The sequence below is a fragment of the Gopherus flavomarginatus genome, chromosome 11 (genome assembly GCF_025201925.1).
Source record: "Gopherus flavomarginatus isolate rGopFla2 chromosome 11, rGopFla2.mat.asm, whole genome shotgun sequence".
NCBI classification, from domain to species: Eukaryota; Metazoa; Chordata; order Testudines; family Testudinidae; genus Gopherus; species Gopherus flavomarginatus.
In genome coordinates, this window is record NC_066627.1 from 50203506 (window position 1) to 50272561 (window position 69056).

A 69056-nucleotide genomic window follows, 5' to 3' on the forward strand; every position below is an offset into this window, starting at 1 on the left:
AGCGGGACTCCTAGCCCCCCTCTCCTTGGCGTTTGCCCCCTACCATGACTCTTGTTTGCATGCAATCCCTCACACAGCTCTGTATCCTGAAAGAACAGAGTGCAGGCCTCAGCCGGACACACAACTAGAGCCTGGAGCCACCATCCAATGCTCCAGCTCCGGGACGGTCTCTCTCTGATGGACCTCCCCTGCCATGGCACCGCTCCGTGCCTTTAATAAACTTTCGATTTTCCCTCTGAGAATCCCCTGGGGGCTGGGTCTCAGGTTTGCCACAATATCCAGAGGCTTGTGCCAGTTCAGCCCAAGGCCTGAATTTCAAACATCCGAGGTCACTAGCTTACAGGACAATCTACTTTCTAAAACCTCCCAGCTGCCATGGGATGTGGCCTCTGAATGGTACTTGCAACAGTGAACACAGGATCCTGAGCAGGAGCAAACGACATCACTGCTTCTACCCAGTGTGACAGTGTGTGTATGCACCACTGCCCTCTGCTGGCTGGACTCAAACTTGCTCCACTGTGTGTCCTGGCCCCCATAATGCTAATCCAGATTCTCTTTTTGAGTTTAATTTCCCACTGTCACCTGGATGTTTTGAGTAGCCACAACACATGCAGCGTGGCACGTTCCCAGCTGGCAATGGCTTTGGTACCGATATGGAGCCCTTCCCCCAGGATTCTACCTCAGGGCATGAGGATTCCACTGAAACAGGTTTAAAAGAGGCTTGCTGCATCTCTGAGCCCTCTCCTGGTCCCTAGTTTAACCAGACCGGAGTCTGTATCGGAGCCCTGCAGATCATCCTCCGCCTCTCCCACTGGATGCTCACAGTTCCCACCGAAGGCGCTGTACCATGATGGGGCAGTAGCATGAGAATTTAAATCCTCCTCCAAACCCCACACATTTTACCCTAAGCAGAGCCCTACAACAGCCAGGCTGTTCCTTGGCCCAAGGAGACCCACTCAGTGTGTTACCAGAGCGCCAGGCTCTGTGCTGGCCAATATGTCCATGCCGCATGTCAAAGGGTCCATCCGTTTGTTCTCTGATCTGTTTTATTACTTAGCTCTAGTGTTCTGGCCCATTAGCACAATCCAAGGGCCTTGCTCCAGGCACCAGCACGCATCGTGGAGAACGCAGGGGAATTCACCAAAGGGCAAAGAGCTCTTTAGAAGTTGCAACACAATGAAAGTAACAAAGGTGTTTATACGAAGCTAAACTGAGCAATGGAATTCATTCCTGTCTGGGTGTGTGGGACAGCAAGAGCAGGCGACTCTAGACCAGGGCAGCGTTAAGCAGGGGTGACCCAATGCAAAAAAAAAAAAAAAAAAAAAAGAGAGAGAGGGAGAGTTGTCTAGGGATTAAGGCACAGGACTAGGAATCAACTTTCTGCTCTGCCACTGCCTTCCTGTGTGACCTTGGGCAAGTCTCAGGACAGCTCTGTGCCTCAGTTTCCCCATCTGTGGCATGGGGAAAATGCCCCCACCCCTTACAGAGGGGGTTGGGAGCATTCATTAATTGCTGGGTATGAAGAATGGTGAGGCTCTCAGGTGGCAGGTGCAAGAGAAACACACAGTTTTATTACAAAGGAACTGCCCAGAACATCTGCGTGGGTCTCCAGTTCCGCCTTTGATTAGCCATTTCCCGCCCGTGCCTCTGCTGGCCCAACACACACCATGTGTACTCGTCTCCCTGCAACGACCTGGATCTCCCAGCAGGGAGAGAATTAGGGGAATCAGCCACTCCAGACCCCTGTAAAATATGGGAACGTCAGACATGTCCCAGCCGGAGGTGGGAGGGAGAAGGGGAGCAATCCTGATCCCCAGCTCGAGTCACTAACCCCAGCCAGCTCCCAGCCAGCATGAGGCCTCTTGTTCTCAGGGGCACTGGGGCAGAAGCAGTCAGCACTATCTGGCCACGCCAGGTCCCCCCGACGTCGGTGGGGTGGTGGGAAGTCTGTGGCTGCAGTTCTGGCAGCATTGCCTGACCCAGCAACCCAGGATCCTCACATCTCCAGAGGGCCTGCTGCGGCTCTGCTCCCTGCAGGGTTCTGGCCCAGCGTGGCAGGGCAGGCTCAGCTTGGGATTCTCCTGGGGAGGAGGAGATCAAGGCCAGGGAAAGGGTGACTGACTCAGCTCTTCTGGAACAGGCAGGCTCTGGTTTCAGGGCGGAGCTGCTGGCAGCACCTCAGACAGTTGAATTCACCTGCCTTACTCCAAGCTTAACTCCTCCTGGCATCTGCACACGGCAGGGCCCCTTGCGCCTCTGTTTGTTCTGTGATAAACTCCAACTTAGGCTGACGCTGGGGAAGGGGCCTGCATTGTCCTTGTGGACGTCCGGCTGCAGAGAGGTAGATTGGGAGTGGCAGCCTGCAGGGCCCCCTCCCATGGAAAGAGAAGTTGCCAGGACCCAAGCTTTGCCACAACCCCCAGGATCATTGATCAGCTGCCTTTGGGGGTCCTCTGCCATTCTCCGCGGTGCAAGGTAAGGGAGCCCACCTCTCCTCTTTGTCTCAGGGCTGGCAGGGGAGTAAGAAGGCAGGCACTGCCAGACCAGGGCTGCATCTCACCAGTTCCTTGGCTCCAGCAGGGCCCAGGACCAGATGCCTTGATGAAGGCAGCAGGAGGCAGTAAGGTGATAACTGCCTACAGGGGTAGCCTCTTCTTGACCTCCCCACAGCTCTGAGGCCAGAGAGTTCACAGCCCTTGCAGAATGCCATGTCCTCTCTCCTGCAGCCCTTGCTCTCTGGAGAAATGCCCAGTCCCATTTGGGGGTGCCCAGCTTCAGCCTCAGTGGGGTCCTGTGGCCTGGAGTTCCACGGGCTTAGCACAATGTGCTTGACTTGTCAAGGGTCTCAAGCCAGTTGAATAGAATTTGCCCCATAAAACGCTTGGTAAGTTTGCCTTTCTTCCACCTTCCTGAGGCACTTTCAGAGCAGTCCTGTGGCCACTGGGGAGCAGGCGGGAGAGCGGGGGGAGCAGGGCTTTATGGAGCGGGAGGGGCCCAGGGCTGAAGTGAACTGTCCCTGAGGAAGTAGCTAAGCCCCTGTTCCCCCTCTCTCCTCCCCAGAGGCAGCCGGGTTCCGCTCTCTGGGTCCCTTCCGGGTCAGAGTGGCCAGGGCTGGCTGAGCAATGGCGCTGCTCACTCACCTACTGGCATGTGTCTTCGGGACGGGCTCCTGGGCAGCCCTCAATGGCCTGTGGGTGGAGCTGCCCCTGCTGGTGACCGAGCTGCCTGAGCAGTGGTACCTGCCCTCCTACATCACCATCATCATCCAGCTGGCCAACGTGGGGCCGCTGCTGGTCACCCTGCTGCACAGGTTCAAGCCCGGCCTGCTGAGCGAAGTGGCCATCATCTATGGCGTGGTGACCGTGGGAGCCCTGGCCTGCCTGCTCCTGGCCTTCCTTTGGGGTTTTACCTCCCCTGTCGCTGGGGAGCCTCACAGCACGGCCTTCTTCGGCCTCGCCTTCTGCCTGGCGCTGGTGGACTGCACCTCCTCAGTCACCTTCCTGCCCTTCATGGCGCGGCTGCAGCCCTGCTATATCACCACCTTCTTCGTGGGGGAAGGGCTCAGTGGGTTCCTCCCAGCCCTCATTGCCCTGGCCCAAGGCGCTGGCATCGCCAGGTGCGTCAACGTCACCCGGATCACCAACGTAACCACGGGCAACAACACCGCCGAGGGCAGCCAGTTCCAAATGGAGACCCAGTATCTCCCAGCCAACTTCTCCACCCTGGTCTTCTTCCTCCTCCTGGCTGCCATGATGGTCATCTGCTTGGTTGCCTTCTTCTTCCTCACCAGGCTGCCCAAGGTGTGGGAGCTGTCAAGACAAAACTTGTGTCCTAGCAACATCACCCTCCACTCACTTCAGGAAATCCCTGGGGATGGGCCCAGGCTATCTGGGGGAGGAGACTCCCCAAGGAGGGAAAAACCAGCTAGCTCCGACAAGGGATTCCATCGTGCAGACCCAGAGGTTACCTACTCTCTGGCCAAGTTTGCCTTCATCTACCTCCTTGTTGCCTGGGTGAACTCCCTGACCAACGGGATCCTGCCATCCGTGCAAGCCTATTCCTGTTTGCCCTATGGCAACATGGCGTACCACCTGTCTGCAACCCTGAGCTCCATGGCTAACCCGCTCGCCTGCACCATTGCCATGTTTCTGCCCAGCAGGTAGGTGCCCCCATCACGCCCTAGGGCAGCACACACAGCCCCTGAGTTACAGCTGTCACCGTGAGCCGGGTTGGCGACACCACTCGAACCCACAGGGGCTCCTCACCCATCCAGACTGTTCAGCAGCCCCTCATGGACACTGAATGCACCCTGCAGGAACCAGGGCCACTGAGCAAACCCCTCGCCAGCTACAAAGCGGCTGCATTCACAGGGAACACTGCCCAGGAAGGGAGTCTAGAGTTAGGCTCCTGAGTCCGTATCTAGGCGTCAGTAAGTGCTTTGATTTTCCCCTGGATTTGCTCAGCACTTGGCAAGTCAGAGCGTGGATTTAGGACAGAGCCAAATGCTAGGCCACCCGGTTTGGAAATCGGGGTCGTTCCTGGGGGCGAGCGGCTCTCCCAGCTCCACTCACTGTCCCAGACGTAGCTCCAGGGCTTTCCAGGTCTGCTGGGGAGTGAAACATAAACCAACCCCAACTCAATTCCTGAGGTTCACTCAGGGCCGGTGCAAGGAAGTTTCGTGCCCTAGGCGAAACTTCCACCTTGCGCCCTCCCCAGCCCTGCAGCAGCTCCCCGTGCCCCCGCCCCCGCCCTGAAGTGTGCCGCCCGCCCCCGTGGCAGCTCCCCACCCCATGGCCTGAGGAGCCCTGCGGTACCTCCTCACCCCAGCTCACCTCTGCTCCGCATCCTCTCCAAGCAGGACTGCGCAGTGGAACCCCTGGGCTGGCGGCTGCTGGCAGCGGCGTGCTGACCCAGGGGACCTCCCTGGGTTGCCAGCGGTGCGCCAGGGCAGCCCAGAGGATTCCCAGGGTGTGGGGTCTTCAGCGGCGGGGAGCCCCTGCTTTGGCGGTAATTCAGCCGCGGGGGGTCCTTCCGCTCCGGGACCTGCCGCCGAAGTGCCCCGGAGATCCACCGCGGGGCCGCCCCACCGCCAAATTGCCACCGAAGCGGGACCAGCTGCCGAAGTGCAGCCGGGTCTTCAGCGGTAATTCTGTGGCGGAGGGCCCCCGCCGCGGGTCTCCGGAGCACTTCAGTGACTGGTCCCAGAGTGGAAGGGCCCCCCATCACCGAATTACCGCCAAAGACCGGGCTGCATGTCGGCAGCGGGTCCCGCTTTGGCGGTAATTCACCGGTGGGGGGTCCTTCTGCCCTGGAGCGGAAGGACCCCCCTGCCAGCGAGGACCGGGAGCAGAAGAAGCTCCAGGTGCCGGGCCCCACGAGTTTTCCGGGGCTCCCGGAGCGAGTGAAGGACCCACTCCAGGGGCCTCGAAAAACGCCCGTGGGGGCCCCTGCGGGGCCTGGGGCAAATTGCACCCGTTGCCCCCCTCTCTGGGCGGCCCTGCTGGCACGCTGACCCAGAGGAAGCCCTGGGCTGCCAGCAACAGCGCCCTGACCCCGGGGACACCATGGGCTGCCGGCTGCCGCGGCGGTGCACTGACCCGGGGGACACCCTGGGCTGCTGGCTGCCGTGGCGGTGCCCTGACCCGGGGGGCCCCTGGCCTGCCGGCTTCCCCGGCAGTGCGCACTGACCCAGGGACCGGGTCAGTGAGCCTCCGCGGCAGCCGGCAGCCCGGGGTTTCCCTGGGCCAGGGGATCCCCTGGGCTGCCGGCTGCCGCGGCCGCACCCTGACCCGGGGGACACCCTGGGCTGTCGGCTGCAGCGGTGGCGCCCTAACCCGGGGGACACCCTGGGCTGCTGGCTGCCGCGGCAGCGCCCTGACCCCGGGGGACACCCTGGGCTGCCGGCAGCTCATACTCCCTCTTTGTCCCAGCAGCAGCTGCCGGTCAACCATTTAAAAAAAAAATTGGGGGGCGCTTTTTGGTGCCCCCAAATCTCGGCGCCCTGGGCAACCGCCTAGTTCGCCTAAATGGTTGCACCGGCCCTGGGTTCACTGCCCCGGCAGCCGGGGGATATTACAGACACACTCCCCCTGCCCTGGGCCGTCCCCTGCAGTCTCAGGTTCTGAGCTCTCCTCTTGCCAAGCTCAGGGGGGGACACAGACCCAAAGGGCAGCTGGCTCTGGCTGGGAAGCCCTTGCTAACCCTGGTACCTGTGTGAACCACAGGTCACAGCCCAGTCAGCAAAGCAGCAGAGGTATTTACTGCTTCAGGAAAGACCCCCCCCCACCCATAGAAATACCAGGGGAGTTTGTTTGTCTCCTTAACCCTTTGCTCTCCTGCCTGCAGGCCCTCGGAGCTGCCCAGATGCCTGTCAGGCAGACCGAGGCTGTTCTCGGTGTCCCGTGCGGTGGGTGGGACTCGTCTGTGTCTGGGCCCAGCAAGCTCTGGGAGCTGCGACTGCAGCATGGGCAGGGCAGGGAGGGCTGAGCCGAGGCAGCTGTGCGGATGCCTGGCTGGGAGTCACTCTTTGTATGTCTCACACAGATCTCTGGCCCTGCTGGGGGTGCTCTCCGTGGCCGGGACAGGCTTTGGGGCCTATAACATGGCTATGGCTGTCATGAGCCCATGCCCCCTCCTGCAGCACTCGGCGTGGGGGCACGCCATCATCGTAAGTAGCTGGCACTGACGTCTCCCCCCACCCCCGGTGGAAGGATCTTTGCTGCCCTCTCTTCTGCTTCGGCTCCAGGATCCAGCGCCGGTGCCTTCCCCTGCTCCTGCTCTCGGCCTGTCCCTATTCCCAGCCCCTGTCCCTGTCCAAACTGCGGCTGCCAGGAGTCTGCTACTCAACCCAGGGATTCTCCTTCTGTTCTGACAGGTCATCTCCTGGCTGTTCTTCACAGGGAGCCTCAGTTACGTGAAGGTGATGACCGGGGTGATCCTGCGGAGCCAGAGCCACAGCGCCCTTGTGTGGTATGGGGCGGTAGAGCAGCTGGGGTCTCTGACAGGGGCCCTCATCATGTTCCCCCTGGTGAACGTCTATAGCTTCTTCAGATCTGCTGACTATTGCAGCCTGCAGTGTCCAGCATGAGCCTGGGCCAAGGGAGGTGCTCTGGAGAGGAGCTGTGGCAAGGGACTTGCTGGCCAAGGACATCATGGGCTCCAGTGACTTCCAGACTGGGCAGAAAACACCTCCACCCCAATCCCGTTAGCTTGATGGATCTCCATGCTGCAGCCCATAGTCTGCAACCGCCGCGTGCCAAAGCACACCCCAATCAGTTATGCAAACAGTGCTTTGGCTCCACAGGAAGAATGGAGTCAGGGACCCACACAGCTGAACAGACAACACAGCTGCCCCTCCCTGACAGGCTCAGGAGTGGTGGTTTCTCTTGGGAAGTTTGATGCAAAAGGGGTCAGTACAGGTGATCTGGGAGGAAGCAACTGGCTCTCAGCTCTGCCTGGTGCATGGACACATTGTACTCAAGGGGTCTCTTGTGCACTGACAGGACCCTCTACCAAACCAGGGTATCCATCTCCATCTTGTGCTGCCAGCAGGCTCTGGCTGGAGCATTCCCCACAGTTCAGGTGCTGTACCCAGGGTAACCCAGTCTGTGCTTTTTGAGAGGCAGGTGACTCTCTCCTTGTTCCAGCTCCTCTCAAGCCTGACATTTGTTTGCTCACATTGACTCTGCTCCCTGTGGCGTGCCCTGGGTTTGTGTCACCTGCCTTGATAGAGCAGCTAGAGTCAACTTGTATTTTTCCCTATTGACTTAGATGGATCACTTCTTTCTTCTCCCTCTCCCCATCTCCTCCTGTCCCAGGTCCCTTTCATTTGGGGTTTTACCAAGTAGTTTCCATTCTATAGTTCTGAGATACTCACGACTTTCCTGCTGAAGTTTAGGGACTATAGAAATGTAGGGGCTGGAGAGGTCATCGAGACCAGGCCCCTGGACTGAGACAGGACCAAGTAAACCTAGACCATCCCTGACAGGTGTTTGTCCCACCTGCTATTAAAAACCTCCAATGACAGGGATTCCACAGCCTCCCATGGAAGCCTGTTCCATAATTTAACTACTCCTACAGTTAGAAAGTTTTCCCAATATCTAACCTAAATCTCCCTGCCTCCAGATTAAGCCTATTTCCTCTTGTCCTACCTTCCATGGGCATGGGGAACAATTGACCATTGTCCTGTTTATAGATTTGAAGACTGTTATCAGGTCACCCCTCAGTCATCTTTTCTCAACACTAAACATGCCCAGTTTTGTTAACTTTTCCTCACACTAAACATGCCCAGTTTTGTTAACTTTTCCTCACAGGTCAGATTTTCTAAACCTTTGGTCATTTTTTTTTGCTCTCCTCTGAATACTCTCCAGTTTGTCCACATCTCTCCCAAAGTGGGGTACCCAGAACAGGGCACAGGACTCCAGCTGAGGCTCCCCAGTGCCGCGTAGAGCGGGACAATTACACGTGACACACCTGCTAATATATCCCAGAACGATATCAGCCTTGCCCTTTTCCACAACTGCAGCACATTGCTGACTCATTCACTTTGTGATCTAGTGTAACCCCGGGTCCTTTTCAGCAGTACGACCACCTTGCTGGTTATTCCCTGGCTGTTATTTTGTAGTTGTGCATTTGATTTTGTCTTCCTACTTGTAGTACTTTGCATTTGTCTTTACTGAATTTCATCTTGTTGATTTCAGACCAATTCTCCAATTTGTCATGGTCATTTTGAATTCTAATCCTGTCCTCCAAAGAGCTAGCAACCCCCTTGCAGTTTGGTGTCATCCGCACATTTTATAAGCATACTCTCCACTCCATTAACCAAGTTGTTCCTTACAATATTGAATAGTACCAGAACCTCATGAGACCCCACTAAATACATCCCCCCCACACCCAGTTTGACAGCAGACCACTGATAACTACTCTTTGAGTACAAGCTTGCAAGCAGTTTTGTACCCATTTTACAGTAATTTCATCTAGAGCACATTTCCCTAGTTTGCTTAAGAGGCTGTCGTGTGGGACTGTGTCAAATGCCTCACTAAAATCAAGATATATCATGCTGAGAAGCTTCCCCCGTCCACTAGGCCAGTAACCCAGTCAAAGAAGGAAATTAGATTGGTTTGGCATGATTTGTTCTTGACAAATCTGTGTTGGCTATTTCTTCCCACCCTGTCATCCTCTAGGTGGTTACAAATGGATTGTTTAATAATTTGATCCAGTATTTTTCCAGGTGTCGAATGGAATGTCTCTCTTTGCAAGAGAGGTGTCAAAGTGAGAACTATTTGCTCAGACTGGTCAGATGAACTTAGATCTGGAACCAGATCAGACCTGGACCTGTCCAAGTCTCTGCAATTCCCACCTCATGGGGCAAGAACAGCAACCTTCGGAGCTGGGGTTTTTAATTTACAGGATTATTGGCGCAGCCAGACAGTGTGTGCTGCCCCCTGGGGGTCAGGCCTGTCTCTGCTCGGACTTAAAGCATGTCCCAAAAGCAGCTCAAACAATTCCATCTCCTCTTTGAACACAGCCGTCCGAGAGCCACAACCAAGGGGAGCAGAGCTTTGTTGCTAGCTAATCCTGATCCAGGATGGGCAAGTAGCAGGATGGAGACCTCTAGCCCAAAAAACCAAGTGACGCTAGTGGTATTCCTCTGTAAATCCCAGTCAGAGTAAGGGATGGCATGACGTGAATGGTACCAGCTTGCAGAGGAGATGGAAAAGTCAGGCCTTGACCCCTTGTAGCCACTGAAAAGCCCAATGCATTTGCCAACCTTGGCATCCTGGCCAGATTCCTACCTAAACGCCCCTCTCGTTTCAGTGGGATATATTCTTCACTTCTTGTCCTGAACTGTTGCATAGTGTTGTTGGTATTATGTCTCACCCTAGAGATGGCTGCATTTTTCTGGTATCATTTGTAATTCTGTGGAGCGCCTTAAACTTGTGAAAGGTGCTGTCTCAACCAGTACCCTCCGCCCTCAGGTCACCCCACTCCCGAGTCACACTGCATCTGCCGGATGAAAAGCTGCTTCAGGCGGTTCTGCCATGGCCACGTAGTATGGGGTGAATCTAGCCCTGCCAGGAGCTGCGTCCCACAAACATCCCTGTGCAAAGGACAAGGTGACGGATACAGAGGGCAGCACTGTGCTAGGAATGGCAGGCACTTGCCTGAGCGGTACTGTGCCAGCCATGCCAGCCAGGCACTTACAAGAATCTTGTAGGTTTGCGAGCATAAGGGAGAGGCCTTCTTGACTCTGAATAGGACATGGGCTTTGCATAGGGGAACAACCTCGGTACGCACAGCGCAGCTTTGTTCCACCAGGCGTCCCTGCAGCCCGTGAGAGCAGAGAGAGAAGGCAGAGGTGGGCTGGTTATGGAGGGAGCCTCGTGGCTACAACAACGCTGGTTACAGAGGTCGAGCAGAGTGCAGGCCTGCAGGAGAATAAATGGCATTTGCCACCTTGGGCTGGGGGCTGGCTGGGTTTGTAGCTAAGCTGGGCCAGACCAAGTCAATTCTTGCATGAGACACTGCTAAGGAAAGTGATATTGAGTCCAAGATGATACAAAGCCCTGGTCTGTGTGCTCAGAGGGGCTGGAAATGAACCGGGGGGGGGGGGGGGTCCTGGTCATTGAGGAGCTCACATGAGCCCAGTGCCCTGGCTCCGGTAATGGCAGGTCTCTGCCTTTTGAATGGCATATATTTGGAACTCTTCCTGTCCCAAACACTGTTGCTGGGAGATCCTACCCAGAGCTGGCTGCATTTTAGCCTCCAAGGAGCTGCAAATGAGGGGTGACCCGCTAGCGCTGTGCTGGTGGCTGGGAGAGGAGAGCCCAGCTCAGGGGCTTAATTATTCACATCTCCCCTGATCCACGAACCTTCCCTGTCACCCACGTGCAGGAGGCCAGAAAACGGTGAGCTGTGACTGCAAGGGAAGGGGCACTTAACCCCTCCACTCCTGCTGTCGGAGCACTTGGGGGGCCGAGTGCTGGCAGCAAGCCCTGCCCCATGCCCCTGCCAGCCTGGATTCTGAAAGCCAGTGCCCAGCAGCTCAGCCCCTGGAATCCGGCAGACGGAGGGTGCACGCGTTAACTCTTTCATGGCTGATTAGCAGCAGCATCAGTCCTCTGGGAACAAGGCGCAGAGGGGCATCCCTTCCCCTCCCCTAACAGTGTGCAGCTGTCCTACCACTGACTCCCCCACCCCCTGACAGCGGACGGACTCCTTGCTCCTTGGAAAGGGGGAGAGGGAGCTAGACAATGGTGGAGGGAGCCCCATCCCCCCTTGCAGTTAATCACAATTAGGGAGCGGGGTGTCAGCTGCATTGCTCAGATCATCAATCACAGGGTGGGGAAGGGAGCTGGCAGCAGCAGCAGCCCCAGCAAAGGGAGACACAGGGTGACCCAGTTACCATAGGAGCAGTGCAGCAGCCAGGAGATTGCTGCTCGCAGGACGGGGGGAAAGGCAAAAGGGCCCTCACCTTTCCACACTGTTGCACCAGCCTGTCATGAGCCTGGGCCCAGGAGGCAGCTGTGGGGGGATGAGGTCAGGGATGTACTGCAGCCATGTATGCTGGCAGATAAATCCTGCCATGATGCCCCCAAACATGGGCAGTGGCTCAGCCACATGCTCATCAGAGCCAGCCAGTGCCCTGTGCACCCCCTTCCTGAGTGCAGCTGTCTGCTCTTTGGACTAGGTATGGATGTGCCCCTTGCCCAGCAACTTCTGCTTTGCAAACCCTCAGAATGAATTGGAGGCGAGGGCCCCGCGCCAGCCACTTCCCCAGCAGCGCACAATTCCCTTCCAGCAAAAAGCTGGCTTTGGCTGTGCAGGCAGGTTTGCTGCGTGCCCTGAGCATGCACCCAGCAGCCTCCATTCCCCAGGCTGGGGAGCAGAGCACACCCCCAGCACGCTCACCCTTCGCTTCGGCCTGGGTGGCAGGCCCTACTCCCTGCTAGCCACCGGTGGGGCAGTAGAAACCTCTGGACAGTGGTGCCTTTTTGGAGTGGGTGGGGGCACCTGCCCAGGTGCCCCCCAGCCTCAGGGGCCGTATTGCACTGGTTGCTAAAGGCAGTAGGGGAGTTCAGTATTTCAGTGTGGAGGGTCCCACTCTTTACAATATGGGACAGACAGGCACCTCTGGTGGAAGGAAGGGGAGTCCCACCTCTGTCACATTCCCCCCTTGACAGCCCTGGCCCAGTGGGGCCCTTTGCCTATATCCTGTTATTGCTTTGTGCCCCACATGCAAGGGATCCCACCATTTGCCTCTGGCAGGGAGGGTACAAACAGGTGCTGCACCTCCTGGCTCAGCGGGTGGAACGCATTCCCTCTACACCTCCTGCCACCAGGGGGCGTCTTGCTCCCCTCCCCCAAATGGGGGCTTCTTGGCTAATTAACCCAGAGCTAATAAGCTGCTGACTCAGCCTCCTTTGTGCCCCTGTGGCAGGCGGCATTGAGATGCAAAGTGCTCAGGGCCGGGGCCTCCCTGCAGCCCCCCGCTCTGTCACACGGATCCCAGGCTGCAGCTGGCTAGAAAGGACCGGCACCACCTGGACATCCCAGTTTCGGGGCAGAGAGCCCCCTGCGGCCTCAAGCAGCGAGGGAGCCGCCTGGCTGCTCTCCCATCTGCTCTCAGGCCGGCCCCCTCCCCTTCAGCCTGCTCCAACCGGAGAGCATGTGGGGCAGGAGTGGGAGCTGGCTGCAGTCTCACATGCACCCCTGTGGGCCGACTTGTCCCCTACCCAGCGAGCAGGCCCAGGGTGGCCTTGTGCACCATGCCTGAACCTGGGGAGCAACTCCAGCCGCTCCTCTGGCATCAGGCCAGGTCGTGCTTTGGGGGCAGACGGGGACTGGGGCTCAGAAATCCCAGCTGGCAAGGGGGGGGCAGAGGAAACAGCCCTGAGCACCAGGAGCACCATGCCAGGGAGGGAATGGTCTGATCCCCAGGGAGCCCTGTGCAGGGGTTGGGGGGGGGTAATGCTCTGGTGCAGAGGGTACCTGGGCAAGCCTCCCCGGGGACCCTTTGCTCACCCAGGCCCTTTGGTGTCACCTGCTACATTGCAATGGCAGAGTGTGCACTCTCGGAGCAGGCCTGGGGGGAATGAGTTGGCAGCAGGGATGGACTCCTCAGAGGAAGGGAACCCCCCTGCCTTACAAATCACTTGGCTCAGCAGGGGGAAGCAGGCGACATCCTGGCTGCAGTGAAGCACTGGGGGGTTGCTGGCATTTTGATCATGCAGCACGTTTTTCCAAAGCCGCTGACTGACTTGGAGTCAGAACCCCAGTGCCCGGGCATGAGCCCTGTGCCCTGCCATAAAGCCCCAGCCCTGCCCTGAGCCCTCATCCCTCTTTCAGCCCAAAGCTCTGCCGTGCACCTGCTTCTATGTAGACCAGCCATGAGGATGGTCTCAGATGCCCCAGACCCATGTGAAATCCAGGTTTGGGATCCCTGCCTGCCATTACCGCACCTGATGTAATTCTGGGGTGACTCCACTGGCTTCAGAGAGAGAGAGAGAGAGAGAGAGAATGTGTGTACACATACATACATACAGGCACACACACAGCCACACGGGCACTAACCTGCTGTCTGAGGAGACACACTACAGACCCAACTTTGCCCTGTCGCACAGGGCAGTGAGTGGGTCCCTCATGCCACGAAGAGCAGAATGAGGCCTGGGGTTTGCACTGCACAGGAGCTGATACAGGCAACTGATGAACATCAGGCGACTGATTCAGCAACAGACAGGCCTTTGCATCCCAACTGCTCTGTAGCTGGCTGACCTGAGCCGCTAGTCCCACACGCTACAATGGGACTCCAGGTGACAGGCCTGCAGCTGCAGAGCTGGTGTTTGAAGCAAGCTTGGCTTGTTGCTCTAAGCGGCCAGCACGCTGGACTGACCTGGCTGATGAGATGGGACAGCTGCTGGGATAGGACCGTTCCAGCGGCTTCAGGCACATGTCAGTGCCTGGCAGAAGTGGAGAGCAGTTGTCTGCTGGGTACACAGCCCTGTAACACCCTGTGTGCTTGAGAGGTACCTGGGTGGCACAAGGAGCACAGAACAATGGGTTCTGTATCAGTCCAAGCACAGGTAGACACCCACCTGCCCACCCCCAAAGCTAGAGAGACTGTCTCCTCTTTTCTGGCCCCAGCCCTCTTATAGGGCCCAGCTGGGCCCTGATTGAGCTGACCACAGCTGTGGCTGCTTTCCCCCAATCAGCCCAGCTTTCCGCGCTGCAGCCCTCTGCAGGGCTCTTTATCCCCTTCAGGCCCGGCTACAGGCAGAAATAAAGCTAGAAACCCAGGTCCCCAGCCACATCCTAGGCTCCCACCCTTTGCTACACACCCCTGTACGTTTGCTCTAAACTCCATATGTGCAAGGCCCCCCGGCCGTGCCCAGTCCCACCCACCCACAAGCCGGGGCAGCACCGCATCACAGAGGAACTGTCCTTGGGGCAGAGATGCTGTTAGCCAGGACGTGCGCAGCAGTAGAGGGAAACTCTGCCTGGGCTGCTGAGCCTTTGCCCCTTTGCCAAGCGAGGTGCCAGGATAGGCTGTCACCCTGTGGCACAAAAGGCTGGCGCTCTCGCGCTGTGCAGGCTGGGGGCAGTGAGTGCGCCGTGCCAATGCTGGGACACCTGGCATTGCAACTGCTCCTTGGCAGCAGAGGCACACGGCATGTGCCCCTGGGGGCGGCATCAGGCAGAAGGGAAGGACGGCTGGTGACCACCTCAGGGAGAGAAGAGGTGGGGGGGACCTGGCTGAATGGGCCAGGACACAGCTGCGGCTCAGGCCTGGGCTCTGGATTTGGATGGAAAAGGCTGACAAGCAGGGAGTTCACTGCCCAGAACTCTCCGAGGGCTGGAGACTGAGCCCAGGTCCTGTACATGCAGGAGGGAAGGTTGCAGGCCCAGTGCCAACCCCTGCGAGGGACCAGTGTCCCCAACTCCATACTGGAGTCTTCTGCTGCCCTCTGTGTCTGTCAAGTGTGGGACCAGCTCTGACCCTCTGCCTGGCCGCAGTGTGTCAGGGCACCGAGTCGGCTATTTACAGGGTGTCCAGTCAGAGGAGGATATGAGTCAGCAGACAGAGGAGGGCAGGGTCTCTGTCCAGCACACAGAGACCCGGGGCCCCGGAGGCAGCCATGCTGAGACAGTTACTGCAACTGCGGGCAAAGCACTTCCACTGTCCAGTCTCTGCAGTGCCAGCCCCTGCGTGGCAGAGCCCAAGCAGTGCCAGCCAGGACTCCACTGCTGCACGTTTCCTCATGGCAGTGCCCTGCCAGGGCCTTGGTGTCTCACAAGCAGCCTGAAATCTCCGTGCCAAGCGGTGCCTGCTAAAGGTGCCTTCACAAAAGGCATCTTGGCCCATTCCTTTCCCAGCCCCTGGCACCTGCAGTGATCCAGAGTGCCAGCACCAAGCAGGGGTTGGTAGGTGTCACGGAGTCACCGGGCGATGCTCTGGAACTGCTCCCCACCAAGCCAGTCAGGACTTTGGGGAGCCTCCTCTCCCTTGGAGCAGACTTGTTCAGGGCAAGAAGCTCACACGGCTTCACCTCCTGGGTCTCTCCTTGGAGCATTCAGCATCCTCTGCCCCTCCGTGCGCTTCCCACAGCGAGTCCACCCCAGCGGGGTCCTGGGGAAGCCACCGGGTTCTGCACCCCCACTTTGCAGTCAGACGTGACTCTCAGCCAGCCAGTAAAACAGAGGTTTATTCGATGACAGGAACAGGGTCTAAAACAGAGCTTGTAGGTACAGCGAACCGGACCCCTCGGCTGGGTCCATTCTGGGGGGCAGTGAGCCAGACCACCAGGTCTGCCCTCCACCCTTGACCCCAGCCAGCTCCAGACTAACAACCCCTCCCAGCCCCTCCTCTCTCCTCAGCCCCTTTCCCGGGCCAGGAGGTCACCTGATCCCTTTGTCTCCAACACCTTCAGCTGGCACCTTTGCAGAGGAGGGGCCCAGGCCATCAGTTGCTAGGAGACAGAGTGCCAGGCATTTAGGTGCACTGGCCCTTTGCTCTGCCAGATACTTAAGAACTGCCATGGGGACACTGAGGCACCAACACAGTACTCAGAGAAAACATTAAGAACTTTCCCAGTTCATCACAGTAGGTGCAGGTTACTCCTCTGCTGACTGACTGAGTGCAGACTCAGGCCGCGGGGAGGACTCCTGGAAAGATAACGAGTTTGGGATAGAAAAGGAAACTCCTGTGGGCTTTGCCAGTCCGGTCTCTCGGGCCCTGTCCACACACACAAGCAGCCCTGGGATGGTTTCTATTGCTAAAGGCTAGCTGAGCACGTGTGTCCATTGCTGCCCCTGTTCTGGCGTAACCTGCCTCGAGTGCCCACGGTACTGGGCTCTATCGATGAGTGTGCAGCAGTGCAGGCCGGCCTAGCTGATGGCTTCCTAGCCCTGCCCGTGCCTGGAGCCAATGCCGGCAGCTGCCAGTGCTGCCCAGGGACCCCTCCCTCAGAGCTGCTGTGCAGGCTGGTGCATCAGACTCAGGCAATGGGACAGGAGCCAGCTCTGCTACAGACTCTCAAGGGGACCTTGGGCAAGTCACTTACCTTCATGTGCCTCAGTTTCCTCCCCTATGAATTGGGGGTGAAGGTTCTAAGTTCACAGGGGCATTAGCAGAATCTCAGTGAAGCAGCAGGAGGCAGAACAGCTGGGCCTTAGCACAATCATCCGGGGCGTTAGCAAGGAGGCACAAACACACGCCCGGCTCCAGCTTGTCCCAGGTGAAACAGTCCAGGCCACTCTTAGACCTCAGTGATCTCACAGGTGTAATGGGAACAATGCAGCCAGAACCTCTCCTGCAGCTCTTTGCCAGAGCCCTCAGCTGCAGTCCCTCCTGTGGGCCTGGTGCTACCCGCTCGCAGGGGCAAGCCCCTCTCACTCCCAGATGGGCAGCGCCACCATGCCACATAACAGCCCAGAGCCCAATGCAGTCCCTGGCGGCTTGCCTGGGCTTCCCTGTCTGAAGCCGCTAAATCCTGTGGCTTGATATAGATTCAACCTTCCACATGGAAAGAAAGAATCCTCACAACACACACACACACACACCACCAAACCCTCCCAGACACACACACACAACACACTCATTCACACCCTTCCACTTTCACACACACCCTTCCCCAGGGGGAGTCAGGCAGCTCAGCCTTTGTCCCAGGCTCTTTGTCTCACAATCTGTTTCTCCTCCAGGAGATGAGCTGCTGGGAGCTGACAGTCTGTTGTTTTACCTTAAAGACACAGGACACAGGTGGCTTGTGGGGGCTCCAGCTGTTCCCATGCTGCCTGTGGGAAGGGGGCAGAGAGAGGGGCTAATTTCAGGCAGGCTGCTCCCCCCGCCATCTCTGGAAGACCTCGCAGAAGGCAGGGGCAGAGCCTGGGGCACTCTCTGCTGGCAGGGCACGAGGGCTGCTGGCTCTGCAGACCTGGAGGAAGGAGGTGGGAGATCGTGGCTGCAGCATCCTCTGCAAACCCACCCTCCAGTTCCTAAAGGCTCCCTGGCTTCGCTCCAGCCAACCCCACAGGCCTCATCCCCAATCCCTCACCTTCCCATTCCTTGTCACGCAAGGCTGCCCCCTCTGTGCCTCGCCATGCAGCCAGCCTCCCCACTGCTGGCACAGAGCCTTCTCCTCGGCAACCCCTGCCCTCCACACAGCCGCCCCGTGTCTCATTATCCCGGTGCCCATGTGAAACGTCAGCCCCTGCCACCCCCCAACCGCTTCACCTCTCTCCCAGGGAGTGGGGGGGAATCAGCCAACCCCTCATGCCAAGGGGCAGGGAGCATGGGGGGATACAGCCAGACCCCTCATGCCCTGAAAGACAGGGAGCAACGGGGGATACAGCCAGACTCCCTCATGCCCTCAGGGACAGCGAGAAAGTGGGGGATACAGCCAGACTCCTCATGTCAAGGGGCAGGAAGCCCGGGGGGGGGGCAGAATACAGCCAGACCCCTCATGCCCTGAGGGACAGGGAGCATGGGGGGATACAGCCAGACCCCCTCATGCCCTGAGGGACAGCAAGAGAGTGGGGGATACAGCCAGACCCCTCATGTCAAGGGGCAGGAAGCCGGGGGGACAGAATACAGCCAGACCCCTCATGCCCTGAGGGACAGGGAGCGAGTGGGGAATACAGACAGACCCCCTCATGCCCTGAGGGACTGGGAGCAAGGGGGGGATACAGCCAGACCCCCTCATGCCCTGAGGGACCGGGAGCAAGGGGAGGATACAACCAGACCCCCTCATGCCCTGAGGGACAGCAAGCGAGTGGGGGATACAGCCAGACCCCCTCATGCCCTGAGAGACAGGGTGTGAGTGGCGGATACAGCCAGATCCCTCATGCCCTGAAGGACAGGGTGTGAGTGGGGGATACAGCCAGACCCCCATGCCCTGAGGGACAGGGTGCAAGTGGGGGATACAGCCAGACCCCCATGCCCTGAGAGACAGGGAGCGAGTGGGGGATACAGCCAGACCCCCATGCCCTGAGGGGCAGGAAGTGTTGGGGGCTGCTCCCAGGGCTGGCGCATGGCTGGCAAGGTAAGGAGACTGCAGTTTGCTCCAGTGACCAACAGCAGCAGAGCATATACAGTCCCTGCTGCATCACAGCCCCACTCAGTGGGCATTTTGTCTGAAGTACATTGACGGACTGAGGCACTGGCCCGGCCTCAGTAAGCCCATCCCTGCTCCCACCCCACCCCGAGCCCCAGCAGCTCTGTCCGGACGGGGTACAGGGCTGCAAGGGGCTGGGTGCACCGAGGGGCGGTGTCACCTCTCTCCGCCCTGAGCTAGGCCACTCCCCGGGGCTACTGCAAATGACCCATCAAGCATTGAATCCACTGAAGAAGGGCAAAGAGTGGGTCAGCCCAGGAGAACTGCAGCGTGTTCATGGCCAGCTACAGGCTCGGTGTGCTGGAGAAGCTGATTGCAGCAATCACTCAGCCAGTCCTTCTTCTCATCCATTAGCTAATCAGGGAGGCTGGGTGGCCTTCTGCTGGAGACGAGGCCCACAAGTCAGGAGACCTGGATTCTATTCCCCACTCTGTTACTGACTGGCAGGGTCACCTTGGGCAAGTCTCTTCCCCGCTTTGCACCTCAGTTTCCCCATCTACACAATGGGGGCAATGAGACCGACCTCTCTCATGAGGCTCATATCGCGCAGTGGCCTTTTCAAAGCATTGCCAGATCCGCTGAGTGGGAGGTGCTAGAGAAAGCGCCCGGTGTTAGTGACCGGACAGAGTGAGCTGGGGTGGGGCTTGGGTATCCATTGCAGCGGGAATGTGTTGTCTTGTCTGCCAGGTGCCCAGATGCCGGTGTGATGGGGGGACAGGTCCGCACCACAGACAGAGCTTGAGACATGAGGCTGTCACTTCACTTCACTTCACTGCTGAGATGTTTCTAACCCCTGCAACGTGACATCGCCAATGAAATGTGCTGCCTCCGAGCTGAATCGCCAGGGAAATGGAACCTGGCCCCAAAGCTGGCCAGGGCTTTGAGCAAAGAGTCTCCCTCCAACAAGAAGGTTCCCATAAGCCTCTGAGCCACCTGCCCCATCCTCCTCCCTCTTCCTGCCTCACCCTCGTCCCATGCGCCAATCAATATATCAGGTTCCTCTTGGCGCTCTACTAGCAGAGCTCAAAGTGCTAGGAGGAGAAGCATTAGTTGGAAATCCCCCTTAATTCCTCTTGCAGGCTGAGAGACAGCTTCCCACCCCAGCCCCATGGCCTCTGGCTTTCTGTCAGACTTTATCTTCCCTCCTGCTACTTCCCATGGCTCCCTTCCCTCAACCTGCCTCCTTGAAAGCCTCGGGAATCCCCGCTACTGATGGACTTCCTAAAGGAGCTGCCATTCCAGCGAGGGGCCAGGGATGCTTCCCACCGCCCAGCTGTGAGCCCACTGTGCTGGAAATGTCACCTCCTTGCAAGCCACATTCCAGCTGCGGGGGCTCCCCATCTCCCCACTGATTATGAAGCTGATCTCAAAAAGCATTCAGCCAGAAGGGGCCATTAGGATGGCCTAATCTGGGCTATGGCATAGCCCAGGCCAGAGACCCTCCCCCATGGATCCCGGCATCCAGCCCAGAGCTGGTGTCGGAGCTAAAGCAGAGCTTTTAGAATGAGATCCAGTCCTGAGCTTTCTCATCTTGCCTGTCAGCCCCCTGCCCCATGGCTAGTTGTTATTGTGATTTGTGTCACGGTAGCACCTGGGAGCCTTAGTCCTGGACCAGGACCCCATGATCCTGGGCATTGTACAAACCCCTGACCACTCTGTGTAGCTATGTCACTGAAAGGAGATTGTATCATTCTGTTCTCTGTGTGCGGCACCTTTCAGATTCCCTATATCCATCCCCTGCCCTTGGCCCTGTGCTGCTAAGCAGCTGCCATTTGATGTTCAGTCCAGAAGCAGACTGTACGAGTGAATCACTGTCTCTCCCTCCCTCAGAGACTTTACATTTAGTCTTTCTTTGCATGTTGGCTTCCTTCATCTTAAGTAAGTGTCATCCAGACTGAAGATGAGGCTGCTGCAGGATCGCTGGCCCTTTAAAAGGAAATGGGTCTCAGCCCCACCTGGGACATAGCCACCTCCCCTCCCCAGGTGTAGAAGAATAAAGATGGTCATATATGATGACGAGGGTGCCATGGCTTAATCTGGCCGCTGGGGTGGATAAGGGTTGTGAGCTCTCCTGGGGAGGTCGAGATTTTAGCATCAAGTAGAAGGCTCCTGAGACAGCAGGAGAGAAAAGAGCCCAGCTTGGTAGGACTGGGGCCAGCCTGCCAAAACAGGGAAAGGCGTGGCAGGCAAGCCTGCGAGGGGCTTGATGAAGAGCAGGGAAGCATGAATATATGGACTTTATTTGGGCTGGTTTGGGATAATAAATGAGAAAAGGCTATGGGGGAGGGGGGGTTATTGAGATGCCCTGAAGGGAGTGAAACTGAGACAGGGATTGTGCAGGGCGACCTCATCCCATGAGGAGGTGGTGTGCAGTAGACCAGAACCCAGTTAGAGAAGTAACCTGCTCTTTGTGCATGGGAAAAGCGTGGTGAGATCAAAACAAAACTCCCCTAGGATTGAAGACTGACATCGTGCTGACTTGTGTCAGTACCTCCTGCCTTTCATCTTAGGAAATGGTCTAAAGAATCCTCCCAACATCCCCAGGCAGCAGGGGAGTCTCAGAGCAGATGCGAGACAGGTTGGTTAAGCTCCTCTGAGAAGTGAGGGTGTGCATGGGAGCTCGACTCAGAGAATGTCCAAAGCATGCCTACAAATCAGGAATTTGCCTCTGAGCAGACCCAGCTTGAGCATACAAAGGGGGGGGGGCAGCATAGTGGGGTGTTTAAAACATGGGCCTAAGTGACTTGCCAAGATTCCACAATAAATGAGCATTAGGGTCAGGGCCAGAACTCAAGGGTTCCTGGCTCCCAGTCCTGTGGTCTGAGCGCTAGTCTCGTAAACATTCGTGTCAGCTCAGCATACTCCTACAATCAACAGGGAGGCGTTACTCAAAACACCAAGAATCTAAGGAATGACACGCCCAGATCTCCCTCCCCCCCACATCCACAACCGTGCACTGAGATGCGGTGAGACACACCCAGGCCTGGGTATACGCCATGTGAGACACACTGCAATGCACACAGCCTGTGTGTACTGACATGCCGGGGCACACGGTGATATTCACTGCCATGCAGAGCCACGTACACAGAACCTCCTCAAACGCCGTGTTCCTGCAGCATTGCCTGCTGGCGCTGACGGCCGGGATCTCCCCAGGCTCCTTTTCCAATCCCTGCTTAGAAGCTGGAGACGGAGATGCTGTGAGCCCCTCAGCTATTACTGACATGTACAAGGTTATTATGAATTCATAAAGCAGCTGCAAACAAACCAGTGCTCAGAGCCCCCATCCCTCTTCACCTGCTGTCTCTGAGCTCCCACCTACCAGCCAGCCCTGCTTTCAAACAGAGGGGACAGCAAGGGGAGACACACACAGCTCACCCTCACGGCAGCGTTACATTTGAGCTACTGAGCAAGGAACACCCCGTGCACAATGTGGGGACGTCAGTACTGCCAGATCTATTTCGGGAGGCGCGGGGAGATTGCACAAGAGCTTGCTAATTCCATTAGCTCTCTCCTAGGCCCACGTTGCAGAGTTATTGATCACAGATCCAGCTGCAAGATGGGGCCCTGCTGTCCTGAACAAAATTAGGGAACCTGATCTTCCGAGGCAGTCCACCTGCACACATGTTCAGACCTGACGCTGTAGCGTCCAGCTGGGTGGTTCGTGATCCCTCGCAATCCATGAATTCAGGAATCCTCTCCTCTGATCTCATGAAGTGACTCTGGGTTATCCGTGGCAGACCAGAGAGCAGAGTCTAGCCTTGACTAGACGTTTTCTCCCTATGCCACTGCAGGGCTGGTGCTCTGCCCACTCGGCTCTGTAGGGATTGCTGCAGTTCTCCACCCAGCAAAGCAGGAGCAGGGCTTGTGGCACTGCACATTTTCTCTGCCCATCAGCTATGATCAGGCAGCACGTGGTTGTACGTCCCAGCCCAGCACGGCATTTCCCTGCTGCTGCTTGCTGCTCCCCATCTCTAGAGCCAAGCCCTCCAGCACCCAGCTGATCCCCTCTGGGCTAAGGCACAGCCCTAACCACAGGAGGACTCCACACTGAGATGGACCAGAGTGGAAACCATTGATCTGAGCCGTACCCCAGGAGAATGAGATTGGGGCTGGGGACCTGGATCCACCCCACACACTCTGCCAGTTTGAGAATTAAAAACTGAGCATGTTAGGCAAAGCCCAAGCCACCCACTGCTTTGGAAGATGGGCTCACCTGACAGCATTCAGCTCTGGTACTGACTGCCCCGAAGTGTTGCGGGGAGGGGCTGGACACAGTTGCAGCTCTCATGGTCCTGGAAAATGATTCCTATGTGTCCATAGCTGGGGCATGGGAGGCAAGAAGCTTGGTACATTGTTAGAGGGCTGGCTGCATCTCTGTCCCTTTTCTGATCTCTCTAAATGTGCCCCCCTCGGGTCTTAGGCCTCATGCCCCCACCTGTAGCCGGTGGAATTACATGGTTCTCCCAGGCTGTGTGTCTCAACCATGCTTACACAACTGATCCAGCTGAATTTGACACCTATGGTTCTCCCCTTCAGGAGCCTCTGCTCAGCGGTGGATGTGCCTTTTAAAACCAGTCTTGTTTATTTGACAACAGAAACAAAGCACAAAAGAAAGAGGATTTAAAACAAGAAAGGGTCTGTATGCATCTCTCATCGCCTCCCCTAGGCAGGCCTGACTTCTCCATACACCCAGTGGGCCTGGGGTATCAGGCTGGCTCTCTCAAACCCCCCTACCCTCTCCTTTGAAAGAAAGTCCCTTGTTAAACCTGGCAAAAGCTCTTCTGATCTCATGTCATCCCAGGCCTGGCCCTGTCCTGGCATCATCTTTAAACAGCCGACGGGCGTCTGCAGTGAAATGCCTTATCTTGAGCCAATCTTTCCCTTCCTGTTTGCTCTTCCCAGCAGCCCCCTATTAAAGCAACGAATCCACACAGCAAACATCCCCACAACCATCATACAGTTATTCCAGGGCAACTCCAAATCGATTGCCCCAGGGGCTGCATTGATGGCACCACCTGTGGCCGGTCACCTGCTAAGTCCCGGGCAGGGGTTCATGCTGGGAACAGGAGGAGATTGGTCCCCTCCACTGCCCAAATCCCTCCCACTTCCCCTTCCCGCCCTGCCTCAGCAACCAAGAGGGATCATGCAAAACCAGCCGCAGGCTGCAGGAAATGCTGGTGAAAGGTGATGTCTGGCAGCCTGCACAGCAAAAGGTGCCACAAGCGTTTTCATAGATGATGTGGGTCATGGCGCTGCACACTCTGTCTGGATACTGAATAGTAGGGTCTGTGCTCTGCCCCCTCCCCTGTCACTGAGCTGAGGGTCTCAGTTCAGTTCTTTCCCTCTCCATTGCCTCAGATCATCTAAACCCAGAGCCTATCCCAGGGCAACCTGCTTACTTAGCCACTTTCCTGGCTGCTTGGCCTTTGTTCTTGAACCTGTGTTAAGCCAATATGCAGAACTGGCTTTGGGGGGTCAGACCCACAGCTGAGGGGGTCCCCCACTCTGTAGAATATTGCTGGGGGGTCCCCCACTCTGTAGGACTCTCCTACATGGACCGTGGTGCCGTGGGCCAGCAGGCTGCTGCTGGCTCGGAAGGATGATCTCCACGCCCTTAGCTGGAGCTGTGCTTGCAGGAAGGGAGTGGAGAGGAGGCAATCGGTGGCTCCCCCAACCCACTGAGAATAACACAGGCAGCTCTGGCAGTGACCCCTCAGCCCTGCAGGTAGCCAGTGGAGGAGTGGGGGTTGCCTGCGGTTTCAATGGCAGTTGCTTAGCTAAACCCAGGGTGCTGCTTTGGAAACCTGAGAGGCCAGGGCCAGGCAATCAGAGCTTTTCTGGCAGGGCCAGGAAGCTTTCCCATCATTCCTATCTAGGGATGGGATGGAGCTGCCAAGTTCCCCCTCATCATCCGATCTCAGCACCCCACAGCTGGGGGACGCTGAGATCAGCCCGCTCTAGTGATGGGCTCCATAGCCCTCAGTCATGAAGCTTTCATCTGGAGACTCCATTCAAATGCGATAGATCAGGCACTCTCCTGGCCTCCCCCTCCCCCTGCACTCTGGGGGATTGTCCTGTGCAAACAGATGGACAGAGAGGGAAGGGGGTGGGGGAGCCAGCGAGCTGGCCCCGTCTCTCTGAGCTCTGCACAAAGGGAAGGCATTTGCTTTGCAGTTCAGGGACTTTGTCCTGCTCCTTATCACACGGACCAGACCCGCAGCCAGGCCCGCCTGCGCTTGCGCCCCACGCTCCCCCCATTCACAGGCACACAATAGCCAGTTGGCTTGTAAGGTATTAAGATTAATTGCTCAATAACCAGGAGTGTGGGATCCGGCTCCAGGGGAAGCCGGGGGAGGGGATAATGAAGTGAGCAAAAGTTAATTTGATCATTGACTCGCTGTTTGTCAAAAGGGCCAACAATACGAGTGCATCTTTGCAGCATCATTGAAAGAGTTTCACTCCAGCTAGTGCTGGTGGCCGCCGCGTGGGCCCTGGGCTGGGGCTGGCCAGGCTCATTGCCTAGCGAGGCTGAAAGGGGGAACTGGGACCTCTGAGGGGAGGGGGCGCAACGGAAAATAGCCCAGGAAGGTGCTGAAAATGGAATTCTGCACTTCTATCCACAGGCAGGCTAGCGCCCCCTACTGGGTCCCCACTACACTGCCATTTGCTGGGACCCCACTACACTGCCCCCTGCTGGGATCCCACTACACTGCCATTTGCTGGGACTCTGCTCTACTGCCCCCTGCTGGGATCCCACTACACTGCCATTTGCTGAGACTCTGCTCTACTGCCCCCTACTGGGTCCCCACTACACTGCCCCCTGCTGGGACCCCACTACACTGCCCCCTGCTGGGACCCCACTACACTGCAATCGCTGGGACCCCACTCTACTGCCCCCTGCTGGGACCCCGCTACACTGCCATTTGCTGGGACTCTGCTCTACTGCCCCCTGCTGGGATCCCACTACACTGCCATTTGCTGAGACTCTGCTCTACTGCCCCCTACTGGGTCCCCACTACACTGCCCCCTGCTGGGACCCCACTACACTGCCATTCACTGGGACCCCACTCTACTGCCCCCTGCTGGGACCCCACTACACTGCAATCGCTGGGACCCTACTCTACTGCCCCCTGCTGGGACCCCACTACACTGCCATTTGCTGGGACTCTGCTCTACTGCCCCCTACTGGGTCCCCACTACACTGCCCCCTGCTGGACCCCACTACACTGCAATCGCTGGGACCCCACTCTACTGCCCCCTGCTGGGACCCCGCTACACTGCCATTTGCTGGGACCCCGCTACACTGCCATTTGCTGGGACCCCAGTCTACTGCCCCCTACTGGGTCCCCATTACACTGCCATTGGCTGGGACCCCACTACACTGCCCCCTGCTGGGACCCCACTACACTGCTATTGGCTGGGACCCCACTACACTGCCCCCTGCTGGGACCCCACTACACTGTAATCGCTGGGACCCCAGTCTACTGCCCCCTACTGGGTCCCCATTACACTGCCATTGGCTGGGACCCCACTACACTGCCCCCTGCTGGGTCTCTACTACACTGCAATTGCTGGGACCCCACTCTACTGCCCCCTGCTGGACCCTACTATACTGCCATTCACTGGGTCCCCACTCTATTGCCCCCTGCTGGGTCCCCACTATACTGGCCCCTAGTGGGATCCCACTATACTGTTCCCCACCAAAGCTCCACTATGCAGCTCCTCACTGTACCCCATTATACTGTCATCTGCTGGGACCCCACTATGCCACATATTCCTCTTCACTGCTGACCCTTAAATCCCACTCACCTGCTAGTCCATAGGCCCTCACTGCACTGCTACTCCTGGTAGCCAAAATGGCACCATGCAAATGCCCAGAGGGGCCTCTCTGGCAGTGCCCATGATTCCCCGGCCAAATAAGCCTTTTGCGCAGCATGGACTCTGGGCAGCAGCCCAAGCAAACGGTTCAAACAAAGGACTGGGAGTCGGAGCTTTGTCCCCGACTCACCGCACAGCCTGGAGCTAGTCACTGAATCAATCTGCAGCTCAGTTCCCGCTTGTGTAAACCGGGGCTGACACCCCTGGCCCATCACAGCCAGGGTCTGTGGGATTCTCAGGTGCAAAGACCCGGCCCTGTCCAAGGGCTCGGCATAATGAATCTTATTAGACGTCTCTGATGTAATGCGCAACCCCCTAGTGGGTTTGGAAGGTGGGAACGTTTCCTGTATTGATGAAATGACAATCCTGAGTCTGATTTTAGGCCTGTGGCTGTGGCATGTGGATAGATGGCAAGTCAGGCCACCTCCTCTTTGTCATGACTTGGCGGAGAAGGTGCCAGCAGCCGCCAAAAGACAGAGCCCGAGAGGTCCAGGAGCGAGGCTGGCTTGGCACAGAGGGCGTGTCAGGCTCCTTGGATGAATCAGTTCTGAGCGAGCCCTTGCCTGGGCCCCGTTTGGTTTTGAAAGGTTTTTGGCATGGAAAGTGCTCTCCAGAGCAGAACCAAGCTGTGGCAGGCTGGAGCCAAGAGCCTGATGGACAGCAAGAATCATCCTCATCCCTCCATTGGGAGACAGGAAGGAAATGTTCACAAGGGAAAGACAAGGGTCAAAGTGGGTGGCTGGAGCTCCAGAAGAGCCAATGCACTGTAGCTGCTGACCCCAGCTCCGGGCGTGATCTGCACTGGCCTGAAGATCTGTGCACCAGCTCTTAGTTCAGTTTAATTTATCTAAATGCTCTTCTCTGGCCCCAGTGCTGTAGCAACTGAGTGCCTCACAACCGTTTCTAGCCTCCCAGCACCCCCATGAGGCAAGGTAGTGCTGCTATCCCCATTGTACAGATGGGAAACTGAGGCATTGAGGCAGTTAATTGAAAGCAGTGGAATTTAGGAGCCTAATTACTTTTGTGAGAGTCTGACAGACAAGGGAACTGACCCTACCTCTTCTAGGTTAGGGCCCTCATCACTGGCACATCCTTCCTCTCTGCAGCCTAGCTGATTCCGGTGTGGCTTAACCCTCTTCCTCACCCACTTCAGCTAAACCAAAATAAGTCTGGTTTAAACCAGCTCCAGAGGGGTGGGCTGGAGCGACACAGGGACGAGAGGCTCTGAGTGCTGAGCCCTTCAGGGAGCCCTCCCCAGCCACAGGCAGGAACAGGATTCAGGTTCAATTAGAAAAGAGACCAAAGCATCCAACTTGCTGCTGAGAGCAACGTATCCAAGAGGGATTCCTGCCTGAGACAGTGCTAGAGCCCCAGCAGACCTGCTCAGAGTTATCTCCCAGAGGGAGAGCGGTGGGGAGCAATAGTTTAATGCAGTGAGGGGGGTCCCTACATCGGGGCAGGCTGGGGTCTGCCCTGGTGGCTGTCTGGGAAAGAACGGCCACAGGCTCTGTGCTGCTCTCAGAGTCAGAGGCTGCACTGTAGATAGAGCCATGCCAGGTAGGTGGCTCTCCCTAACCCTGATACCAGCATCTAACTATGTGGTTGCAACCTGCAGTGTAGACTGACCCATCACCATGCTTCATACCAAGGCTGCAGCCTGGGTTAGCACAGTTAACCTAGTCTAAGTGGACCCACAAGTGTAGTTGGGCTTCGGAGACCACCATATTGTACCCAGAGTCCCTGGCAGGGCTGGGAATAATTGACATGATGCCAGACAAAGCGAGCAGGCCTTGTTCAGAGACGGATTTACTAACATACACGCCCACCCCCATTTACTTGGGGCTGATCTGAACTGGCTTTTTTGGTTTACAAAGATGGAATACATCTGCAAAATTGCGATCCAGAGCCAGGTTTGCAGGTCAAGCTCCTTCTTCGAGGTGTTCACCAAAAAGACCTGCTGCACTCCCACATCCGACCTTAGCAACAGCTAAGTCTGCCCCTTCCCCCATGTTCTAACCACTAAGTGCTCCAGAGAGGCAGCATCCAGTCTGGACTGGAGGTATCTGTGGGGTGTGAGAGGCACTGGAAAACAGGGGGGAGTGAGGGGCATAAAGCGGGGTGCTGTTATTCCTACAGCGCCTTTAAATTATTTTGTAAAACTGAGCAAAGGAAATGCTCTTTCATACTGTGCACCATTAGTATGTGGAACTCTCTGCCACAAGATTTAATCAAGGTCAAGAGCTTAGCTGGATTGAAAAAAGGCTTGGATATTTGCCTGGATAACGAGAGCCTCCAGAGTTCTAAACAGTAAGGTCAAAATAAGCAGGACTTTGGGAAAGGCCGCTTCAGGGAATGAGCCAGCCTGCAGCTCTCGGGCATTAGAAGGGAAGGTTCTCCCATCGCTGCATACTGCAAGGGTCCTTGCACTCTGAAGCAACAGGTGCTGGCCAGTGTCAGAGCCAAGGCTCTGGGCTAGCTGGCCTGCTGGTCTGGCTAGCTGGCACTTCCTCTGAGTGCTGTGCAGGTTGTCGCTGGAGAGGTCCCACAAGCAGCTCTCTCCAGCTGCCCCTACAAAGAGGGGAGTGGTTTGCTCTCATTTAAAGGCACCTCTGTTTCTTTTCAGCTCAGCCACAGAGCCAGGTTTTCCCTCCAGCTGGCGAGATGTAAAGGGGAGACCCCATCCCGAGCAGTGCTGCGGGCTGGTAACAGCTCTTAAATCAAGGCTACCAGGAGCCTGAGTGAGGCAGGGAAGGCTGATGCAGGGCCAGGTGTGCCCAACTGAGGGAAATGCAACACAAAGATGGGCTGATTAACGTGCCAGCCGCAGGCAGTGGAGGAGGGGACGGATGCTGTCCCCTCTTTCAGCAAATTGAAGCATTCATGAAAAGTGAGTCGGATACCAGGCATCATGCAGGCAGGTGCTGCAGTGCAAGCTTCCCCACACACCACTCTTCAGTGGACCTCCACCCTGAGCAGCACTGCCCTGGTTATGCCAGTCCTATGGCTCCCTGCTCCTCTGCCTGTGGCCCTCCGTCCTGCATTCCACTCCAGCTCCAGCAACCAGCCCTCTGCCCAGCTCTGCTCAGGCACCTAAATCCTGCCATGTGCACCAACCCCGTGCCCTCTGCCAGCATCCTTCCTCGGCCCCTGCTCTCATGCCACTGAGCTCTGCCAGTGCACCTCAGTGCTGAGCTGGGATTCCAGCCCTGCTCCTAGACACCCCAACAGAACCTGCCAGGCAGGTGCTAGCTGGGATATGGGCACTGGCATGTCTGCCTGGGGAGGACAGCTTAACCCATTCCACCTCTGGCCTAGTCCTGATCTGCACTGCAAGGATGATGCATGACTCCACAGGTCCTGATCTCTCCCTTCCCCTGCTCTTCGCAGGTCTCCAAGGAGAAATGTCCATCGTGCTGGCATCAGGCCTGTGTCGTTGCACTCCATATGATTTTATGAAAACATGCTAATAAGTGTCAATATAACGTAACTGGAATATGCTTCATGCAAAAGGTCTCTTGTAAGGAATCATTACAAAGCTTATAATCTACTGAGTGTGATCATCCTATTTGTGTAAATGTATCACTCTTGTATCTGAAACTTGAAATATAACTCTGATGTCCTATTGTAATGATGCAAAGTGTGGGCCATTAATGGTGGTTTGGAATCTTGATGACTCCCATTAACCAGGACAATTGGTTGTAAATGGCTCTGTTTACTTGCAAGCCTTCCTGTGAGTCAGGCCAGGAAGAATGAAGGCTTGGAGGTCTCACAGGACACGTGAGCATGTCACCTGGTACTGGAATCCATCTCACACCTGGTGCTTTTCCATTTAGAAGGGGGGTGGGGATCCAGAGAACCAAAAGATTCCCCCCTTGTGCCAAAGCTATATAAGGGGTGGAACAGAACAAAGGAGGTTCCAGTCATAAGAAATCCCTTAGTTACCACCTGAGCTGGCGCTAACAAGGGCTGTACCAGGGGAGAGGATTGGGCCCAGACTAAGGAGGAGTCTAGTCTGTGAAAGAAGCTTATTGGAACATCTCTGCGATGAGATTTACCCGTGTTCAGTTTCTTAATGTATTGGGCTTGGACTTGCGTGTTTTGTTTTATTTTGCTTGGTAACTTACTCCGTTCTGTCTGTTATTACTTGGAACCACTTAAATCCTACTTTCTGTATTTAGTACAGTCACTGTTTACTTATTAATTAACCCAGAGTATGTATTAATACCAGGAGTGGGGGGCAACCAGCTGTGCATATCTATCAGTGTTACAGAGGGCGGACAATGTGTGAGTTTACCCTGTATACAGAGTAAATCAGATTCATTTGGGATTTAGATCCCGTTGGGAGCTGAGTATGGGTGTTAGAGACAGGAACACTTGCTAAGCCATTTTCAGTTAAGTTTGCAGCTTTGGGGGCGTGGGTCAGACCCAGGGTCTGTGTCTGCAGGCACGTCTGTCTGGCTCAACAAGGCAGGTTTCTGAAGTCCCAAGCTGCCAGGGAAAATGGGCTCCAAGGTAGTCTTAGCATATCAGGTGACAGTCCCAAGGGGATCTCTGTGACTGAACCCCTCACAGGGCCCCTTTGGGCCATGTCCTGAGCCCAGTTTCACCCCAGCCCATTGCAGCCTGGGACAGCATGGGGCACCTCATCCCATCACAGCGTTGAATGGCACAGGACCCCTCACCCTGTCCCAGGTGGGCCAGTCAGATGCTTTGTGTTTTGCACAGCAGGGCAGGACTGGGAAGTCCGTTCCATTTGTTTTGGCCCTGCTGTGTCTTGCAACGCACCTTGGATGTTGTCTTCTGGCCTCAGGCCGTGCCACGCCGCTCGGTGCACTCCAGCTGAGGAAGGCCCTGCTCATTGCACTAGGGCACAGGCCAGTGCGGTGCAGCCCGGGATACTCACTTAGCATGGTGCCTCCCAGTCCCAGATGTGAAAGCAGCCACCAAGCCTCTGGCCCTCAGCAAGTGCCAGCGAAGCCGATTCTGGTGCCACCAGCATTTCTCCATCAACCTCCATGCCCTGGATGACGTTGGATTTCCCAGTTACCCTCAGCACCGAGAGCACCATCTGTCTCCCACCAGGAGAGGCCATTGCAGGCTCCGCAGAGCAGGAAGCAGGAGAGGCTGAGCCCAAGGCACTGATGTGAACAGCACAGCCCCACACCAGTGTAGCACCATGGCACTGGGTTTATCTGAAACAGAGGCCCAGTGGGTGAAGTAACCGGTCCAGGGTCACACTATGGGAGAATCGGGAACTGTGTGCCTGACTCCCATTCCTGTCCCTTTGCCAGACACCCATCCTGTGAGGGACCCAAATGCGCCCCCTGCAATACCCATCTATCAAGCCCGCTTGTGTCCCCTGCCTAGATTTATCGCGCCCTTTGCATCTCCCACCTTCTTTGGCTCTGCCTGTCTGCTTGTCCCTGTGCCCATCTGGCTACGAATCCCGGCTTGGTCGTGATTAACTGGCCGGCCTTCCTGGTGTGGCTGAGCGCTGACAGGTGTTGTGTTAGCAGCAGCCTCGTGCAACGCGTTCCTACCATGTTTCATTTCACGCTTATAAGGAGGACAAAGGGCTGGCTGGGAGGAACCATTTGTCAGCCCGAGCAGTGGGAGGAGGTGAGAGGGACAGTCAGGATGGGGGTAAATGAGCTGGGGTCCAGGACAGCTCTGTAGCAGGGCAGCACGAGGCACAGGATTCCCTGGGAGCCGGGGGCACAAGGGAGCTGCATTTCCTCCCTCAGTGTATGAAATATAGATAATGACCTCATCCCATTTCCAAGGGGGAGAGCCCCACCCCACCTCTGGCGCTGTGACACAGCCTCCTGCCACCCTGGGGGTGGCATCTGGGGCTCCATCTCAGCCCTCTGCACCCCCAGGCTTCCAGGCAGCATGGCACGCCTGCCCCCGCACCAGTTCAAAACCACCCTGATGGCTTTGACTGGCCTCAGCCCCAAGGCAGGGTGGCAAGAAGCATCGTAGCCCCACAGAATCCCAAACCAAGGTGTAACCAGCCCCAAACGTGGAGAGCACGCTGTGTGGGGGCGGGAGGCTGCATCTGATCTAGGACCTGTTCCCTCTTGGGTGTGTGAGGGGAGGAAAGGAGGGGGGTCTCAGGCTGTCTGGAGTATCCATGCTGCCCTCCATGCCCAGAGGAAGCAGCCGCAAATCCAGCTGAGTGAAGTGCTCGTGGCCTTGTCCCTCATGTTATGTTCAAGAGACAGAGCCCAGGAGATGCCCACGGGTTGGCTGGTGAGCGTGTAGCAAGGGGGACTGCTTTCGCAGCTGTTGTCTCCGCGCAGCTGTTACACATATAGGAAGGGATGGTTCCTCTGCTCCTACTACGTCCTTCTGGGTCCCGCTCTTGGGGCTGGCTGGCTGGCTGACCTCCCCCTGCTCCTGTCCCTGTCACACAGACATGGCCTCAGCTCTCTGCTCTGGCCTACAGACTCAGCTGCTCTCCCCCCTTGGCCTGTGGCTGCAGCCCCTGGCGAGCGCCTCTCCGAGAGCGTTTCTGGGAGTGACTGAGAGTAATTGGGGCACACGCTTCTGGGACGGTGCCTCCTGCAGCCTGAGCTCACTGGCCATTGTTCAGGGCGCTGGGCAGGAGCCGTGCAGGTTTGGTCTACCCATGCAGTGGAATAGGTGAGGACGTGCCTCTCCGCCTGGGAGCCCGGCCCCCCACCAGCCTCTCCCCAACAGAACCTACCAGTCAGGTACTAGCTGGCTGTGGGGATGTGGGGACTGGCAGGTCTGCCTGGGGAGGACACCTTAACCCAGCCTCTATGGCCCAGCCTCCTAGCACCAGCATCCATGAGAAATGCAAATAGAGGAAGGCCCCGAAGCACGCCAGGCTGGGCAGTGACCCCGATGGCTCCATGCTGATAGAGAGAGACTAGGGAAGGAAGTGGGGCTGACACAAGCCAGAGGAGCAGTGGCCACACCCCACCACCCCCAGAGAGGCAGCCTGCAACCCCAGCCATGTCTCCCCTTTGCCTTACTGAAGACTGCCTACACCCTAATCACCTCCCCCATATCTGCCTGGCTACCAGAGACACCCGGCCCAGGAGCCACTTTTCAGACAGCATCTAGTCCACCTCTCATTTCGCCTGACCACTTTTGCCTGTGCAGCTGACTATGCCCACAACAGTACATGTGCAAATACTGCATTTCCTTATGCAAATCAGGCACTGGGGCAGCCCACAGTCTGAAGTGTATGGCTGTTACTGGGTGCAAAACAGATGTCCACTCACTTCAGCTAGTGCAGCCAGTTGCATGAGCAAAATTCGATGTGCAAAATCAGAGGCCAGTCTGAACATTTGGTCGTGATACGATAGTTTTTGTATCACCCAAAGTTCACACGGTGCTTTCCAGCAGTAAGGCCAGCTCCTGTCATCCGTACCTCATTTCCACTCAGTCTTCATTCAGGAAAAGCCTTCACCAGTGTCAACAGGCGCTGAGTCCTCAGTGCTACCAGACAAACGCCTACAAGGGAGATGTTCGGCAGCAGGTGATGTGGAGACTGGCGCGGAGGAGCATGGAGGCAGAATTACTCACAGAGGAGGGCTATTAAGAGGGATCTGAAGCAGAAGAGGCAGGCTGGGCAGAAGACAGAAATGAGCAATGGTCAATATATTGACACTAAGTGACAGAGGGGAAAGGTGGGATGGGGGGCAGGATTGCCCCCCAGCTGCCCTCACTCCACCCCCTCCACTATCGGCAGCACAGATCACCTCTGGTAAGTGATGTGTGTAGCCCCCGGAGGCTGCGAACTCTAAATGTCCCATTGGCCTTAATGGGAGCCACAGAGCAAAGCTCTGAAAGCTGAGGGGGAAAATAGCAAGGCTAAGACCTGGGAAAAAAGCAAACACAGCAAAGGCCACTGAGGTCAGGTGAGTTGGTGCCAGTGAACTCTCTCAGCTCCCCCCTGCAGCTCAGTCTTCAAGGTTTGTGTTTTTAAGTCACTCGTGTCCTGCCATGTAAGGAGCAGAATGATTCACCCTGCGAGCCCCACTGCAAATTGTGGCAGGGGCAGCAAACTGCCCATGGTTTCCTGTCTCATGGAGCCTGGCAGGAAAGCTTAGGCTCAGATTTCCATCACTGCAATTGCCCACAAGAATATGTGCATGTGCAGTTTGCAGGCACAGTTACTGCCAATGCATGAGCAACAGTAGTAATTGCATGTGCAAATCCTGCGTGCGACTATCTAAGTCTGGGCCTTAGGCTTGTTCCTGCAGCCCCTGGAGTGTGCGAAATGAACACCGAAGAGGGTACATGGTGCACTTCCTGGACTTGTAGACATTAAAGCAGGGTCATCTAGTTCAGCCCTGACAATGCAGCATCCTTCCTAGTGCAAGCTCTGTGGGGCAAGGACCGCCTCTTGCTGTGTGTGTGTACAGCACCTGGCACCTCCCCTGACTGGAGCTTCAGGCCACTAGAGGGATACAGGTAACAAACACTGGCCACTTGTGGACTCCAACACTGTGAATGACCCACTTCCTGGGGGATTCTCTTCTAAAACCTCCCTGCTGGGCCATCTCTCCTGACAGCCTCCTTGGGCTTTGCTCAGTAACCTCCCATTACTCCTGCAGTACCTGGGCCCACCCTGCCCATCGCTCTCCCTCCTTGTCTGCACTTTTCCAGTCCCAGCAGCAGATTCTCACGTCTCCACCTCCTCCCTGGCCATGGCAGTGATGAAGGGAGGGGCTTCAGCCCCATGAGTGGGGTCATTTTGTCTTCAGGTAAAGGCAGTTCTGGTCCTTTCTGAGAGCACCCAAAGCCCTGGGCCCTGGCACCAACTCAGCAGAAGTGAAAACCCCATTTCCTCTGTGTGTGGTGGGGGGAGGCTTGTAACAGGGTGGACTTGCTGGGGCTGGTGGAAGTGGTCAGCAGCTCCCCTCAGTCACCCGGGTCCTCCCAAATGAGACCAGTGAGCTCTTTTCTTTCCAGCTGGAGACATGCGAAATCCTGGAGTTCCTGGCACACCCATGCGTGCTGCTCCCGGACATTCGGGGCACCCAGGCAGCCATTCCCAGAGCAAAGATCCTCTCTTTTCAGTGCACGCCTTCAGCCCAGCACCTGTGGGGCTTTTCCCTCCACACGTCGCCTGCAAAGCCCAGCGCCTGCCCATGCTGGCAGGATTCCCTGTAACCCCACAGGGAACACTCCTCTTGCTCCCCACCCCACTTCCCCCTGCCCCCGAGATGAGACACAGGAAAGAATCGGATTCAAGTAGAACGAGAGGGAAATTATTTCCATACAGCTGCCCAGAACGCCGCCAATGGAGAGCTCGCCCAGTGGTATTTCAGAAGAAAGGATCCGTTTCCTTCTTCTCGGTTCTCTCTGCCTCCCTCTTTCTCTTTCTTTAGGGGGTGGGTTACAGAGCAGTCAGCAGTATTTGCACAGCTCAGCAGGACTGATTGCGGGTTATTAACATATATTATCTCACTCCCCTGCCTCTGAAAAGAGTGTAGCTACTATTCTTCCCTCTTCCCCCTCCCTGGCTTTTACACGTAATTACCTCCCTTATTACACCACAGCCGGAGAGAGAGAAAGCACAGGGCTCTGGGCAGGCAGGCCGGCATCCCGGCACAACTAGGGCGTGAGTAATTGCCCATTCTGCTAACGTGCCTTCAAGGAAGGAAATCACACACACACACATAAATAAATAAGGGACGCAGGGCTTGAAAGCACAGGGATCCTTCCACGCATGAAGGGGGGCAGGGGAGGCCACAGCATAACCAGAAGGTTCCAGTCCCAGCCCTGAAAGGGATGCAGTTGGGATGTGACCTCGGCTCATCCTAAGGGGACTTGCGACCTTGAACTTGTCGGGCCAGTGATGTCACAGATCCTTGCTGGAGAGACAGATGGGGTGTGATGTCACAAGGAGACGGGACTGTTCTTTCAGCCTGCCTGGTAGGAGGCTTCCCTAAAGTACGGGGGTGGGGGGCGGTGTTTGAATCCTGGGCGTTGCTTTGGCCCATTATAGAGAGGGGCATCTGAGAAGCTCAGATCTGAATCCAGCCCAAAGTTTGGGGGCTTTTGGATCTGGGGAGTACATTCAAGCCCTGAGTCTCTGAAGTAAGTTTACTCTGCAGAAGAAGAAGAGAATTTTTTAGTGGGGGAAGGTTCATGCCAGAATGTTGGGTGGAGAGGATGGTGCTCTGAGTTTTCCTGAACATGGATTTCCAGGTTGATCAGCTGCTGTGCCTGCACAGGACTCCAGCACATGAGTTTAGCCCATCCCAATAGTGATGCAATTCTCCACTGCCTGGTGACCAAAGGTGGAAGGTGACCAACTAGTCACCTAAGCCTAGTCTGAGTGGGTAAAAAAGGCAGGCCTCTCTCAGCATAAGTGTGAGAGGTGAGAGCATGTGGCCATCTAGGCAGCTGGAGCCATCTCACCATTCTACAGAACAATGAGGATCCTTTGCACTAGAAGGTACAAAGTGTTTCACTGCATTTCCCAGGCCCAGGTCAAATGCCAAACTTCTGTCAATGAGACCAGTCTGTTCCTGGACCTCTGCGGTAATAGAGATAATAGTAAAACCATCACTGGTCCCTATATCATAGAATCATAGATGTGTAGGAGTGGAAGGGACCTTGAGAGGTCATCCAGTCCCCTCCACCCAAGGCAGGACTAAATATTACCTAGATCATCCCTGGATCTAGACTGTTCTCAGTGGTAGCAGATGACAGAACAAGGAGTAATGGGTTCAAGTTGCAGTGGGGGAGGTTTAGGTTGGATATTAGGAAACACTATTTCACTAGGAAGGTGGTGAAGCACTGGAATGGGTTACCTAGGGAGGTGGTGGAATCTCCTTCCTTAGAGGTTTTTAAGGCCCGGCTTGACAAAGCCCTGGCTGGGATGATTTAGTTGGGGACTGGTCCTGCTTTGAGCAGGGGGTTGGACTAGATACCTCCTGAGGTCCCTTCCCACCCTGAGATTCTATGACAGGTATTTTCCAACCTGCTCTTAAAAATCCCCAGTGATGGAGATTCCACAACCTCCCTAGGCAATTTATTCCAATGCTTGACTAGCCTGACAGGCAGGAAGTTTTTCCTAACATCCAACATAAACAGCCCTTGCTGCAATTTAAGCCCATTGCTTCTTGTCCTGTCCTCAGACCATAAGGAGAACAATTTACCTCCCTCCTCCTTGTAACATGAAAACTCTTCTCATGTCCCCTCTCAGTCTTCTCTTCTCCAGACTAAACAAATCCATTTTTTCAATCTTTCCTCATGGCTCAGGTTTTCTAGATCAGTCTGGATGGAGACCAGACCCGATACCCCAGGAGAGGACAGCCCAAAGCACCCTCCAAAGGGATGAGAGGAGTGTTCAGTCTAATAACACCATACGGGAGGCCCTAAGGGCCAACTGGGCCAGCTCCTATCACAGGCTGGGGACAGTTTAAACAACTCATTGAACCAGATGCGAGGTGCTGAGTGGAGCAGCACTTGTCTCACCCTGGAAACAAAGCCGAGGGCCCCCTGAAGAGGGCCGGCGAAGGTTGGGAAGTTGTTTGCATTCCCTAGCCCAGGAGCTGCAGTTAACCTGCCTCGCGTGGAAAAGGATCAATATGCCTGCAGTGCAGTTGTACCCGGGCCGTCTCACCCACCTTGTCTCTCCGGAATATTTGGCTGGCATCCGTATTGTTTGTTATACTAATAGTACTGAGCATTTTCCATTGCAAAGTCCTGGGAAGTGTGTAAGTGTCCCCATCACACAGGCCCTGCTCTCGGTATGGCTGCTGGCAATGTATCAGGAACTAGTATTAGTTAAGTGCTGACAAAGTGCTGGCACCTGAGAAGGTGCAGAAGATGCCTTGGTCCCTTCCCAAGAAGCTTTCAAGCATAGGACACAGGCAACACAAAACAGTGCACTGGAGGATCCAGAGGAAGGCTCTGTTCTGTTTGTTTGTTAATTTAATGGCTGAGTGGGTCTGTAGCAGACATTGGTTTTGATAATGGATTTGAAGGACAAAGGAGCAGCTCAAGGCCACAGAACAAGGCAGTGGCAGATGCAAGATTAGACTTCAGGCACTCCCAGCTCCTAGCCCCACACTTAATCAAGTCTAGGGGCTGTGGCTTCATAGCTGAGGTCGGATGAGGCGATTCATCAGAAGGCTTCTATTTTACCCCCTCCTTAATTCTCTGAAACAAAATTCCCTAAATGTGAACCATCTAGAACATGCAAGGATAAATTGTCAGAAGATGACGGGCTCTTCTCTTGAGTTCATAAACGTCCATAAACCCCAGGAGTGTCTCTGAGGGGTGTGGAAAACTTACCCACAAAACCCTGCCACTAGGTCACATAGGTTCTTTGGCGCGTCTCCCATTTGCAATTAGAGAAACGTACCCGTCACAGCTCTCCGTATAAACATGGAAGTTCTGAAGTGGGATTTCCCTTTGGATCAGCTCAATGTAGAGCAGGAAGGGGCAGTATTTTCAAGGGCTTTTATGTTACTTTGGTTTGAAATTGTGTTTCTGAAGCAAATTATCTACCTGTCGTATGAGGACACTCCTGGAACGGTGGGAGGAAGGAAATAACAGGAAACTTTAACCCAGCTCCTTGTAGGGGCAACATGTTCTGACGGGGCCTCCCCTAGCTGGGATATTCTTTCACTACTGGAATAGGGGAGTAAACGTGCTGCTGGTGTCACTCCATTCGCTTCAGTGGAGTGACACCAGTCAACAATTTGGCCCAAGCAGTGACAAATTCAGGGCAGGCCAAAAGCATTTAATAAACTGATGGGCAGTCTGGAACTCCTTACTCCCCCTCCCTTCACCGGATTCTGGCCTAATTGCCGGCCACAGGAACAAACACTGATTGCCCAGCTAGTGCTGAGACCCGCCAAGGTCTTACTCGCAGAATCTCTTTCCCAGTGTCCTTAACCTGCCGTGTGCATTCATTTCTGCAAGGCAAACACATTCTGCGGAAGGCAGAAGCCTGCCTGAAACCTGCTTGGCAATAGCAGCAAAGGCAAATAACCCAGCTCGTGGAAAGGGAACAATGTACCACAGCCTAGCCCCTCTTTTGGTTTTAGATCTGCCTGGGTCACTGGTTATTGCTCACCTTTGTTGAACTGGGAAATCAAAATGCACTCCCCTGCTCCAGCATATGAATCTAGACTGTATTATTCACAGGGTCTTAAAACACACTGGTTGCACCAAGACAAAGGAAACAGAGCCAGAGAGTTCATCTGAACAGCCTCTCTCCCTCTGCACTCCTCCTTCTCAGACTTCCTCTCTCCTCTTCCTCATGCACGCGTCTCTATTGTCTGCCTGTGGGTGGACTGGAGGAAAGAAAGAGAATTAAAGATACCCACCCGCCCAGCTGGGGGAGAACGAACTGCCGGATCATGTGCAGGGGGTTTCAATGCGTCGCTGGATATTTCCTGCCACCAAACATGGGGTTGTACGACCGTGCAGATGATTGTTCTTGCCATAGTGTGGTGCCTTTCGAGTGTGTGTGTATGTGCATGTGTGCATATGTGTGTGTGTATTTGTTGAAGAAAGTTCTCTGTTTATTTTGGAGCATGTCTCAGTGCTGAGCACTGCCCCTGCCTGACACCTGTTCCCTCCCCCCATCTGAGACTCAGACCAAGGGCTGTGTCTAAATGTTAAGCAGATGGGCAGTGGGCCATCTCTCCACCCCCAATTTTCCCCCTTGTCTTCCTTCTTGCCCCACCTCCTTTCACTTTTTCTCTATCTCTTTCCTTTTTCCTTTCTCTTTCACACACTTTACCCATCTCTCTCCCTCTTCGCCTCTCACTCTCTCTCTTTCACACACACACACACACACACACACACACACACACACACACACACACACACACACACACACACACACACTCTGTCTCTTTCCCTTTCTCTCCATCCTCCCTTTCTCCCCCACCCCGCCCCAGTGCCTCGCCTGCCTGCCCAGCCGGTTCACTGGTAATGTGATGATTGTCCTGGGGGACGTTTGATGGATTAGAGAGCTAAACAGCTCCATTGCAAGGCACCACCTGATCTCCAGCCTGCGTCCCGTGTAAAGACCGCGGGCCCTGAGTGCTGAGCTCAGCTCGTGTGTGCCAGCCTCTCCCCAACCCCCTCCCCACCCCACCCTCCCTGCCTGCCTGCAGTCCGCGCAGGGAGCTGTCCAGTGCTGATCCCCTCGGCGCGCAGGAGAGGAGCCCCGCAGCTCGCACCATGCCCCGCTCCTTCCTGGTCAAGAAGATCAAAGCAGACGCTTTTCAGCCCTGCGAGGTCCCTGCTCCCAGCTACCACCCCCTGGAAGCTGCTTATGTGCTGGCCGGGTCCCGGGTGGGCAGCGGCCCCGGGGCCGAGAATGGTAAGTGGCTGAGGACGAGGACGGAGAAGCGTCCCGGCAGCTGGAACTGGGGCAGGCTCCCCTTTACCCCGCAGTGCGTATTATCCGAGAACTAGGGTCCCCTGCACCAGGCGGGGCATCTCGGAAGGGGTCAGGAGCCCCTCTGTGCCACGGTGCTTGTCGGAAGGGGGTTTGTGTCCCCTACACAGCGGAGCGTATTATTGGGAGGCTACGCCCCCTCCCCTCATACACCGCAGCGCGTATTATAGGGGCGCGGCGGATTATAATTGACGAGTGGAGCTGACCCCCCCGGGCCCTGGAGGGTCTGTGCGCAGTAGTCTCCGGACCTCCGCAGCTGCTGGAGAGACTCCGGGAGGTCTCTAAAGCATCATTACGACCAAGAACCGGCCCGTTGGGGTCGCAGCTGGGCAGGAAATGCCCGGCCAGAGGGGGATTCCCTTCGCGGCGGGGAGGCTGGCTCGGGAGTGGGGCGATTCGAACCCCGAACTCCAGAGGTCATGTGCCGAGCGACGCCCGGGCAGCCGCCTGGCCTGGAAAAGTTGCATCTCCATGGAGGGTGTTGGGTATTTCTGTAGGTAGGGGTAAGGGGGTGTACACAGGCAAATACACTTCAAAGGGAACCTGTGTTTGTAGTATTATGTGTAGATGCATGTGTGTGGATGTGAGTGACTGTGTGTGTGTGTGCGCGCGCGCATACTAGGATGAGTTCTCTATATTGTGCATATGCATGTGTCTGTGGGACTGGGGGGGGTGTTGTGTGTATGCATGTGCCAGCAGATGTGTATTGTACTGTGTCATGTTTGTGTGTCTGGTGTGTTTTGTTGCGTGTGAGTACACACTTTGGGTATATGGAGTGGTGTGTGCACTGTGGTGTATGGGCATGGGTTTGTACAGATGGGAGTGGGTTGATTTGGATATATATAGGCATGTGTTTGTCTATTGTGTTGGGGGCCAGGCACATATATTGTGTTGCTGGCGGTGTGCCCGTGGTTGTGTACTGTGTGGGCTGGAATGTGCACCTGTGTCTTTTCCTTAGGAAAGTGACCCTGGAACCCAACAGCCTCTGCTCAGAGTTGCTCTGTCGTGAAATTTCTCCCCCTGGCCTCCTGCTCCTAAGGGTATTGCTGCCCTTTTAGGGGTCTTTCTAAGCCAGAATTTGTTACCCTCCAAAGACACACATGGGCAAGGGAGAGGGGGCAACTTTTCTGCTTGGACAGCCCTCCAGATTTCCTCTGAGCTGGAACTGTCCCTGTGTCGGCGATTTCCTTAGGGGCACCAGTGGCTGAAGCTGGGCTAAACCCCTGCCCTGGGCTTGCCTCGGGGTCACATCCTGGTTGGCTTGGTCACTGCAGAACAAGTGGTGGCATTGACAAGCAAGAGCAATTCCCCAGAAGACAGGCGCTGACCCAGGCAGGGAGAAAGGACATCTCGGGAGGAAACAGGGTCAGGGGCACTGGCGTTCCCAGGATGCCTCATTGTTCAAAGCCCTGCCAGTGGGTTTGCACTCCACAGCCCCAGCCAGGTGAGGGGCTGTCGCCTCACCAGCTAGACCTGGGGGAGCTGTTTGCTGCTGCCTGGGGTTGGCATCATGTAAATGGGGAATGGAATGGAAGAGCGGGGACGGGAGAGCAGGGGTGGGGAGTGGGTAAGAACAGACGAGGAGAGGGATGGCATGGCCAGTGTCCCCACGTTCCAGCCTGCAGCACTTGGTGAGCAGTGGGAGCATAGGAGGCTCAGGGTGAACTAGGCATCCCAAGCTCCATTAGAAGGCCCTGAATGTGTCAGTGTGATGAATATGGCTCTGCTTTGTGTCCATATAACCAGAGCACCCAACACCATCGCTGGAGTGAGAAATGCTAGGCATGATGGTGTGGAAGCAGAGTACCTCCAAGATGAAACCACAACAGGGTGGCCTCCGAGGCTCAGATGTGCCTAGGGCTGTGTCATGCAGCACCCCCAGAAATCTTCTCAGAGAGTTGGGTAGCGTTTGGAGGTTCCAGGGGAGGTTAAGTCACGTCCCTGTCAAAGTGAGCTGCAAAGTTGGGACGTGTTGGATGGATTGCGGTGCCAGGCCCTGCTTTCTAATCTACCTAGCCCAAGGTGACATTCCTGCCTGCCCTGGGTGCTAGGGGGAATTGTGAAGCAATTCCCAGGACTGGGCTCAATCCAAATCACAAGGCAGTCAATGTGAGCCTTGTCATTTACACGAATGGGTGCTAGATCAACGCCTCATTAAAAGACTCCCTCGGCTTCATCTAACAGGAAAGGTGGGTGGAAGGCAAACAGCTTGTGTCATCTCACTGGAGCCTGTTCCAGTCAAATCACTCCCATCAGGACACCTCTTTACAACACTGAGAAGGCTGCAGGGCTGTCCCAGAAGAGGCAGTGATTTTGAGATGACTTCTCTACCTCTCCCTGCAGGTTCAGTGAGGAATAGCAAGGGCCATGTTATATCTTAGCAGAGATTCGGGATGCTCTGAGATTCAGCATGTCACAGCCCCGCCAGGCCTGCCCCCCATTTCAGGTTCACACCACGACATTAGGGATCTGGGATTCCCAACATTTCTTGAGAAACTTCCCCTTCCCCTTCCATCCCATCATGCACAGACCATCATCTAGCCAACCGAGCCATTGCTTCTGAGAATGGAACTGTCTGGGGTCAACAGAAGGCCCACTCAGTAGAAAGCTCTTGTGTATGAATTTGCTTCCTCTGAGTTAGTCAGGCGGCCTTGGCACATCCATGGATGGGGTTTGGTCTTGAGACAAATGCACTGTCTGCAGGACAGTTTTGATGGGCCCTAACAGCACTGCTGACTTGACAGCCTTGCATGGGTTTAATTCTATTTGTAAATACCACTAGGCACCTAGAAGAAGATCTGAATACATAAATCAGGATGGGAAGGAGGATGCTGTGAGTCAGGAGCCCGCCATTCCAATCCCACTCCTGTCACTAACTCAGGATGTATGGCAACGTGCAAGTCACTTCTCCTCTCTGTGACTCAATTTCCCCCTCCCTGAAATGGAGACATTTCACTTACCTACCCTGATTATTGCTTGGTCAGTTCTTGGAGCTCCTCACCACGAAGCCCCTACAGAAGTGCAAAGAGTTCTCATCATTCAGTATTTTCAGTGCACATTTAGTTTAACAGAACATAGTCTGTTTGTCTCCATCCTCCAGATCATCTCAGATCCAGACAATGACCCAGCTGGAAGAGGACCAATAAACATTGATTTACTGCCCAAAAGAAGAGAAATACCGGGTGCTGCCGTTGGCATTAGTGAGCGAATGGCACTTAGGGGCTGCACAGTTAGTCCAGTGACTGGCACTTAGGATCTCTCGCTTCGATACAGGGGATGGATGGGGGAGTATTTTCACCTCATGTCTTGGGCGTAGATATGGTAAATTCAGGCTGCGCCTTGCCAATAGAGGGTGGAATCTAGGGGCTCCATATCGGTACCGCAAATGCTTGTATGGCTTTGGAGGTTTTCTGCTCTCTTCCATCCTCTCCTCCCTGCATTTTGTGTGTGTGGAGCAAAACGTGTGTGAAATATTTTGTGCACTGGGTGATGTAAGGGAAAGGAATCCACGCAAGCCAGAGAAAAGCTGTTGAAGCCACTCTCCTGGAAATAACCTTGCTGCATGCTCCAGAGAAAGTGTGAAAAATTGCTGAGGAGAGTGCTTTTCGCCCAGCGTGTGTGACTGCACTCTGTAAACAAGGAGAGAGAAAGGAGAGGAAGGGAGGGAGAGGCAGCTTCATAGCAGAGCCGGGGGTGGGGGCAAAGGAGCAGGGGCAGAGGAAATGTCAGGCAGCACAGCTCCATCAGAAAGACCATCAGACACACTCTGTGATGGAAGACCACCGGAAAACAGGGGGGGTTACACCGCGTTCAGGCAAGGAGGGGATGCTGCTTCTTAGGAGATGACAGAAATATGCTTGAAGGGTTTACAAGGCAAGTCTTTCCAGAGCTGGGAAGCCAAGGAAGCTAGGTTGGGAGAGGACAAAAAATCCCTAACTAGGCAGGCAGGCTGAGGGCCAGTGGAAAGTGCAGATCACACTCAAGCAATCACTGTCACCTGGCACTTAGACTGAAGCAGGCCAGGAGGGAGGAACCCCCCCCTCCCCCGCCTGGATACGACCACACCCACCACATCTTGGCATGACTGGCTCCTAAAACTACTTGCGAGGAGTAAAACTGTTGCCTTAGGACATGCAGCCACTTGCCCCGAGTGAGGGGTATTTGCAGAAGAATTTCCCATCCCCACCAGGGTCTTATCCCCTGTCTGCACAGAGTTAAAGCAAAGATCAGAAGTCTTCCCTCAAACCAAAGCCTGAGTGTGTCTCCTCCACCCAGTGCCTTTCGGTCACCACACACAGAGGAAACCTGGGGTCCGTCTCATCAGACACCCAAGGCGGTTAGGAATAGAGCTCCCAAGCCACAACAATGTCTGATCCAATTACAGTCAAACTCACTTGATGTCAGTGTTAAAGGAGGAAGGAAGGTCTTGTGGCTAAGGCACTGGGGTAGGAGTCAGGAGCCCTGGGTTCTGCTTCTGGTTTTGCCATGAACTAATTCTGGGACCATGGACAAGCCACCGAACAGCTTGTGAAATTCTCCCACAGTTGCTGGTGCAACTCCCCAGTTGCTAGCAATGGTGGTAGTGCTTGTGGCAGTTAACTCTGAGCTGACTTAGGCAAAATCATTGGTCCAGGCCCTCCCTCCCTGCCTTGGTTTCAAATAATTGACAGACATACAAACCATGCAGCGAGGTTGACAGCGCTCAGCCCAGCCCCAATTCTGCTCCCCCACAGACAGTGTGGTTTGGTGCATGGAATGTGATCCTGGCATTCTGGAGACCTGGGTTCTGTTTCTAGCCCTGCCACTGACTTGCTGTGTGACCTGGGGCAAGTCCCTTCACCTTGTGAGTCAATTTAGCGACCTGTAAAATGGGAATAAAGCTAATGAGTTCATTCATAAACTGTGAAATCCAGGGACAAGAAGCACTCTCTAGAAAGGCTGAGTATTTATTAGGATTAGGAAATGGCCCTCCCTGTCCCAACCTAGCTTCCTTGGCTCCTAGTGTCACATGAACTCATTGACATGCAGTATGTGGTGGAGGAGGTCACTGGTGATTTCCAAGTGCTATTCAATGGGAAATCGTGTCATGGCCATTGATAGTAAGTAGGCACTGAGGGAGGTGAATTGGTTTTGCAATTGTGCTGATCCCCATATAGTGCATCCCTCCCCCCTGCAGGACAGATCCCCACCTTTTTCTGGTCCCCCCCCCAGCACCCTGGAAAACAATTCTATACCCCAGTTGCCTCCTTACTCCCAAAATAAAGCTCTTCTGGGGGAATAACCCCTCTATTCCCCAGCTGGCAACTGGCTTTATTCATGGAGGGTGAGGGGCAGCCCAAACCCAGGCTCCCTCCCAATAATTTTTTTTATACTTGAAAACTCAAGGTTTTATATATATGTACGACAGGGTGGGGATCAACTCCCTCACCTGAACATCACTGGTACATGCTGCACTGCATAGGAGTAGGTCTATCTCTGGCCCTTACTGCAGTCTTAGGTTAACCGGCTAGTACTGAAAGCTGCAAGCAGGGTGCTACCATGAATGAAGTTACTTCTCCTAGTGTGGAATGTGCTTATCAGAATACCTTTGCCTACGAGTGCCACCTCCTGGTGGGTTAACACAAATAAACAATTGACAGAACAGGCCCTCTCCCTATTAGAGAAGAATATTGATAGACATGTACACATCAGACAGCCCTCAGTCTTTGCAAATCAACATGCTGAAATATTAATGCACTCAGAAATCCCTGGCTTATCTGAACTAAGTGCCGGAGCATACAGATGAGAGGCTGTTGCCAGCGGAAGAACACTTTTCTACCTCTCCTCGGCTGGAGGGATACCTGAGGAGTCAATGGAGTTGTGCCAGTTTATGCCAGCTGAGGATCTGGCTCGTTCATCCATATTTTACCATGCCACGCCAGCAGGAGCCGCCTGCGCTGCCTTCAGCAATGGCATCCACATTTCTAATGGTGAAAGTGCTCCCAGCTCGTAGCCTGAACATCTGGGGCTCTTTATCAGTCCAGTGAATAATACCGATGGGGGTGGGAATATATGTGCTGGTGGGTTTGCACAAGCGGCACCTAACACAGCCCCATCAGACCCGGTATGTTAATTTCAGAGATGGGATAGCCAGAAAGAACTCAGTGCTTCACGTACTGTGTTGCAGTAGATGAGATGTAGAAGTCACACTTCCAAAGGCTTTTGCGTCAGGGCCACTTGCACCAGGCACATGTGAGCCTGCTCATTGTGTGTTCAGAGGGGCACGTGTGTGCCCAAATACCTGTTTTGCATGCACAATTTGCATGCACAAATAGGGGGCTTTGTGGATGCATCTCTGTACAGCTTCCTTTGATGGATTTAGCCCTCAATGTTTTAAATGAACGTGTCAGTCATTCGTTGACAACTAAACATCAAGTGCCCAAAAGATCAACTACTCTATCAGCTCAGAGAGGTCAAAAATCATCAAACCAACAAAATACACTAAGTGATCAAGTGATGCCTGTTGCATAGAGTGTTAGAGTTTCACACCATGTGTCTCTCGGGCTGTTTTGTTAGGTACCCAGGATGCGTGGAGTGGAAGCTCTGATGTTTATATCCAGGCTGTAGAGAGAGGTTTACTTCCTACAGATGGGGAGAGTTTGTAGTCAGATCCTGGGTTCTCAAGCTGAGAGTCAAAACTGCCCTCCATTGCTCAATAGCTAGGGCGATAGGGGGGATCCCCAAACTTGTTCTGTAGTTAACATGGGAAACCAGTCTGGAAAAGGCTGAGACCCCCTAAGTTAAAGATGCGCCATGAAATATACACTGCAGAAGGATGCTAAGTGCATCAAAAATATCTTTCTCATGAGTCACCTTATTAGAATGTTTTACGGTTCCGAGCACTGTATGGTCCTGATCCTCTCCTCTCACTCGCTGGGTGGACCCCCAGGGATCCCTGCTGATGGGGCACAGAAGCGAAGCATGGCACTTCTCAGTGGCCATGCTTCCCCGTGAACACGCACACCGACCAGACCCTGCAGAAATCCCTTTGTGGGTTTGAGATCAGCACATGGCTAGAGGGAGTCCACCTAACTGCAGACACTGACTGAGTCAGGATCAGTGTTTGCGTGCACCTTGCATGCAGCAGAATCCCCTGAGAGGCAAGGCAGGTTTGCTCCATTGGAGCCCCACTGCCAGGTATCCAGCACAGAAAGCTGGAACAGTTTCAGAGCTGAAGGCCCTCCAGGTGGGTGGCTTTGGTTTCCAGCAGTTCCCCTAGAGACTCCCTGACTCTTCCGGGGTTCATGTGTCTTGCTTGTTGCAAGGAGCGTTTGGTCTTTTGTTCCCATGTACGCTGCCTGCGGCTTCCTTACAGCTGCATTCTGTCTTCTCACCTTCTGTCTTCTCACCATTGCTGTCAGTTGACCTCAGTCTCCGACATCCATCTCCCCTTTGTGTCTCCGAGAGAGTCGTGCTCCCGAACCCTGTAGTCTCTCTCTGTCAGTAAAGCACCTGGCGAAAGCCAAGCCAGTAATCGGGTTTACTCTTGAAGGATGCGCTGTGAAAACAGCTGCACAGTCAAAGAGCTCTCCTACAGCTGCTGCTGCATTTCTAGCTCAAGGTTGTGAGTTCAATCCTTGAGGGAGCCATTTGAGGATTTAGTTGGGGATTGGCGCTGCTTTGAGCAGGGGGTGGGACTAGATGACCTCCTGAGGCCCCTTCCAACCCTGAGATTCTATGATTTAGCGGTTGCTTGCACACTGATACCGCTGAGAGCAGGCTGGGCCTGTGTTCCCAGGGGAAATGGCTGGGGATGGAGGGCAAGACAGGGTGACCTCTGTGTTCTGTCCCAAGCCCCCTCCTGATCATTCACTTTGGGCTTGTCCAGTTTCCCCCAGGTTTCTGGAGTGTTGGGGAGGAAATGCTGAGAGACAGCGCAGCTCATTGTGAGTGTCTGCCACAGTGTAACAACAAGGAGTTAAGCGTTGGCAGCTGTCTAATAGCCTAGGAAGTGATGGAACCTGAAAGGGGCTGGCTGCAGCCTGGGGCTGCAGAAGAGGTTCAAAGGGCAGATGGAGTGAATGGGCGGGGTGGGGATTCTTTCCTTGTGGCTCTCCCAGCAGCGGGTTGGATGGTGTGTGGCAAGGGGAGATATAGATGGAGGCTGGGCTGGGACAGAGGAATGGTGCCCCGCTAGAGGTCTACTGGGAACAGGGTGGCTGCACTCTGAGATCCGGGATTGTGACCCAAGGACTCCTGTCTCTCAGGCCTGGAGAAGAACAGCGCACTCTGCCAGGCCCGGCTGTACCCACAGATTCACAGAAGTTAGCAAATGGTGAACCTGTCCCAGATTTCAGTTTGCAATAAAACCCCAATCTCAGAACGGGGCCAATGTGGCATTGGCTGTTAGGGGCTCCCTTTGAGAGCAAGGTCCTTTACACTGAGCTCTGCTAATCATGTCTGCTCTGCATGGACAACCGTACAGCTTAGACTAAACCTCCCGGGTCCTACTCCACCTTGCAACAGGCAAGAGGAGAATGCTGGGAAAGCGTCTGTGGGTCCAGTCACTCCCCAAGTCCTTGTCAGGGTTCAGGAGTGGATCCCCCTCAGACATTGACTCCGGAGCTTCATCTGGTTTCCAGCAGTCTCCTGTCCCGTCATCACCCCCAGACCAAAGGTTCTCATTTGGCTCATCATAGAGACAGCAGGCCAGTGCCAGGTTTGGATGCAGGGTCAGATCCTGAACCCTTGTCAGAAGTTCAGGAGCACCCAGACTTGGCGCTTTTGGCTTGCCCACCTCCATCCAAAACCCACTTAGGCTTTTCTTGCAAGTCTGCCGTGTACTACAGGCTGCCCCAGGGAAGTCCTGGTCTCACAGGGATGGGGCAAGTAGGAAAGGGCTGGGACACACAAATAGGGAAGGAGAAGCCCTGGTCGATGGTGATCTCCATCTGTGTTTGTCTCCTGCAGGGTATAGCCAACATTGCCTCACGCCCTCCAACTACGAGCCTGACAAGAAACAAGGGTTTCAGCTGGTGTCTTCAGACCCGGTCTACGCCCCGGATCACGAGGAGTACAGCGACCCCGAGAGTCTCCAGTCGAGCCTCTCTGCCCACTACTTCAATGGCGAAGCTGCAGTCACAGACAGCTACTCCATGGATGCTTTCTTCATCACTGACGGCCGCTCCAGGCGACGCAGCGAGAGCCAGCGGCGCGGGAGCCACCGCCACTCGTGTAACGAGTGCGGCAAGACCTACGCCACCTCCTCCAACCTCAGCCGCCACAAGCAGACTCACCGCAGCCTGGACAGCAAGATGGCCAGGAAGTGCCCCACCTGCGGCAAGGCCTACGTCTCCATGCCCGCCCTGGCCATGCACATCCTGACCCATAACCTCAAACACAAGTGTGACGTGTGCGGCAAGGCCTTCAGCCGGCCCTGGCTGCTGCAGGGCCACATGCGCTCACACACAGGCGAGAAACCCTTCGGCTGCTCCCACTGCGGGAAGGCCTTCGCCGACCGCTCCAACCTGCGCGCCCACATGCAGACCCACTCGGCCTTCAAGCACTACAAGTGCAAGCAGTGCGAGAAGACCTTCGCCCTCAAGTCGTACCTCAACAAGCACTACGAGTCGGCCTGCTTCAGGGACTCCGAACACAGCTGTGCAACAGAGAACTGACCCCTGTCCCAAGGGAGGGGCGAGGAAAGGCCAGGGCAGAAGAGGAGCCGCCGATGTCTGGGAGGAAGGGGGTCCCCTCCCTGCCGCTCTCCCACCAGCGAAATCAGGGCTACTCGGAGCTCAAGAGACCGCAGGGACTTTTGCAGCTCAGGCCAGCCGTGTTTGCTGAAAGGATGCGTTTTCCCAGGGATGCTCAGACTGACTTGCATCCTGCAGCAGGGAGGATGTGTGGGGCTGAGGGGTCCCAGGAATTTTCCTTAGGGACCAGGTTACATTTCTGAATGGAAATCTCAAATGGTGCCAACCGCGTTTCCACAGCTTTCCTGTTTCCTGCCCTCTGACCCGCATCCCCCCGCTCCAGCTCTTCCCCTCGCAGCTGGTGGGAGCAACAGCTCCAGGCTGGCTGGGGGAATAGGGGCAGGATTGACTCGGGAGCTGCTTTGCCGGCGAGTCCAAGTTCCTCCCCATGGGATTCACTCCTAGCTCCTTTTTAGGCCAAGGGACCTCCGGAAGCTCCTTGTGTATTTATTTAATTTATTGCTGTATTTATTTAGCGCTGCTTCTTCTCCCTGCGGGAATCGACTGGGGAGAAACGAAACTGGTCTTCTCCATCAGGAGCTAAACTCATTGGGTTCAAAATGCATCAGCTGTGAAAGTAAGAGTATTGACAAGGGAACAAGGCAGGCGAGGAGGCCAGACAGGACACATGTGGGTTCAGTGCGACTGACAGGCCTGGAGGAGGGGCGTCTGTGTGACTGATAGGCCTGTGGAAACGGGGTGGGGGAGTCAACTGACAGGCTGAGGCACGGGGGAGTCTATGTGACTGACAGGCTTCTGGGAGGGCGGGTGCAGCATAAGAGACAGGCCTGTGGAAGTGGGTAGTTCTGTGAGACTGACAAGCCTATGAGGGGGGAGAAGTGTTTGTGCGACCGTTGGGCTTGTGAAGAGGAAGGGTGTCTGTGCGACTGTTGGGCCTGTGGTGGGGGGTGTGATTTTTGAGCCTGTGAGGGGAAGGGGGACCTGTGCGACTGTTGGGCCTAAGAGGGGTGTCTGTGTGGCTGTTGGGCTGGTGGAAGGGGGCAGGCCTCTGTGCAGTATGTCTCTGAATTCTGTCCTTGTTGGTTTGTTTGCGCTGCCCTAGGAGTACCTCTCTGGAGCTGCTCTGCTCTGTGACTGACAGGAGGGCTGAGGGACGAGCCAGCAAGGGCAAATTCTCTCCCACCGCAGACATGGGAGGGATAGAAAATCTCACTATCCCCTGGCTCTAGGAGCGAGTGACCATGTGGCAGTGCAGGTATTGGGGCAAGCCCCAGCTCCTGGAGTCAGGGGAATATGTCAGAATCTCAGCTTTCATTTAAAACATAAAGGAAGATTCTAGCCCTTATTGGTGCAGAGAAAAGTTTAGACTCCTAACCTGAGTGCCCCCTAGGTGTTTAAAAACCAGAAGGTAAATTAAAGAAAACTCCAAATTCAGGAGGTTTTAAAACCAATCTCATGATTTTTAAGACACATCTCAGGATTTTGGGGATTGGCGATACTGTACACACACCCCGCGACTGGAGGGCCATTCTGGGAGGCAGAGAGTTGCCCTTGTTCAAGTGAGTTACCAGGTCTCTGGCGAGTTGTGCAGCCATCACAATCCAGTGCTTTATGACGGGAGACCCTTACAGTGAGAGGAACTGGAACAAAACTTAAAACTTCTGCGGTTTCCATCCATCCCAAATCCCACGGCAATGTAGGACAAGATGCCAGGAAGGATTAAGCTCCACCAATGCCCAGGGCCCACATGCCATAGGCAGAACTATCAGCCCTGTTGGGTATGCCCAGCTGGTCTCCATTCAATGCCCCAGAGAAAGGCAGAAAAACCTCCTAAGATCCCAGCCAACATGCCCAAGGGAAAAGTCCTTCCCAGGCACAAGGTTTGTGAGCTGGTCTGTGATGTCAAAGACAGATTCCCATGCTATCCAACTGTACCTATGCTTTTCCCTGCAGACCCAGCAGAGTGCCAGAGGAGGTGTGGCAGGGCGTTAAATCCCAATCTGAATTTGGGAAGGGCCAGCCCCGCTCCTCACGCATCCTGACGCTCCCCCTGAGGCTGCAATGTCACACTGAGGGGTTTGTCCTGGGACATGGCCGCACCAAGCTGAGCCTTTGGGCTGGTGGCCAAGTCTGAGAGGGCAACACCCTGACCCAGTCTGACTCAGAATGTCAGGGGGTGGGGGGGAAAGAGGGCTTCAGTCCACCCAACAGGAAGGCTTGTGGCTGTGGACCATGCTCTGATCCCCCTGTGTCCTAATGGGCTTCCCGCATTGCCCAATCAACAGTGCATCCTGCTGATTCAGACAGACTGGGATGTTCAGGGGCTAGAACCCCCAGCCGCCTCTCCCTCAGTCACAGAGCTGGAGTTCCCTGTGGTAGAGGCCGGTGAATAGGGAGAGAACCAGTGTTACTGTAAAGTTTGGGGGGGAGGGGTCTATTTAAATGCTCTAATTTATATTATTTATAATTTATGCTTTCGATTATTTATTTGCCATGACAGAAAGGGCCACGCTGGACCCTAGCTGCCCCTTTGCATGGATCTGTTGAGGGCCTGAAGCTGCCTGCAGAGCGGCGCTGTTCCCAGGGCGAGTATTCGGAGTGGGAGAAATGCGGGGCCTTCGGTGACCTTGGGGAATTCCCTTATTCCCAGACTGAGGGGCAGGGGGGCCAAGCCCAGACTGTAGCAGTTCCACAGCTGGCGGGAGAAACTAAAGCTAGCCTGCCACAGCTGGGCATTGCCCCTTCGAAAGGGATTCTGCACTCTGCCATTCGGGAGCAGGCTGGTCAAGGCAAAGCTGTTCTCCCTCGTCTCCCTCAATGCCGAAGAAGGGCTCCCTGCCCTTTGCCAGGGTTCCAGGCTGCAGAGGAAATAAAACAGTCATTTCTATGCAACTTTCCCAATGGAGAGCACCCTTTGCCATGCCCATGTGCGTCAAACCTTTCACCAACACTACTGACTGCACCATCAGCGGCATGCTGCACTTCCTCCCCATGACATGCAATCCCACCACAACACTTCCTGTTTCCTACCTCAGATCCTGAGCCTGTGATGGACTGTCAGTCACCATGCTGTCTGTGCCAGAGAGCATTGGTCCAAGAGAGCAGGGCTCAGCCGCAACAGGGGCCTGCCAACATGCTCAGCTCTTAGATCCTCACGTATGTAGGAATGCACACACATGTACCCGTGTCCTTCTTCCAATATACAGCCTCCCATGTTCCTTTGCACACGTGTTCTCACGTCTGCTGTCATGTCTGAAGTCTTTTCTATGCACCTCACCTCACAGGACACATATGCACACGCTCATGCATGCACACCTTGATTGCACAAGTGGCTCCACACACCTGCATAGTTGCATGTAAGCACCAGGTGCACAACCTCACAGGCACAATCCTACCTTCCCCACGCACTCACAGCTAATCACACATACGTGGCCGCACATTTGCCCATAACCTCAGATGTGAACTGCGTCCCACTCACATCCTCTATACACGTAGCCTCACTTGCACACTGCTCTGTGTGTGCAAACATGCGCCCCGTTATACATGCAGAGCTTCACTGCCCCACTCACACAGCCTCACGCAGTGCCATTCACACACCTGGTTCATGCATACATACACATACGTGTCAGGCGGGGTGATGCTCAGCACTGAGACATGCTCCAGAATAAAGAGAGACCTTTCTTCTACAAATACACACACACACACACACACACACACACACACACACACACACACACACGCTGTGACTATTCTTCTCTGATGACCCCTTCCTCAATGGAATCACCGTTACCATATTTACCTTCCCCTGGGGACAGAAGGCGGAGCACCTTCTTTTGGGGCTTATCCATGGGAGCTGTGTGTGAACCAGCCCCCCTGGTTTGATTGCACTGGGGACAGTACAGGAGGGCCAGTCCCTGCTCCGTGTTTATACTGTATATAGGAAATCTGACAGCAATAATTTTCCGTGCATGATTGATTTTTCTGCCAGGTTTTGTATTTGGCAGAACATGGTGAGACATGTCTACCGACAACCGGCCACCTGCAGTATTACTTGTAACGCAATTCAGGGATATTAAAGGGACTTCTGCTACTCAGACACCTGTCTCTGGAGATCTGTACATATGGCTGAGGGGTGGTTGCAGGCTAAAGCTGGGGAAACTAGTAGAAAAACATAACACACCTATCACCAGGCCTGAGGTGCATCACACTGGAACCCGCAGGTCCAAGGACAAATGATTTGTTTAATAAACCGTGCCTGTAAATACCTCGGGCATCAGCTGTCATTTCCCTGCTCAACCATTGCTGAGCCAGGATCTTTTATGCTGTCCTGAGAAGCAGCAAGATGCCTATCTGGGCTACTTTTCATTTATGAGCTATACCTTTGGTTAATTTTTTTCCTGCAGAATGAAGAGGAAATTAAAAATCCACTCTTCATATACTGTGCAGTAGCTAGTGAGAATCCCTTCCAGTTACAAGAGTACCTAGAGTACACACATGAATTGACTTATCTGCAGGCATCTTTAGAACCTCAAAACCAAAACAGCAAAAAGCACAAGGGAAAGGTCCGGGAGGTGCCTGCCTTCCCAGAATGCCTTTGAGGCACACACGTGCATCAGCCCTTTGAAGCCCACATTCACTTAGCTCTTGCCCCTTGCAGAAGCATGAGACTGGCTGTAGCAGAACAAGCCAATGGTCCCTCTGGTGTCTGAGCGCAGCCAATGTCTGTCTCTTTAGAGGAAGATGTAAAATCCCCACAATGCACCAAAACAGACCTCTCCCTCCTCCTTAGCCCGTGCAACGCTCTGAAGTGAATGGTGTCTCGTGACTGGAGTGAGAGCACCGGCAGCTCGGGTGAGGCAGGGCAGAGCTCTGAGAGCAGGGCACAGGACAAGGGAGTGGGATGGGTACTGAGCAAGTGAAAGGCCCCTCATGGGTTTGTCCCTGGCTTCCCTGCCCTTTTCTCCAGGTTGACACAGCAATGCCCTCATCTCGCAGTCCTCTGCCTTATCCCGCTCTTGCTTCTGCCAATATGTGCTGGTCTAAAGTGTTCCTCCTGAAGCAGGTGCTTCCTGGGCACAACCAGGCGAAGGCTCTTTTCCTGCTGCTGCCAATTCATTGCACACCCGGGGCAAAAGCAGCAGTGCCTGCAAAGAGCAGAAGGGGAGCGATAGGGAACTGGCGTGACCTACAGCTCAGTCACTGGCCCCTCTCCTGGTGTCAACAGTGGAATCTTTGCTGTCCTTGTGGCTTCTGCTTCTGGTCCTCCTAGTTCCTTTTTCTGGGAGCTGGAAACTGGTGAGCTCACGCTGGGGTGAGCAATAGATTTATGCTAATGCCACCCGGTGAGGCTGGGAGCAACAGCAGAGCGCTGACCTGAAAATAAAGAGAAGTGAAGTCTTAAATAGCGGCACTCCAGTCGAAAAGCTTCCAGAGTCAGCCCCGCAGGGACCTTGAGATCTTCAAACACATGCCAAAAAATCCCAGGGAAGGAGCCCAGGCCCTTATTAAACATTCAGAAGGCAGATTTGAAACCCAAACGTTCCAGCTGCCTGGGCTTTTCCATTCACTCCTGCACTCACACACGCTCAAGCTGGCTCCTGGGGAGTAAACCTCATTAGCAGCTGTGCTCTTTTGTGGCAAGCGAATCATTTGCAATCCCAACCCTTTGAGTGGCTTTGTTCTTTGCAAATGTGTGCGGAAGAGTTAGCGAATCATGTGCAGCCTCTCAAGGTGGGGCTACACCACAGTGGCACAGCTAAGGCACTGCAGTGTAGACGCTACCTACAGGGATGTGGGGCAGTAGCTAAGGCAATGGACGGATTCTTCCATTCACCTCGCTGCGTCTACAGTGGAGGTGGTTGACCTAACTCTGTCGCACGGGGTGTGAATTTTTCACAACCCTGAGCGACAAAGCTAGGGTGACCTAAGTTTTAGGTGTAGACCAGGTCTAAGTTGTCAGTGAACTTTGCCTCTGGCAGTTCACTGTTCATGTGGTTAGTCACCTGACTCAAAATGTATTGTCTCTGCTTCCTGGTGGCTGGCCGGGAAACATCTTAATTAGGAGACCTGTGAATCAGGCTCTGATTTTGCAGATGAGTCATCACGGCTGCTAAAATTCATGAAACTCTTGGGACTTGCAAGTCTTTCTGCGAATACCTTGCAGCCGTCCAAACGCTCATGAAGAGTCGACAATACAATCCCACAAATCACAGCAAAACGAGGATGGTGCTTTCAGCCACGAAAGTATTTGCAAATCTGGTTTGGGGGCGGGCGGGGGTTAACTATTCACCCAGCTCGGCATAAGACTGCCTTTCACAGCCACTTCTTCTTGCTTTGATCTGCCTTCTGACATGTTGCCCAAGGACCCTCTGGGGAAAGGACTGTGTCTTTTGATCTGGGAGCCTCCATTAACCCTTCAGGCAGGCTGATGGGCCTTTCGTTTTCATCTGTTTTTAAAATATATAAACATGCATGTAAAACTGCCCATATGTTGGATGGATCCCTTTCTCCAATCACCCAGAGATCACTGATCTTGTTAAGTAAGCGGGACAAGGATCCCATTTTCCGGAGTGTTTATGTAATATAATGGGGCCCAGATACTGACTGGGACCTCAGGGCACTAATAATAAATACAGTCATAAATAAAGAGCAGTAATTAAATACCCTAACAAGTGCGTCAAATACACAGGCAGGAGGTATCTCCACTCTGGATAATAAGACTGCCAGCTCCTGCACTTTTCATCTTCAAAGCTTCTTCCAGGCATATACAAATGGATCCTCTGAACACCCCCATGACTGGTGTAGTAGGAAAAGAGCCTAAGACATAAGCCCTTGTATCAGAGGCTTGGTATAAGGCAGGACCTGCTCACAAAATCTGGCAAGAACAGGGCCGATATTGCAGAAATACACATTCCTAAGAAGTGCTAAGTACAGAGTACTCACGCAAACACAGCCCGATACCCAGTGGTACCAGAACATCCCGATACCAAGTGATACCAGAACTTCCTGATATCAAGTGGTACCAGAACATCCCGATATCAAGGATGGTACAAAATATTCCCCAAGAATAAGAGGAGCACATCGGCCCTTCCTAAAAACTAAGGTCAGAATGACAGGAGATAACTTGTTTGTATCAGGGTATAAAGATGGATCTCAGAGGAATTATCTTTGGCCAGCCTAAGGGGCAGTGGAAAGTCCCACTATAGACTGATCTGCATTCATTATCACAGGCATACATGTCTTAGTATCCTTGTAGAGTCTGCCAGGTGCTAGTACCGTGCTTCGTCGACAATAAACCTGGCCTGGCGCCTTCGTTCCTTAACAGATCTTGTTGTCATTGAGCGGTTTGCTCGAGGTCTGATGTGCCAGCTGTCTGCACAGAGCTGGGGCAGCACACAGGGAGAATACACACATTCAGCCTAACATCTAACCATAACGAGGAAGTAGGGACCATCTCCATTTCACAGGAGGGAAATGAGACAGGGAGGGTGGGTGATTTGCACAATGCCACTTCAGCAACTCACTGTCAGAGCTGCCTGGGAATTAGACCCCAGGAGATGCTAGCACCTAGACCTGCATTCAGACCATGCCTCTATCAATCCCCACCTGAGTTCAGTGCAAATGGGTCGGGGAATGACGGATTTTCCTAAAAGCAAAGTGGCGAGACAGGATCATAGACTCATAGACTCTAGGACTGGAAGGGACCTCGAGAGGTCATCGAGTCCAGTCCCTTGCCCTCATGGCAGGACCAAATACTGTCTAGACCATCCCTAATAGACATTTATCTAACCTACTCTTAAATATCTCCAGAGATGGAGATTCCACAACTTCCCTAGGCAATCTATTCCAGTGTTTAACTACCCTGACAGTTAGGAACTTTTTCCTAATGTCCAACCTAAATCTCCCTTGCTGCAGTTTAAGCCCATTGCTTCTTGTTCTATCATTGGAGGCTAAGGTGAACAAGTTTTCTCCCTCCTCCTGATGACACCCTTTTAGATACCTGAAAACTGCTATCATGTCCCCTCTCAGTCTTCTCTTTTCCAAACTAAACAAACCCAATTGTTTCAGCCTTCCTTCACAGGTCATGTTCTCAAGACCTTTAATCATTCTTGTTGCTCTTCTCTGGACCCTCTCCAATTTCTCCACATCTTTCTTGAAATGCGGTGCCCAGAACTGGACACAATACTCCAGTTGAGGCCTAACCAGCGCAGAGTAAAGCGGAAGAATGACTTCTCGCGTCTTGTTTACAACACACCTGTTAATGCATCCCAGAATCACGTTTGCTTTTTTTGCAACAGTATCACACTGTTGACTCATATTAAGCTTGTGGTCCACTATGACCCCTAGATCTCTTTCTGCCATACTCCTTCCTAGACAGTCTCTTCCCATTCTGTATGTGTGAAACTGATTGTTCCTTCCTAAGTGGAGCACTTTGCATTTATCTTTATTGAACTTCATCCTGTTTACCTCAGACCATTTCTCCAATTTGTTCAGATCATTTTGAATTTTGACCCTGTCCTCCAAAGCAGTTGCAATCCCTCCCAGTTTGGTATCGTCTGCAAACTTAATAAGCGTACTTTCTATGCCAACATCTAAATTGTTGATGAAGATATTGAACAGAGCCTGGTTGGTTTCCCAGCTGGATGGCACCAGGGGGCTGGAGCCCCAACTGACCGTGTTTTCATCGCAAAAAATGACCCACGGCCCATAGAAGTAGATGTTCGGGCTCGGGCTGGAGCCCAAGCTCTGAAACCCAGCAAGGGGGGCAGGTCTGAGACCCCAGGCTCCAGCCCAAGCCCAAAGGTCTACGCTGCTCATTGTAGCCCTGTAGCATGAGCCCGAATCAGTTGAGCCGGGCTGAGACTTGCTGCTGTGGGACCTTTTGTTTTTGCAGTGTAGACATACCTTCCATGGGATCTGGAGTCTCTGCTGAATGAGCCACCATGGAGCCCCAGTGTCTCCACTGCGTGTGCACCTGCTTGTGACACCAAGATCTGCCAGGAGCACAAGGCCTGCGCTCAATTTGCTGTCTAAACATGTGTGCATCTTTAGGATCAAAATCAAAACCCGTCTCACCTGCTTGCACTCACATCCACCTTGCTAGGTACCTTCCCCTGGCTTGGTTCATCGGCTATGCACACAAGCCCTCGATCAGCTTTGTTCTCACTTGTGCCAGTTACAAGGAGTAATTACATGTGGCTGTGCACCACCTTGTCTTCAGGTGTGAGAGGGAGGGGACATCAGAGCCCTCATGTCTCTGGGCCTGCCCCAGCTGAGCACCTTTTGGGACGATGTCTTACAAGAGGAGGATGACCCAATAGAGGACCGAGCTGTAATTGGGCCATCTCTGTCATTTGGACCCAGGCTGTGGATAGATCCCAATGTAGTGCCCTTGCTTGTTATACCAACCCTCATATAGAAACCTGACTGGGATATCAACGTTCATTCCTTGCTGCTCAGTCACATTTTCTGGTTTTGTTTTAATGCGGCACCATTCGTCCTCAGGGATTGGAAGGACATCAATGCTAGAGTCATTCAGGGCCACTGGAATGCAGCCACCTCTGGGGTGGAGAATGTAAACAGCCTATGCAGCAGGGGAAGGAAAAGTTCAGCCCGGAACAAAGTTCTGGCTCAGGACAAAAGTGGCAGGGGATTTTTAATGTCCCTGCACAGCAAACAGGACAGTAGTTCTACAGGCCTCATCCTAACGACCCACCCACAGTAAATCTCAGGATCCTAAAAGTTCTGGTAAGAGTCAGCCCGGCCAGGCCAGAGCTCCCTAAATTGAAAGGGCAGTGAGCTGAGAGTGGGGGCTGTAGACTGACAGGCTCCTACCTATAACCACCCTGCCGCTGACCCTGCCGAACTGTCATGGCAGGCATGTGCCCTAACTGCCAGCTGCTTTCAGGAAGTCCTGGGGCCCACAGTCTTTCTGCAGGGTTATTTATTTACAGTAGCACTGGCTACATGCCAGGCACATCCCCAACACGGTGCGCAGCCCCTGCTGCAGGGAGCTCCCTGGCTAAGGGCAGTGATCACCCTGGGAGCAGAGGTTTATGTGTATATGGGGCTGGACAATCCCAAACCGAGATATTGAGAGGCAGCCACCTCTGGGGTGGAGGGCAGGCTGGGGCAAGGAGCTAATGATTTGGTTAAAGACACTGGGCTCCTGGGACTTGCAGCCTGGGATCTTTAAGGGCCATGCTGACCGGACAGGCCCTCGGCCTGCCCCATCCCCCGGACTCCTCGTGGGATGCCCTGACTCCGTTCTGCTGGTTCATTCTGAGTCGGCAGAGGAAGGCAGGCCCCGCCTCCAGGGGAGTGATGATGGACCTGGCTTCCCGGCTGAGCGAGGGTGAAGCACACTGCACACTGCACACTCACTGTGACTCAGCCGCACTCGCCCTGCCGGATCAGCCTCTCCACTTCACACACAGCGGGGATTGGTGACCCAGAACCGGGTCCCAGGCTGAAAGCACAGAGTGAAAGCTTCGTGCAACTGAGAAACCCACCCGGGGCCGTGACCCAGGCCAGCTGGAGCTGGGCTGGGGGACAGATTCCTCTGCATTCCCAAACGGTGTAATCCACGCCGGAGTGTAAGGCCTCCCCGGCAGCGCTCCGTGGGGCTCTGGGGCAGGAGTGGCTGCCGCAGGTGAGGGCAGGTGGGCAGTGGCGTGTGCTCCAAGGAGCTCTTGGCAGGGGCTGGGCCACAGCGATGGCTAGCACGGGCCCAGCGGAAGAAGACCAGGGGAACAGAAGCATCCACTCCAACAACATCCCCACCATACACAATGTCCCCATGAGGGTGCTCATCAGACCCATCCCCTCAGCCCTGGAAGAGAGCAAGGTGACGAGTCTCATGAAAACCATCCAGGTAAGACCAGGGTTAGATATCCTGGGGATGGCAGTGCTTCGCTGGCCAGGCTGGGATGGGGGTGCTGAGCAATGCTGGGATTGTACCGGCGATGCTGGGATGAGGGCATTGAGCGATCCTGGGATTGTACGGACGATGCTGGGATGAGGGCGCTGAGCGATGCTGGGATTGTACGGACGATGCTGGGATGAGGGCGCTGAGCGATGCTGGGATTGTATGGGTGATGGCAGCGTTTCACTGGTGATGCTGGGAACGGAGCCACCTGCTAAGCTCAGGTTATGCAGGGGGTGGCCATGCCAGCGATGCCGGGGTTGTGCCTAGTGGCTGCGCTGCAGTAGGCACAGTGACATGTGCCTGCTCTTCCTGCGTTCATCCTGGGAATGCTGAGATTGTGCTGGTAACACAGGTATGACGAACTGGGAATGTTCTTAATGTTTTCTCTGAATACGGTGTTGGTGCCTCAGTGTCCCCTATGCAGTTCTTAATATCTAGGTGGTGGAATAAGGGTGTGTGATTGCTGCAGAGGAAGGGGCCAGTGCACCTAAATGCCTGGCACTCTGTCTCCTAGCAACTGATGGCCTGGGCCCCTCCTCTGCAAAGGTGCCAGCTGAAGGTGTTGGAGACAAAGGGATCAGGTGACCTCCTGGCCTGGGAAAGGAACTGAGCAGAGAGGAGGGGCTGGAGGGGGTGGCTGGTCTGGAGCTGGCTGGGGATGAGGAGTGAAATGCAGACGTGGGGGTCTGGCTCACTGCCCCCCAGAATGGACCCGGCCGAGGGGTCCGGTTCGCTGTATCTACAAGCTCTGTTTTAGACCCTGTTCCTGTCATCTAATAAACCTCTGTGTTACTGGCTGGCTGCGAGTCACGTCTGACTGCGAAGTGGGGGTGCAGGACCCTCTGGCTTCCCCAGGACCCCACCTGGGCGGGCTCGCTGTGGGAAGCACATGGAGGGGCAGAGGATGCTGAATGCTCCAAGGAGAGACTCAGGAGGTGAAGACGTGTGAGCTTCTTGCCCTGAAGACAGTCTGCTCCAAGGGAGAGGAGGCTCCCCAAAGTCCTGACTGGCTTGGTGGGGAGCAGTTCCTGAGCATCTCCCGGTGACTCCGTGACAACAGGGTTATACCAATACTGCCAGGAATGTAATGTCAGCCTGTATCTTGAGCAGGCACTGCTGCGGGGAAGCTCACAGCTGGGGCGACTGGGTGTTGGAGGGGTGAGTCTTTAGACTCTGGCGGATGGGTTGGATGGCATTAGCTCCCTGCTGCTGTTTGACCCTGTTTCTAACGCTCTCTCTCTGCTCCCCAGGAGGAAGCGGACAACGTGCCCCCTATAGACATCCTCTGGATCAAAGGCAGCCAAGGAGGGGATTATTTCTATTCCTTTGGGGGGTGTCACCGCTACGCAGCATACAAGCGGCTGAACAGGGAGACCATCCCTGCCAAAATCATCCCGTCGAACATTAGCGACCTTCGCACCTATCTGGGCGCCTCCACCCCTGACCTGCGCTAGGAGCTGCTCGCTGGTCAGAACAGACCTTCCGCACCAGACCTGCCCGATTCCTGGAGCCCAGAGCCGCCTACCTTATCTCAGAGATCCGCTATCAACCCCAGGAATGGGAGCTGCCTGCTTGACCCCTCCACACCCCACCTCACCTGTAGGGGGAGCCCTTTGTCAGACTCCAGGGACTCTGCACCTGCCACCTGGGATGTTCCAGGCTGAAGCAGCCAGGGGCACCTGTCTTGCAACGGGAGCTAAGCCCTGGATGGTTTTCTGCATTTCTTTGCTGTGTCTCTGTTGCTGCTGGTCTCCCCAGGGGCTGAGATCTGCCAGGGACCTTGAAGCAGGCTGGGCAGAAATGCCTCTATGCAGAGGCCATGCTCCCGGCTGCAGGTGGGATGGGGAGGGGTTGCAACTGCAGGAGTGTCTATCGCCCATAAGCGTGAGGGATCCTTGCTTTCCAGCCTCAATGGGCAGGCAAGGAGCAAGGCCGGAGCCCAGATATTAAGGGAAAGGAGGGGAGGTCAGGAGTGTCCCAGCGCTCAGCTGGGAAAGGAGGGTCTGTGGGGGAGGGGGAAACTTGGGGTTTATTTTATTACAGGGGAAAACTCTTGTAACCTATTTATGTAATAAAATGGAATGGGATCCATTGTGTCCCCGTGTGGCGATGTGTCCAGGAGCCGGCAAAGAACACTGCCTGTCGTGCAAGAATCACACAGCACAGATGCATGCATATGCCCAAGGCTTGAACCTGTGCAGCTGTGCAGACTTGCAGGTGTCAGCAGTAAGTGTGGGCTGACCCAGGCATGTCAGGTGTGTCCATATGCAGTGGGCATGAGCGGAGCTGGGCGTGTACAGGTGTGTCCATATGAGGTGTGCGTGAGCTGAGCTGGGCGTGTACGGGTGTGTCCGTATGCAGTAGGTAGGAGCCGAGCTGGGCTTGTACAGGTGTATCCATATGCGGTAGGGTAAGCCAAGCCGGGCGCGTACGGGTGTGTCCGTATGAGGTGGGCGTGAGCCGAGCTGGGCGTGTACGGATGTGTCCGTATGAGGTGGGCGTGAGCCAAGCTGGGCGTGTACGGGTGTGTCCATATGCAGTAGGTAAGAGCCGAGCTGGGCTTGTACAGGTGTGTCCGTATGCGGTAGGTGTGAACCAAGCCAGGCGTGTATGGGTGTGTCCGTATGAGGTGGGCGTGAGCCGAGCCAGGTGTGTACAGGCGTGTCCGTATGAGGTGCCTGCGAGCCGAGCCGGGCCTGTATGGATGTGTCTGTATGAGGTGGGTGTAAGCCAAGCCAGGTGTGTACGGGTGTGTCTGTATGAGGTGGGCGTGAGCTGACCCGGGCCTGTACGGGTGTGTACGCATGAGGTGCCCGCGAGCCGAGCCAGGCCTGTACAGGTGTGTCTGTATGAGGTGGGTGTGAGCCGAGCCAGGCGTGTATGGGTGTGTCCGTATGAGGTGGGCGTGAGCCGAGCCAGGTGTGTACAGGCGTGTCCGTATGAGGTGCGTGCGAGCCGAGCCGGGCCTGTACGGATGTGTCTGTATGAGGTGGGTGTAAGCCAAGCCAGGTGTGTACGGGTGTGTCTGTATGAGGTGGGCGTGAGCTGAGCCGGGCCTGTACGGGTGTGTACGCATGAGGTGCCCGCGAGCCGAGCCAGGCCTGTACGGGTGTGTCCATATGAGGTGCCCGCGAGCCGAGCCGGGCCTGTACGGGTGTGTCTGTATGCGGTGGACGCGAGCCAAGCCGGGCCTGTACGGGTGTGTCCATATGAGGTGGGCGTGAGCCGAGCCAGGCCTGTACGGGTGTGTCCGTATGCGGTGGACGCAAGCTGAGCCGGGCCTGTACGGGTGTGTCTGTATGAGGTGCCCGCGAGCCGAGCCGGGCCTGTACGGGTGTGTCTGTATGAGGTGGGCGTGAGCCGAGCCAGGCGTGTACGGGTGTGTCCGTATGAGGTGGGCGTGAGCTGAGCCGGGCCTGTACGGGTGTGTCCATATGAGGTGGGCGTGAGCCGAGCCAGGCGTGTACGGGTGTGTCTGTATGAGGTGGGCGTGAGCCGAGCCAGGCGTGTACGGGTGTGTCTGTATGAGGTGGGCGTGAGCCGAGCCAGGCGTGTACGGGTGTGTCCGTATGAGGTGGGCGTGAGCTGAGCCGGGCCTGTACGGGTGTGTCCATATGAGGTGGGCGTGAGCCGAGCCAGGCGTGTACGGGTGTGTCTGTATGAGGTGGGCGTGAGCCGAGCCAGGCGTGTACGGGTGTGTCTGTATGAGGTGGGCGTGAGCCGAGCCAGGCGTGTACGGGTGTGTCCGTATGAGGTGGGCGTGAGCCGAGCCAGGCGTGTACGGGTGTGTCCGTATGAGGTGGGCGTGAGCTGAGCCGGGCCTGTACGGGTGTGTCCATATGAGGTGGGCGTGAGCCGAGCCAGGCGTGTACGGGTGTGTCTGTATGAGGTGGGCGTGAGCCGAGCCAGGCGTGTACGGGTGTGTCCGTATGAGGTGGGCGTGAGCCGAGCCAGGCGTGTACGGGTGTGTCCGTATGAGGTGGGCGTGAGCCGAGCTGGGCGTGTACGGGTGTGTCTGTATGAGGTGGGCGTGAGCCGAGCCAGGCGTGTACGGGTGTGTCCGTATGAGGTGGGCGTGAGCCGAGCCGGGCGTGTACGGGTGTGTCCGTATGAGGTGGGCGTGAGCCGAGCCAGGCGTGTACGGGTGTGTCTGTATGAGGTGGGCGTGAGCCGAGCCAGGCGTGTACGGGTGTGTCTGTATGAGGTGGGCGTGAGCCGAGCCAGGCGTGTACGGGTGTGTCCGTATGAGGTGGGCGTGAGCCGAGCCGGGCGTGTACGGGTGTGTCTGTATGCAGTAGGTGTACACAGGTCCGTATAGATGGACTATCAGATTCTGCGGCGGTCCGGAGCAGACAGCAGATGGCAGCCTTACCCCGTTGTCAGCCGACTGATGGCAGGAGCAGCAGGGCCTTGGGCTGCTTGTATTTCTCTTCCCGCCCAGGGCCAGATCTTTGCTCCGTGGCCACAAACGACACCATTTCCTCCTGTCTCCTGGGGAGTGAGCAATCACCTCATGCCCTGTCCCGCTCAGGGCTTTCCCAGGCTGACCTGCTGCCCCCACCCCTAGAACACACTGTGCCCAGGGATCCAGCTCTCACCTGCTGCCCCAGACACCCGAAGGAGCTGATCTGATGCCTGGCTGGAAGCGCTCGTCTCCTCTGGAGAGGGAGGGGAGCCAGTGGTTAGGGCACAAGCCTGGGCATTGGGAAAGCCAGCGTCACAGTCCTGCTCCACCCCAGGCTTCCTGCTCAACCCTGGGCATGTCACAGAGCTTCTCGGGGCCTCAGCTCCCATCTGTACAGTGGGGATAAAGCCCTGCCCTGCACGGCTGGCGTGCTGGGAGGAGAAACACCTGGATGCTTGTGGAGCACGTGGATACCATGGTAACGGGATTTACAGAAGTACATTAGACAGATCAGCCCCAGGACTCCTGGGTTCTGTTCCCAGCCCTGCTACTGACACTGGGTGTGACCTTGGGGGACACGTCCCAGCCACGCTGGGGAACTCTTTTCATTAAGGGCCGTATGGCACTTCACTGCCGTGGGGCCGGGCTCAGTGCAGCGTGTTCTGCCCCCTCTCCCAGCATGGAGCCGGCTCTGGAACGCTCCTAGCTCCGCACAGTTCTCAGCTGGGCCCCATCGCTCCCATAGGGATCCTCAGCCACTGCTAAGGTGCTGTAGTTATAAACTCTGTTCTCTGAGGATCTGAAACCCCTTTATGCCTATCCCCCCAGGAGCCGGGCGAGTCTCCCCTCCACCGCACAGAGCGCCTTTCCCAGCAAGGGGCAGAGTGGGATTAAACGGAGCCCAGCCTGATGCGCTAGCCGCTACCCCCCACCCCACCCTAAGGAGCTTTCGGGTGAGCTCTCCAAACGTCACCCACTCAGAGCCACTCGGCCTCCCTCAGTCTGTCTCCCCTTCCCTTTGCCTGGCGAATTTTCCTTCTCAGCTAAGCACAGCGACCTGGTAAATGCTGCGTGAGCAGCGACTCTGCAGAGGTTCAGTGACAGCCGGAGGCCAGGAGGGGGCGATGCTGCTTCTCCCTTTGGCCACAGAGACTGCCAAGTCCTAGGAATCCCTGCAGAGAAACTGGGGACCCCTGTGGAAGCACCAGGGCTAGGAGCATAGGGACCACTAGAGCGGAACAGAGAAATGGTCCATCTCATCCGGTAGCCTGGCTTGAGAGTGGTCCCTGCGGGGGGCTTTCAAGGAAGCCATGAGCCGCCCATGATGCACCTAATTGAGCAGTCATGGGTGGAAACTTTTTCCTGAACACAGCTGGGGACTAGTCACATGGCAGGACAAGCTGATCGTTTTTATTCCACAGAGTGTAACTGCAGGCACAGCTTTTATTCCGCACCTGCTTTGATCCCTAGGTCAGGGATTGAATTTGGCCTTATACGTCTCTCCATTTCTGGAAGCTTACACACCTCTTTGCCCCAAGAATAGCCAGAAGTGGGAAGCTCCGCTGGTTAGTTTTAACGTATTTCTACTTAGTGCTTGAAATGTGTCTTTTAGGGTCCCTTTTGCTGGTGCAGTTGTGCCACTAACTGTGCCAGAAACGGGCAGCCGAACTCACCCTGCTCTTGTATGTGGTGCTGATGAACGGAGAGGGGATAAAGAAATGATGATAGAGAATTCACAGGTCTAAGGGTCACGAGGCTGACTCCAGCTCTGGCAGGAATGCTGACAGCAGAGCAGGCAGGCCTGAGAACAGTTTCTTAACCTTTATGGGCTCAGGACTCATTTGTAACCTTGATGGCCTGTCACAACCCCCCTCAGATGCCACCAGACCCAGTGCTCCCCTCCCACAGGGGTCCATTTGAGGGGGAGCTCAGACCTAAGATGCTCCAGATGCTCTAAGATGCTGGTCAGATGCTCCAGACCATATGTGTAACCCTCGATGTCACCTGGGGGTGGGGTGGTGAGCCAAGACATCCCCAAAACACAAACCCACTCACAGCCAAGGAAGGACAGAGGATAAAGGGGGATTTGGAGGCCTGGAGGTGAAGTGGGGAGATCAGGGCGGCTGGAGGTGTACTGAGGATGGAGCTGGGAGTCCTGGGGGCTGAGGAAGGAATGGTGGGGCAGGAGGAATGGGGGTGCAATGGGGAGGCTGGGGAAGGAATGGGGGGCAGAGGGGTCTGCAGGCAGTACAGCCAGCCAATAGCTCCCCAAAACACACACAATCCCCATCCACAGCCCATGAGGAGCAGAGGGTAAAGGGATGGAGGGGATTTGGGTTGCTGGCGGTAGAACAGGGAAGCTAGAGGAAGGAGATGGGGGCAGAAGGGGCTGGGGCACAGTGGGAGAAGATCTGGGGGGCTGGAGCTAGGATGGGTTCTCTGATGGAGGGGAAGTTGCCTGGCTGTGGGAGAAGGGTACATCAGGGGGAGCTGATGGGGCGCAGGTCAGAGAGTATGGAAGACAGAGTGTCGTCTGGCTGCAGGGTGGGGGGTACATTTGAGGCTGGTGCTTCCCAGAGAATGTGGCACCAACTGCTCCCTCCCAGCTTCTGTCTCAGGGGCTGGCTGGACTCAGCTCTCTGCTCTGGGCATTGTGAGCTCGGGGGACCACTTGGGCTGAGACATCCTGCCCTCTAACTGGGGAATTGTAGGGAAGTTGGTTAAAGGTGGATTCTGCAAACCCCACGCTCCACTTTTGTGCACCCCAGGCCCAGGGCAGAAAGCCCTCCAGAAACACCCCGCAGGCGTCATGATGTCCTCTGGGGGAGACTATATCGAAACCACATCACAGAGAGGGCGCCCTGACTCGCCCAAGCTGGGACTAGCCCCGGGCCCCTGCTCTGACCACTAGACAATACTCCTCTGGGCAGAGCCTGCCTAACAAGGCTGATTTGGGGCTGGCTACATAAATAATAAAAGGAGGTGATTCTGGAGGAGGAGTCAATCCAGTTCACCTGGATTTTAAGGGATGTTTTACTACCAAGTGAGATTTGGGCAGTGCCCGCTGAGCTGTGGGCACGTGGGGAGGGAGATGATTAGCTGCCTGCCTATCTGCCGCATTGCCCCTCCT

At 55.2% G+C, this 69056-nt stretch overlaps 4 protein-coding genes across 4 annotated transcripts; all 4 read left to right on the forward strand.

Annotated features, from left to right (window-relative positions):
* The first annotated feature begins 3122 nt into the window (after positions 1-3122).
* SLC52A3 (solute carrier family 52 member 3) lies at positions 3123-7087 on the forward strand. The gene is made up of 3 exons (XM_050918347.1): positions 3123-4159; positions 6544-6667; positions 6875-7087. Exons 1-3 carry the CDS (start codon positions 3123-3125, stop codon positions 7085-7087), a joined length of 1374 nt encoding a protein of 457 aa, XP_050774304.1.
* A 33592-nt stretch (positions 7088-40679) lies between these two features.
* SCRT2 (scratch family transcriptional repressor 2) lies at positions 40680-50555 on the forward strand. The gene is made up of 2 exons (XM_050918392.1): positions 40680-40821; positions 49849-50555. Exons 1-2 carry the CDS (start codon positions 40680-40682, stop codon positions 50553-50555), a joined length of 849 nt encoding a protein of 282 aa, XP_050774349.1.
* Positions 50556-60952: 10397 nt separating this feature from the next.
* SRXN1 (sulfiredoxin 1) lies at positions 60953-63612 on the forward strand. Its single transcript, XM_050918441.1, has 2 exons — positions 60953-61467; positions 62772-63612. Exons 1-2 carry the CDS (start codon positions 61309-61311, stop codon positions 62973-62975), a joined length of 363 nt encoding a protein of 120 aa, XP_050774398.1. The 5' UTR covers positions 60953-61308; the 3' UTR covers positions 62976-63612.
* Positions 63613-63937: 325 nt separating this feature from the next.
* On the forward strand, positions 63938-66820 carry LOC127030995 (uncharacterized). The gene is made up of 8 exons (XM_050917673.1): positions 63938-64170; positions 64531-64555; positions 64871-64915; positions 64961-65095; positions 65141-65320; positions 65366-65545; positions 65591-65800; positions 66755-66820. The coding sequence occupies exons 1-8, from the start codon at positions 64001-64003 to the stop codon at positions 66818-66820; spliced, it is 1011 nt and encodes a 336-aa protein (XP_050773630.1). The 5' UTR covers positions 63938-64000.
* The last annotated feature ends 2236 nt before the right edge of the window (positions 66821-69056 follow it).

Bases quoted from the DNA above. Each gene is read 5' to 3' on its own strand.
- SLC52A3 (XM_050918347.1), top strand. From the start codon at position 3,123: ATGGCGCTGCTCACTCACCTACTGGCATGTGTCTTCGGGACGGGCTCC. The intron at 4,160-6,543 runs GTAGGTGCCCCC...TGTCTCACACAG, and splicing joins GCCATGTTTCTGCCCAGCAG to ATCTCTGGCCCTGCTGGGGG. The intron at 6,668-6,874 runs GTAAGTAGCTGG...CTGTTCTGACAG, and splicing joins CGTGGGGGCACGCCATCATC to GTCATCTCCTGGCTGTTCTT.
- SCRT2 (XM_050918392.1), top strand. From the start codon at position 40,680: ATGCCCCGCTCCTTCCTGGTCAAGAAGATCAAAGCAGACGCTTTTCAG. The intron at 40,822-49,848 runs GTAAGTGGCTGA...TGTCTCCTGCAG, and splicing joins CGGCCCCGGGGCCGAGAATG to GGTATAGCCAACATTGCCTC.
- SRXN1 (XM_050918441.1), top strand. From the start codon at position 61,309: ATGGCTAGCACGGGCCCAGCGGAAGAAGACCAGGGGAACAGAAGCATC. The intron at 61,468-62,771 runs GTAAGACCAGGG...TCTGCTCCCCAG, and splicing joins GTCTCATGAAAACCATCCAG to GAGGAAGCGGACAACGTGCC.
- LOC127030995 (XM_050917673.1), top strand. From the start codon at position 64,001: ATGTGTCCGTATGAGGTGGGCGTGAGCCAAGCTGGGCGTGTACGGGTG. The intron at 64,556-64,870 runs GTGGGCGTGAGC...TGTCTGTATGAG, and splicing joins TACGGGTGTGTCTGTATGAG to GTGGGCGTGAGCCGAGCCAG. The intron at 65,096-65,140 runs GTGGGCGTGAGC...TGTCCATATGAG, and splicing joins TACGGGTGTGTCCGTATGAG to GTGGGCGTGAGCCGAGCCAG.